This window comes from Eucalyptus grandis, chromosome 2, assembly GCF_016545825.1.
Source record: "Eucalyptus grandis isolate ANBG69807.140 chromosome 2, ASM1654582v1, whole genome shotgun sequence".
NCBI lineage: Eukaryota > Viridiplantae > Streptophyta > Magnoliopsida > Myrtales > Myrtaceae > Eucalyptus > Eucalyptus grandis.
In genome coordinates this window covers 40736050-40808138 of record NC_052613.1, presented here as the reverse complement: position 1 = coordinate 40808138, position 72089 = coordinate 40736050, and the positions used below count along the sequence as shown (strand labels likewise).

General features: G+C 38.8%; 1 protein-coding gene, 1 long non-coding RNA gene and 2 pseudogenes across 2 annotated transcripts in view; 2 read left to right on the top strand and 2 right to left on the bottom strand.

The window, feature by feature from the left end:
- The window catches only part of LOC104435343 (haloacid dehalogenase-like hydrolase domain-containing 5), a 3058-nt gene extending 2589 nt beyond the window's left edge, over positions 1-469 (top strand). Inside the window, 3 exon segments of the mRNA XM_039307091.1 lie at positions 199-264; positions 266-295; positions 398-469. Coding sequence (XP_039163025.1) covers positions 199-264; positions 266-295; positions 398-469 — 168 coding nt within the window.
- Positions 470-3367: 2898 nt separating this feature from the next.
- On the bottom strand, positions 3368-5085 carry LOC120290233. The gene is made up of 2 exons (XR_005548076.1): positions 3827-5085; positions 3368-3570 (listed from the first exon to the last, which is right to left on the bottom strand). It is a non-coding gene; the product is annotated as an uncharacterized LOC120290233 (long non-coding RNA).
- Positions 5086-34610: 29525 nt separating this feature from the next.
- Positions 34611-64172, bottom strand: LOC120286365 (annotated as a pseudogene).
- Positions 64173-64964: 792 nt separating this feature from the next.
- On the top strand, positions 64965-69714 carry LOC120286160 (annotated as a pseudogene).
- The last annotated feature ends 2375 nt before the right edge of the window (positions 69715-72089 follow it).

Here is a 72089-nt window from a genome sequence, read left to right as displayed (position 1 = left end):
TCTTTGAACTGATTATCAAAAGACACCAGGCTTTTGTTTGTTTGTTCAGTAACTACTGTCTAACTTTAGTCATCATCCTTTTAGAAGTCTAGTGGGCGCTGAAATATGTTTCAAAGAAGTGATAAAAAGGAGTGTTATCATCTATCTATCTGTCCGCGTACAATAAAATAATTCTATGATACTCAAGTTTGGGTTTAGGTGCTCTGTGACGTATTGAGAACTGGAGGGCTTCCTGGAAAGGAGACTAATAAGCAACCTCACCTGTTTTTTTGCAAATGATGACCTAGAATACCAGGTAAGCTATGCCATTTGTGATTCGAAGCTGCTATCTTGAGTTTTTGAAACCTTAGGGGAACTAAAGACTGGCTGATGACTAGCTGACAAAGTGTAAAGGCAGGCTACTTTTCCTGCTGAACGTCTGGGTATGGGAGCTTTCAGAATTGCGTTAGAAGCAATCTATAACAGGTAATAGTGAGGTTCCAGTTTCTCAATGTATAGTTCTGCATGGAGTTTGATATAGTATTCTCCGAAAAAATTAAAGATTGGCCTATAAGATCCTTGTGTAGGCCTAACTTTCCTCGATGCAGCATAGCAGCATGCATTAATCTTCAATCTTATGTTGTGCATTGTTTACTTGTCCCTATTCCGCAGAATACAACTTATTCCGCTGGCGTAAACATCATATGGGAAGCCAAATCCATTTGTCTATGGAAATGCTGAGACAGTGTTAAGGAATCTTATGCCATCTTTGTTAAGCAACCTAGATGTGGAGAATACTACAAACTCTGGAATTCGTTGTTCAAAACCGTATACATGATAGGAGATAATCCAAAAATCGACATTAGAGGCGCACAACAGATATCTTTCATACCAAATATCGTAGTTTATTATACCAGTAAATTTTTTTCCAAACATAATCACCAATAGTGCTAACAACTCCTTCAGGCAGGAGATCCTTGGTTTTCTATATTAACAAGGACTGTGATATTCAAGGGAAAAGATAATCATTCAGAGTTCCCTGCGGACTTGGTAGGTTTTTTTACTCATAACAAAATTCAGACATCTCTCTTTCTCTCTCACTCTCTCCTCGTATGTATGTTGGGGTGAGTTGATGGTAGGTTCCCATGTATGCGAATCGTGTGCATTCCAGCATTTTCACTGCCTTGGTTTAGAGATTTTATATCCGTGTTCCTAGTGGGAAGTCATGGTTGAGAATGCAGATCTTAGATTCCACCAGGAAAACATTCGGAAGTCTAATACACTAGGTGATCACTTAGGCGTTATTTGGTTCACCTTGGAGTAAGAAAAGGAAATGAAATCCCATTGCAACTCATCTTCGGATGGTTTTATGATTGTGGAATCAAATTACCTAGGTAATGGATTCTCTTTAATATGCAGAATTGGATTGCTCAGTAGAGGTGGTACCGGAATTCCTAGAAAAGAAAAACATTCGCGAACTCTACCCACTCAGTAGTCTGAGCTTCATCATCTTTAAATCCTACAAAATCAGAACTCTCTCTCTCTCTCTCTCTCTCTCTCTCTCTCTCCCCCCCCTTCCTCCATTCATCATCTTCAAATCCTTCCCACGTGAGTTTCGCCTGCCTCTTGGTTCCATAGCCCTCACATCCCTCTACTAGGTGAAATCCTTTCTCTCTCTCTTGTCATTGTGAAACTTGTTTGGATTCTTTATGGAGACATCAGCAACAAGCATCATGTTGGCTTGGGCGGGGACATAAAGTTCCATTTACCAAGTCGGCTGAGTTGCTGTCACCCCATTTACAGTTCTCGCGATTGGTCTTTGACTCTAAACACAGAGGATAAGAAAGAAGAATAATAGCTTAAGGTAACTTTTGTGCAGTAGTTTGAAGTTCATAAAAATGGCTTCGTCTTCATCGCTGTGGATTTTGTGCGAAAAATGCTTGACTCGCAAGATTTTGATGAGTTTTGTATAATCGGTTCGTAAAAATGCTTGTGTGAACTGTAAAATCATTTGGAGGACAATAATCGGGAAATTGTTGAGGGATCTTATGTGGTTCTTCATTCTGTTTCTATCCTCTACTTTTACTTGTTGATTGGAGACACATTCCATTTCTGACATGTTTTTAATCTCATTTGGCAACTCAAATTGGACATTTCTCTCTTCATAGGTAATTTGAAACCAAACAATAAAGGGGGGAAAAAGCCACTCCTTGGAATTTGATTGCTTGGATCGGGATTCCTTTTCATAATTGCATGGCCATGAAACATGGCCTTAAGTATTTGAGGTGTCCCATACTTATATACCTTGATTTGCTATGCTCTAGGTGATCTGTGAATTCCAACTTGGTTGGATGAAACATGACCAAATGAACCCTTTCCGTATTCAGCCTAGCAAAATGTTAGTATTTCAAAATCAAGCATATTTTTTTTGTGGGGAATTTGTCTTCTCTCTAAATTTTCCTAGGTTAAAAATGAATTCGAAAATCACTCATCCTGATCAAACTCTTTTATGTTTACCTATGCAGGTTGTGGATACTGTTGAGGATGCTGTCGACTTTATCTTGAGAAAAGATTGCGGTTCTTGACATCACCTAGATGAAAGATGCCTTTTCTTTCTTTGGTATCTGAACAATTGTCAATTCTTTGGAAGGCGATACGATCTTCCATTCTATGTTTTCCCTACCATAGAAAGTAACTACCATTAGCTAGTCTTCTATTGGTTTTGCTCGTCATGTATGTATAACGTTCCTTGAAGGCAGTCCACATCCCATTTGAATTAGGTTAGATCAAATGAATAATTTATGGTTCTTACTCTTTTCTCGATGCATGCGATGTCGATTACATGATTTTTGCGAAAGTATACCAATGTCCTTTGTTACGTGTATATGAGAATTGTAATTGGCAAATCCGAAACCTTTATGGACCCTCACCAAACGGGGCGATGTTTGGATCTCCAAATTCAGCCATGGTAGACGGATCCCATGTTGCATGAGATTAATTATAGATTGGGTGGCATGATGCAAAACAAATTCAGAATGAAAATTGGAGAAAATAAGCAACAACGAAATTACCTCAATGTAAAAGATGCATAACTTATGAAAAGAGAAAATAATAATAAGGGAAAAGATACATAGTTATCGTGCTCGGTTGATCCAGCGCCTCAGAACTTCAGAACAAGCTGATCGTCAGGAGGATATGACGCAGAATTTTTCCTTCTTCTCATTGCCCTTATATATTCAGTAGCCATAGAACTTTAGGACTTGCCTAGGATGGCTACCAAGTTTCCCCAGTGATTTATCTAATGCAATGTGGAAATCACTAAACGGAACAAGCTAGGTCCTGCAGTTTTGGAGAAATTCGTATGCATTCACAATCCAAACACACTATCTTGAGGATAAATACTATTGAAAATTACTAGAAAGATATGGAGACCTAAATACAGCAATTTGACTAGTTGTTACAAAAGACGAACTCGAATTCTAACTTCCCATCACGCACTAGTTCTAGCAAGTGATCTATCATTCTTTTGCACTCTGTTACATCATTTGAACTGATCCAATTATGCAACCAAAATCGCCTCACAGAAAGATCCTGCAAACCATAAGAACCATTATTGCATTGGTTTATACATCCCTCTTAGTCTCAATTTTAGGGATAATTTTTTTCGCTCTATTTTGGTTGCGTCAAATACTGAAATCGAGATTTCAGGCCAAATTTAAACAAAAAATAAAACTATAGGGCATTACCAAGACTGAGACCGAAACGTAGAGAAGTCAAATTGTAAGGCTTGACTGAAACAACCTCATAACCATAAGCAAAAAATTTAGTTCACTGCTTCTTAATTTACCTTGAAGATAAAAGATGAAGTTGACACTGTAATTGGTTTCTTAAACATCCCACCACATGTCTACATGGTTCCTCCCCACCAGAGAACAAAACTAAATCAGCTCTCTTCAAAAAGATAAGGGAAGCACTCGACACAAATTTAATGCACCTAAAAAATTTCATCACCGAGGAAGTAGCATTGCCACCAACGCAGTTTAATCCAAGGGCAGGTTCTTTTAGATCATGCTAGTACAAAGTCAATAAGATGTAAATAAAGAACTCAAGTGCCAATGGCCAAAAATGGATGTGTCCATGCATAAGAATATGGTAGAATGGGTTAATGGATGGACAGTATTAGTAGACTCTTGACATTCTTTACTTCTAATTGGCTCTCAGTGAACACTTCTTCAGCACCAATTTTCTTCAACGCCTCTTTTGCTTCATCAGGGCCAGCTTTGTCACAGGAAAAAGACGGTCATCAAAGCACAGTAAAAACCAAATCTAGTTACTAATATGCAGTGCTAACTGCTAAGTTGGAAAAGAAATCAAGAAACCTACCAAATTCATCCTCAGATGTTATAGCAGGAACTAAAGAGCTGGCTGATGAGAGCCTGCTAAATTAATGTGTCAAGCACCACAAAGTGTTTTCTGACCTCGTTTGTGTCTCATCACAGAATTGAGAAAAACGGAGGAAAATTTCATTCCAAGGAAGTTGCAAAATAGAGAGAGGTCTTAGATCTACTAAAAGGAAGTTCCACCAGCAACCAAAAAAGATGGAATTACCAATCCCCTTGCAATATGATGATCTAAATATACAAGCAATCAACATCTAGAACACATGATGACTGCAAAAAAAAGTAGAAGCAGAATGAAAAGTAACAAGTCCCTTCTGATAAGCAATGCAGAAACATATCTTTTCACTTCAAATCCTTCCATGGGAGTTTCGCCTGCCTCTTGATTCCATGGCCCTCACATTCTTCTACTAGGTGAGATTAATTCTCTCTCTCTCTATTGTAAAACTTGTCTGGTCTATTAATGGAGACGCCAACTACGAGCATCACGTTGGCTTGAGTGGGGATATAAAGTTCCATTAACACACTTGGCCGAGTTGCTGTCACTCCATTTGTTCTCATGATTGGGTCTTTGACTCAAAACACAATAAGGATAAGAATATCATAATGGCTTGAGGTAACAATTGTGAAGTAGTTTGAAGTTACGCGGGAATGGCTTTATCTTCATTGTTGCAGATTATATGTGAAATGCTTTACTCAAGAGATTTTGAGGAGCTGTATGTAATGTGTTTGTGAAATGAAATGATCATTTTAAATGACAATAATCGGGAAATTGTTGGGGGATCATATTTGGTTCTTCATTCTGTTTCTATCCCTAGTTTTTCATTAGCCACTTTGGATATGTGGATTGGAGAACTATTTTACACATTTCATTTCTAACATGTTTTTACCTCACTTTGCATCTCACATAAGACATTCTCCCTTCATTTGTAAATTGAAACCAACCAATAGAGAATGAACCCCACATCTAGGAATTTGATTGCTTAGATTGAGATTCCTTTTCATGATTCCATGGCCATTAACCAAACATGGCCTCAAGTGGTTTTGAGTTGTCATCTTAAAAAACCCTCCCATACTTACATACCTTGATTTGCTATGCTCTAGGTGATCGGTCAATTCTAAATCGGTTGGATGAAACATGATTGAATCTCTTCCTTCTTCAGCCTAGCAAAATGTCTATATTTCCAAAATATGCCCAATTGAAAGCAACTTTTATGGGGAATTTGACTTCTCTCCAAAATTTCCAAGATTAAAAGTGTATCCAAAAATCGCTTACCCCGGTTGAACTCTTTTATGCTTACTATGCAGGTCGCAGACACTATGAAGGACGTTGTCGACTTTATCTTGAGAAAGGAGTGTGGTTCTCGACACAAAAGATGCCTTTTTCTTTTTGTGATTTCTGAACATTGTCAATTCTTTGGAATCCAACACAATCTTTCCATTCTATGTTTTTCCATATCTTAATTAGTGACTATTAGTCGCTAGTCTTCTGTGTATTTCGCTTATTGCGTTTCACATATGTCGTTCCCCAAAGGCAGTCAGCATCCCATTTGAATCAAGTAGAATTAAAGGAATAATTTATGGTTCTTCTTGCTCTTTTCTCAACCTATGCAATGTCGATTACATACTTGATTTTTGGGAGATGTCCCAATCTTCCTTCTTACATGTATATGCGATGTGACATAATTGGGACAACTTTTCATAAATGTTGGGATATCATGTTTATCTGATGGTAGACTAGTTAAAATGGGTTATAAGACTATTTTTTTTATTTTATGAATGACTTAAATTCAAAATAATATGGGTACTAAATAATTTTACAATTTACTCTCACTTCATTTTGGATTTTCTTAAATTAGTTTAAATATGGAAGTATTTTAGAAATATGAATCAAATTATATATGAATTAAGTCAGGTATAAGTAACGTAATTTGTATTGCATGAAAATAAATCAAAATAAATGAAATATGTAATTTGAATTTGATCATTTTCGACTAGATTCAATTTATGCATTTGTGGGGTCTATCCATCGTCTTTTGTTATGGCATTGGAACCATCATTGCGACGAATGGGTAGCGACAAACTCGAGAGTCCCGCAGTTGGGGGAAAAAAACGATGTGATGGCGAATAAAGTTGGTGGGACCAGATTCTAAAAACACACTATCGTGGCCGACGGTGACGAGTCGACGGACTTTGCCTTTACGTCATTTTTCCCACGTTTCTTCTTTAATTCCACCGTTCTAATTAGCTGGCCACATGGCTGTCTTTTAATATCGTTCGGACAGGAGTCCCATGACCATAAGAGAGATGTGGACAGGAATAGACCAACGCGAGGACTGAGATTAGTGGTTTTTTTATGTGTCCATCTAAGACAGTTTAAGTTCAGGAGGATCTTAGAACATTTTCCTACATTTTTAGAATACTCGAAATAGAAATGAATTGACAGTGGGTCGCTTATATCCTTAACAGTTCGGCTCTAAAATAAGTTTTTGTGGACTTGACTTTGGATAGTAGAGTGAATTTTATTTTTCAAGTCTCGTCTACAACCCTGTTTTGCATGAAATGTTACTGTATGTTCTATAAATCTTATATCAAAACCCAGTTCAACAATTGATCCCGGGGGCTCATAGCGAGATCTACTTGATTAATGATTGAGATGATATCGGGTCACACGTTTTATAGAGCATATAATAATTTCTCATTTCGGATTTGATTGTTTTTCTTGGCCCTTCACCAAAATCTTACCACCTTAGACCATGAATAGTCAAACACGTGTATCATTTCAATGGGCCTAATTCCCAGCTCTTGAACATCACGCATGAAGACATGATCGAGTTTGGACAGTAGTTGAAGCTCGCTCCATTCTTCCTGAAGCTTCATTTCCAGTGGTCGCTGGCTACTAGCCGGAGAAAGAAGGAAGTGAAGGAAAAAAAAACGAAAGAAAGAAAAAGGAAAAAATATATATATATAAAAAGAAAAATAGGAATAAAAAAAATGTTACAATATTACTAAAAATTATCCATGTCGGGGTTGATGGCGTATGTAAAGACGCCTCGTGTTCATATTAGCTTGGCCGATCAATTTTGATCGGACAAACAAAATGGACATAAATATAACATGTTTAATACTCAATTGGTAAAAAAAAAATGTTTAAAATTAAATTGACACAATTATAATAAATTTATAATTATTTTGATAATTTTTTGGGTCTTTGGCACATGAATGAAATTTCTAGCTTTTTGTCCATATGTCTTCAATCATTATAGTACATCCTCAAAAAGAGAGGTGATGCATTGATTAAAACACTTTACCTATACGAGGGAGGGAGGGAGGGAGGGGGAGAGGGGGGTTTGGGGCAGCAATAGAGAGTTATCAGGACGAGTGATGCATTGATTAAAACACTTTACCTAACCCACCCCATAAGAAGAGGGGGTGGTGGGACTGGGTTTGGGGCAGCAATAGAGAGTTATCAGGACGAATGATGCATTGATTTAAACACTTTACCTAACCCACCCGATAAGAGGAGGCAGAAAGAGGGGGGGTGGTGTGGGTTTGGGGCAGCAATAGAGAGTTATCAGGACGAGGAGGCCACCAGATGAAAATTTTCACTTCTTTGCAGGTCGCGTAAGCACTGGTGCAACATCATTCACTGATTTGCTCAGTTCTTCTTGTGAGGGTATATGTGCAAGCACCTACTTCCACTCACATTATATATCGTTGAATTCCGTGTTGAATCATTTCGATCTCACACTCGGATCATATGATCAATTCATCATGATGAAAAGGTAAATTGGCTCTTGGATTGATGCTTCATAATATGTTTGTAGACTCACCGCTTGCATTGAACTACCTCCACAGAGTTTTCTTGATGGAGAACAATAACCAATACTTTCCTCATCCATCGGCATGGATCGATCCGAATCCCATATCATCCGATGACAATAACATCCCAACGTGGGTTATTGTGGTTATTGTTGGTTTAGTCATTGTTACCGTAATGCTTTGTGGTTTCCTTTTCTATTGCATCCGATGGGGGGGGGCAGTCGGGTCGGCCGAGGGAGAAAGGGGATAAGGGGCCGCCAGGGGAGAAGGGGCCACCGGGGCCGAAGGGGCCGCCAGGGCCACAAGGGCTGCCAGGTGAGCAAGGGCCGTGAGGGCCGCCGGGGGAGTGCTGATGGCTGATAGGGAAGTGCCAGTGCCAATGCCGGTGGCCAACGGGACAGCGCCAATGCCAGTGGCCAATAGGGCAGTGCTAGTAGCCGTGAGGGTGGCGGCGGCGGTGAGGGCGGCAGAGGCAGCAGCGATGGCAAGGGTGACGGCAGAGTGGGGGTGGCAACAGCTACGGTGGGGCAATTAGCCGGCATGGATGGCCCATTTATTTGTGAGAAGTGCAAGCATGGAAGAGTACCAGCTTTTTTCAAGTAGAAATGCCGTGGGCACTGGACAGAGCGACCTGTCTAATCTAAACAATAAATGAGACAAAAATTACAATAGTCGTTCTTATCTTATTGTATGCTTATGAAGTTAGAAGTTTTTATTTATGTTTGTGTGTGAAACTTGAATGATACACGGTGGTAGATCGTCTACTCTACTATACAATGTTGCAGATTCGACGTGATGAATAACTTTTGTGTTGTAGGGTTTTTCAAATTTCTTCTTATAATACATGAGCAGTTTTATGGTCATCAATAAATAAATTTTTGAATTATGACGAATTATAACTATTTACATTTTTTCGTAATTTCTATACAAAATGTTGTAAATCAACCGATCAATCCAACATACATAATAAAAGAGTTCCTGCTCTTGGTGGAAAACTGTTTGACAGATTTGCTGTATTATTTCCTCATATTCCAAAGAGAGTCATCGGAACTAAGTCAGCTGGTGATATCGGCAATATAGAACGGACTATTTTATTCGATTTTTTGGGTGGGTTTTGTACTCCAATCTATACGGGGGGAACTATTAATCCCAACTCGAAATGAAGTGCTGAGGAAGGACATATCCAGGAAGTGTTCCGTGAGTGAAGGAAAGTGCGATTGTGACATATAATCCTGAAAGTCTGACGATCAATGGATGAGACGACATCATTGTTTCTCATAGGATCCAGCTAGCATAACGATTCCTTAATTTATATCGGAGTTGTTGTGGCTACGGTTTTCCATTGCCAAAGATGGAAATCGGAAGAGAAAAAGGAGCAGTGGGATGGGATCCTTATAGTTTATCTAAAGAAATAAAATCCAACTGATGAATGCCTAATGAAACCCCACTTTGCCTTTTTAGTAACTTCCATTGTTCATCCATGTAATTAGGCTTAGCCTCATCGCTCTCTAAGGGACCATGCGCTAACTTGCAAGAAATCAAAACCGGTATCTTGTCTTTCCATATACTATAAACTTCATGGTGACACAAAAAACAGAAAGGTAAAAAGATAAACAATTATCAAAAAATTATCGAGCTTAGACATTGCACTACTAGACAACCACACCACCAATCAAACACAAATCTTGATAGAGTCGGAAGATAAAGCAATCGAATGGCATGACCAGGCTATGCAAAAGGTACAGTATATGATTAGGAAAAGTAGAAAGAAACATCCTATGTAACAAGTCAAATGAGTAGAATCAAGCTTTTAATAATGGAGTTGAATCGAGTTTAATTTCGAGCCCTATATACTATTTGAGTCAAGCTCCAGCATAGGGATTTGAAAACACATGCTATTGGTCGATGAGACAAAAAAATCAAAGATGCCGATGAGGACGCGATCGGTACAGAAATCATACTTTTTCACGACGACGAAGACCATAAAATCAAATGCTATTGGTCGATGATAAATAAATAAAAAATCAAAGATGTGGCTGACGCAAGCTTTCGGGACTGAGTGCAGGGTAGTCAAAGGAAAATGCGGAAAATTTCCCTTACTTGATGGATTTCCAAAATTATTGATACAAAGTTCGAGAGAACCGGCAACAATTCATCAAAAATTAACCTAATGTAAAATCAATTTCTTCCCAAGATTAACTGGACCAAAATCGACTCAACCCCTATAATAACAGGCAATATATTCCCGCAATATAATCTCGTAATGAATAAAAATAATGCCAAAATGATAAAAACAGACAAAAGCAAACACGACAACAAGTTTATGTGGAAAATTCAATGCGAAAAAAATAATGGACAATTCAAAAACTTTCACTAATCACAAAAAATAGTAAGATGCACAGAGTTTCTTCTTTAGTAATATATTAGAGATCAATATCAACAATATAATGACATTTCGTCACTGTCAAAGCGGATTAATATATATGAAGTAAGAAACCCTAATCACAATTGGAGAAATTTGAGATAATTTAGAAAAAGTGTTCAATGAACAAAACGGATTGACAAACAAAACTGATGGACTCGCCTATCTAGACTCATCTGTCTTGGTCTTATAACAACATATTGAAATTTGAGTCGACTCCGACGATATTTGGCAGCCCATTTCCTATCTTCTCCGAACGAGCAGCCCACCTTTCTTTTCCTTTATTGCATTTTTTACTTTTGGGCCTTTTCTTTTATTTATTAATGTTAATCGGACCCCACATAGCCAAACCCAGCCAACATTAACATCTAGTAGAGTCATTAAAAGAAAAGCATGACTGTCAATTTGATTGCCAAATAACCTATCAATAACTTATCAATGCCGTTAGAAATTTACCAACTTTGAAATGAATTAAAGAATAACCAACTCTTTGGAAATTTTACAAGCATCATAAATAAATTGCAAACACTATAATAAGTCAATTTATAAACTTACCAACTTCTGCTCACTCTCCTTATCATTTTGATTTTTTCATTTGTTGATGATCTCTAAGTAGCCCCTCCAAATGTGTCTTTTCCGTGTGATGAAATAAAACTCATTTTGTGATCGACTTGAATCAGATGGTTGAAACAAGAGGATTGTTTTTGGAGGCATATAAGGACAAACTATGAGTAAACATAGCTTGTGATTGAGTGCTTGCAACAAGAAAAATTGAAACACATTGAGTGTTCTTGAGATCTATCTCTTTACTGCTTCATTATAATCTATTTAGTTTGATCCTAAAAGTTAGCAAGGGTACCAAAATCATTTGTATACACACGGAAGAAGTGGTCGTGCTTAGAGAGAATGCAATTGTTTAGGTAAGAGACGAAATATGCGAACGATTATTTGTAAACACTTAGAAGTGTGATTAAATAATTTTGAGGGAGAATATGTCTACCGTGTTGTGTGCACAAGGTGTGAGAATAGCTATTGAAAGAGATCTAATAATTATTTAGTCTAAAGTGAGATAGCCACAGAAGGAGTCGAGTCCACGCGATACAAAGTTCTTGGCAATTGCACTATTGGATGAAGTAGTGAATTTCAATCTAATGGGGCTGCTAGAGCTAGAAGAGAAAGCATATCCTAATTGAAACTCTATAAATAGCTTTTGTAATTTCTTTTTCCCTAAACTCTATAAGTTTCTTATTGCAAATTAACAGTTTAATTGCATATCAAAAACGTTTTTAAATAAGGTGCTGGTTCTAGAAAGATAAATATTTTTATATGTATAAAAAACACTTCACCCCTTCTTTTTATGTATTTGGACCTAATGATATGGATTGCCATGTCAGAGGTGTCAAATTTTGTAATACTATAGTAATGTGACTTTCGAGCCTTGTCAATAATTTAAAGGATTTTACTAGGGACAATGAAAAAAAAAATCATTATTTTTGAAATTTTTATGAGAACTTGAGATGGAATTCGGAAGCTTTACACTATAATTTAGTTTTTAATATTAGAGTTGGATCGAGTCTGATGCAAGTATATATATTGTATAGAGTTGAGTGCGACCACGAGATTGAGAAAACCAAATTGTCATATTTCCGAGATAATTGCACCATCTCTCCTAAAATTGTTATACCGAAATTTCAAACTTATCAAGGTATAAACTTTTTAACTGAAATAATGTAGTCTTAAACTTACAAGGGAAAATGCAATAAAACATTTTAGCTAAATCTCATTGAAATCATCTAATGTGGTGTTTCAATTATTTTCGACTACTTAAGTGTAACGATGACAGCATGACATGATAAGACGATGCTGTTTTTCTTTTGATTTAAGCACCCGATAGAGAAATGTCAATAGGCTTATTTGTGGAATTTAATGCTCTCCCTTGCGCCTGATTGTAGGCCACAGTACGAAATGATATAATGGGAATCCATCCTTGTCCGAAAGTAGATGCACTATCTAATCATTCATTGTCTCAGTAAAAGACAATGATCACATGCTTCCGTTGGCTGGCAATTAGCACACTGCTAAGCTATCATCAAAATTAGGATTGCATCTCCATCATTTTCTCTGTTTGTTTGTTGATGCAACGGCTAAGAAAAATCGTCCGTACATGTTGCTTCTATTGGCTTTACATATTCTCTTCCATTCAAAAGGTGCACTAATTGAGGTACCGCTTGTCACTTCCATGTCATCAATGAGGCTATCTAATCATTCATTGTCTCGGTAAAAAACGATGATCACATGCTTCCATTGGCCAGCAATAGTACACTGCTAAGCTGTCATCAAAATTAGGATTGCATCTCCATCATTTTCTCTGTTTGTTTGTTGATGCGACGGCTAAGAAAAGTGGTCTGTCCATGTTGCTTCTTTTGGCTTTACATAATCTCCTCTATTTAAAAGGTGTTCTAATTTCCAATCTAATTTTTGACTACCACAACCATAAAAACAGATGCCATTGGTCCATGAGAAAAACTAAATGTTGGCTGATGAAAAGTTGTATAGAATATAATTGCCTATTTAGAGCACAAAAATATTTTGCTTTACTTTTGGCTCTGATGATTAATTAATACAATCGAGAGTGAAGATGGAACTACAACACGGATGTAAAGGAGTGTATCTTTGATTAAGAGAATGATTTAAAATACATTTCATAAAAATAATTATATATATTGCTTATAAAAATAAACGAACTAAAATTTTGTTTACCTTCCACGAAAAATATCTAGACATAAATTATTATAAATAATAAAAATATTTTTTATTAAATATTATTTCGAGTGATATAATCGATCATTTTTAGGGAAAATTTTATCGAATTATTTATTTTTTGAGAAACAAAAAAAGTCTAAATTACTAAATTGATTTAGAAATTCTTTTCTTAGGTTGGAGTCAGAATGGAATTCCATGTTGAATTATGCTCACCGAATGAAGCCCATCTCTTAAAATAACAAATATGTTGTATGTGTAAGAAAGGGAATGCGTCTTCAATCAATGTATACAAAGCGAATAATGGAAAACTAGGGATAGAAACAGGATGAAGAACCACATAAGATCCTTGAACATTTTCCCGATTATTGTCCTCTATTTGCTTTTACAGTTTGGGATTCCTTTCATGATTCCATAACCATTAACCAAGCATTACATTAAGTGTTTTGAGGTGTCAGCGTGGATAATCTTCCAATTACTTATAATCTTCCATTTTGCTAGGCCCATCTCTTCAGCCTAGCAAAATCGTGCATGATAGGAAGCCACTTTTGTGGGGAATTTATTTTCTCTCTAAATTTTCCAAGGCTAAAAATGAATTTGAAAATCGCTCATCCTGGTCCAACTCCTTTATCTTGAGAAAGGAGTGCGGTCCTTAAAATTGTCTAGACAAAAGATGCATTTTCTTTTCGTGGTATCTGAACAATCGTCAATTCTTTGGAAGCTAACACGATCTTTCCATTATGTGTTTTCCCTCTGCATCCCATTTGAATTAGGTTAGATCAAATGAATAATTTATGATTCTTCTTGCTCTTTTTCTCAATGCATGCCATGTTGATTACATGATTTTTGGGAAGTATATCCCAATGTTCCTTATTAAGTGTATATGAGAATTGTGCAAATTTGAAACCTTTCTAGACCCTTCTGATACCGAGCGGGCCGATGTTTGGATCTCCAAATTCAGTCATCATGTTTTGGCAGAGCATGAGAATAGTTTTAGATTGGAAGGCATGATGCAAAACAAATTCAGAATGGAAATTGTTGAAAATAAGCAGCAACGAAATTACCTCAACAAAAAAGATGCATAACCTATGAAAAGAGAATAATAATAACGGAAAAGATACAGCCTTTTTCCCATGTTTCTTCTTTAATTCCACTGTTCTAATTAGCTGGCCACATGGCTGTCTTTTAATATCGTTCGGACATGAGTCCCGGGACCATAAGAGGGATGTGGACAAGAATAGACCAATGCGAGGACTGAGATTAGTGGTTTTTTTATGTGTCCATCTAAGACAGTTTAAGTTTAGGAGGATCTTAGAACATTTTCCTACGTTTTTAGAATACTCGAAATAGAAACGAATTGACAGTGGGTCGCTTATATCCTTAACAGTTCGGCTCTAAAATAAGTTTTTGTGGACTTGATTTTGGATAGTAGAGTGAATTTTATTTTTCAAGTCACGTCTGTAACCCTTTTTGCATGAAATGTTACTGTATGTTCTATAAATCTTACGTCGAAACCCAATTCAACAATTGATCCCGGGGGCTCATAGCGAGATCTACTTGATTAATGATCGAGATGATATCGGGTCACACGTTTTGTTGAGCATATAATAATTTCTCATTTCGGAACTAATTGTTTTTTCTTGGCCCTTCACCAAAATCTTACCACCTTAGACCGTGAATAGTTAAACACATGTATCATTTCAATGGGCCTAATTCCCATCTCCTGAACATCACGCATGAAGACATGATTGAGTTTGGACAGTAGTTGAAGCTCGCTCCATTCTTCCTGAAGCTTCATTTCCAGTGGTCACTGGTGACTAGTCGGAGAAAGAAGGGAGTGAAGAAAAAATAAAAACGAAAGAAAGAAAAAAGGAAAAAAGAAAAGAAAATATAAAAAGAAAAATAGGAATAAAATTCGAAAAAAAATATTACAATATTACTAAAAATTATCCATATCGGGCGTCGATGGCGCCATGTAGCAAGACACCTCGTGTTCATGTTAGTCTAGCCAGTCAATTTTGATCGGACGAATTGAATGGACATAAATATAAAAGGTTTAATACTCAATTGGTAAAAAAAAAAATGTTTAAAATTAAATTGACACAATTATAATAGATTTATAATTATTTTGATAACTTTTTGGGTCTTTGGCACATGAATGAAATTTCCTAGCTTTTTGTTCAGATGTCTTCAATCATTATAGTACATCCTCAAAGAAGAGAGGTGATGCATTGATTAAAACACTTTACCTAACCCACCCCCACAAGAAGAGGGAGAGGGGGTAGGTTTGGGGGCAACAATCGAGAGTTATTAGGATGAGTGATGCATTGATTAAAACACTTTACCTAACCCACCCCATAAGAAGAGGGAGAGGGGGGGGTTTGGGGCAGCAATAGAGAGTTATTAGGACGAGGAGGCCACCGGATGAAAATTCTCACTTCTTTGCGAGTCGCCTAAGCATTGAAGCAACATCATTCACTAGTCTGCTTGGTCCTTCTTGTGAAGGTTTATGTGCAAGTACCTACTTCCACTCATATTATATCTCGTTGAATTCTGTCTTGAATCATTTCGATCTCGTGCTTGGATCATATGATCAATTCACCATGATAAAAGTGTAAATTGGCTCTTGGATTGATGCTTCATAATATGTTTGTAGACTCACCGCTCGCATTGAACTACCTCCACAAAGTTTTCTTGATGGAGAACAGTAACTGTCCACAAACTTATCCGTGTTTCCAGTACTTTCCTCCTCCATCGGCATGGATTGATCCGAATTCCGTATCATCCGATGACTATAACACCCCAACGTGGGTTATTGTTGGTTTAGTCATTGTTGCCGTCATGCTTTGTGGTTTCCTTTTCTATTGCATCCTGCGGCGGGGGAAGAAGGGCGACAAGGGCGACCCGGGGAGAAGGGCGACAAGGGCGACAAGGGGGAGAAGGGCGACAAGGGCGACAAGGGGGAGAAGGGCGACAAGGGCGACAAGGGGGAGAAGGGCGAAAAGGGCGACAAGTGCGACAAGTGCGACAAATGCGACAAGTGCAACAAGCGGGACAAGTGCGACAAGCGCGACAAGTGCGACAAGTGCGACAAGCGCGACAAGTGCGACAAGCGCGACAAGTGCGACAAGCGCGACAAGTGCGACAAGTGCGACAAGTGCAACAAGTGCGACAAGTGCGACAAGTGCAACAAGTGCAACAAGTGCGAGCGGGGGCGGCATTCGTGGGAGTGGTATCCATAGGAATGAGGGCGGCGGTGGCGAGGGTGGTGGAGGCGGCGGCGGCAAAGTGGGGGTGGCAACGACTGCGATGGGGCAATTAGCCAGCACAAATGGCCCATTTATTTGTGAGAAGTGCAAGCATGGAAGAGTACTTGCTTTTTTCAATTAAAAATGCCCTAACTGTGGGCACTGGACGGAGTGGCCTGTCTAATCTAGACAATAAATGAGACATAAATTACAATAGTTTTTCTTATCTTATTGTATGATTATGAATTTAGAAGCTTCTATTTATGTTTGTGTGTGAAACTTGAATGATGCACGGTGATACATTGTCTACTCTACTATAAAATGTTGGAGATTTGATGTGATGAATAACTTTTGTGTTGGAGGGTTTTTCGAATTTCTTCTTATAATACATGAGCAGTTTTATGGTCATTGATAAATAAATTTTTCAATTATAACGAATTATAACTATTTGCATTTTTTCGTAATTTCTATACAAAATGTCATAAATTGACCAATGAATCCAACATACATAATAAAAGAGTTCCTGCTCTTGGTGGAGAACCGTTTGACAAATTTGCTCTATTATTGCCTCATATTCTGAAGAGAATCATCGGAACTAAGTCAGTTGGTGATACCGGCAAAATAGAACGGATATTTTATTTGATTTTTTGGGTGGGCTTCGTACTCCAATCTGTACGGGGGGGACTATTAATCCCTACTCGAAATGAAGTGCTGAGGAAGGACATATCTAAGAAGTGTTCCGCGAGTGAATGGTGATAGTGCTAGTACGAGCACCTAGAGGGGGGTGAATAAGTGCGAAAGCAACTTTTGCAAAATATAGTATAAAACTTTAAACATGAATTTGGTTGATAACAGACTTTGTAGAGGAAATCAGATTCTAACAATTAAATAAAGTTACAAGCAAAATTAAAGAGCTTAGGGAAGAGAATAATAACACAAAGTTTATAGTGGTTCGGCTTAATCCAAACCTACATCCACTCTCTCCCACTGTGACAGCCCACGGCTGGATTTCACTATGAATCAAAAGAGTCGTTATAGTATCACGTCCTTAATTCCACAGTGTAGAGCCTCTGCTACACTTCCTCAAGGTTTCACAAGTATCAAAACTCTCTTTTGAGTACAAATTTATGCTCAACGATTGAATCGGGAAAGAACAAGGAACTTCAGACTTTGGAATTTTTCTATCACGCGCACACTCGAATAACTAGAGCGTCTTCCTTATATACTCCTCCATGCCTTCATAACCATTGGCACCTTCCAAATGAGTTCTTCCAATTTACCCATTGGACAGAATCAATTAGGGAGATCTCGAGTTACTTAAGAAATATGATGATAGCCCACCAATCATGCTCGCCCATACAATCAGGATCTAGGTTTCCATAAGTAGAACTTTCCAAGTATACTTCATCAATCAACGAATCCAAATTACTCGAATTAAATTCAAAATGAATAATAGATATTGAGATGCTATCTCTAGCCGTGAGAACTTCTTTAGCCGCTCGAATCAAATCCTTAAATAAATACTCAATTCTGGATAAGTCTTATTCGTCGGTTTAAAAACTGTCAATGAGGGCAGACTTTAAATCTTGAGTCTGGCGATCTAGCAGTCTTCAAACTTTGACGAAAGAGTCTACAAGTCTTCAGACTAGACTGATGGAAACGTTTTGTTAGCTTCAAAACAAATAAGGAAGTTTTCTCCAACAATCTCTCCCTTTTTGATGATGACAAAACTTTTCTGCAGATTTGGATACTTTTGACCTGCAAGACAATACTCAAGCAAACAAGGATACCTCATGAAAGATAAATGGATTAGAATAAATATAGTATCGAATCTGCATCCACAGGAAATGAATTAGTCCTGTAAAAACAACTATCTTTACCATGAATACCAATGCTTAAGATATTGCGAGCATTAAACGATCAAAACACAGTCCAACCATGAATACCAATGCTTAAGATACTGCAAGCATTAAACGATCAAAACATAGTCTAAACCTATCAAAACATAGTCCAAACCAATCACAACCAAACAAAAGTAAAGTAAAAAAGTAAAGTCAAATAAAGTCAAATCTGCACCAACTTCTCCCCCTTTTTTGTCAGCATTAAAAAGGTAGAGATGAAATAGAGATTTGGATAAAATTAAGATTGTTTTGGAACGCGAACAAGCTGAAAATCTCCCATTGACTTGATAGTCTCCTCCAACTTTCTCAGATCCTCCTTCAGTTGCGCTACTTCCTCACCCTTGGCAATTACTTGAACTTGATTGTGCAAAGAAACTGAAGAGGCTTGATTGACATTCTACATATTTTGAAATTCACATCCCAAGGAATAAATCTGACCTCTCTTCTCCATAAGAACATCAAGCAATCTTCTAAAGTCTGTTGAGTTGTCAGTTTGAGTGCTTGCTTCAGCATGATCAATTTGTGGAGTATTGGCAAATGATGGCATTTCAGCATGAGCACCCAAGCTCGAAGATGAAACCTTATTACCTTCTTTAGGAAATTGAGAGGCATATACATCTTCTGGATCGGCAGGAGAACAACTAACATCATCACTAGTAAAAGCAAGTGAAGAAATACCTCTTTTCTCAACAGCTCCTCCTGTTTTAATGCCTTCAGGTGGAGAGAAGTACTCTTCATGCTCTGTCTCTTCTTCAGTGACATGATGACCTTGTTCTCCTCTTTCCTCTTCTTCTACAGTTCTTTCTTCCTCTGCTGTTTTCCACATCGTTTCCCTCTCTTCACTCCTCTGCTCTGTTTCTTCTCTGTCTTGATCCTCTCTATCCTCTGTCTTTGGAACAAAACGCTGTAAGTTCCTTAAGGCAAGAGCGGAAATGGTGATATCTTCCTCATCTTCTTCATCCTGCAAGATGAGTGCTCTCCTTTTCTTGGATGGAGCTGTCATGGGCTCCTTGCCTTTGCGTTTTGCAGCCACAGAGTCTTGACGAGTCTTGATAGGGGTCTTCTTCTTAAAGCGCTCTAAAGCCTTGTTTAGCTCCTTCAGATGCATTTTTGAAACCATCTTCAGTCCCACCACCATTTGATTACAGGTTCGAACACACAAAATTTTGGGAAGTTGAATATTAAAATGTCTGAATAGCTGAGTAACAAGTGCTGAATAAGGAAGTGTGTGGCAGAGAGAACTTTTTACCAGCATTGATAGCATACATCCGCTTTGCTTCTGAATTGGAGACGTTAGTCTTTGATGTACATTTGGGTCTAAGATAGTTAATCACAATCTTGTGAAGCAAGACATTTGAGGCATTCATCCTCAAGTACAAAATCCGGCCTTCTGCCATTCCATCCTGAACAAGCTCCACAGTCACATGACCAATAGACACACTAATTAATTGGAACATCCCTCTCTCTACTTCAATCACATCAGCCAGAATGTCCATATCAACTACATAATCCTGGTCTCTAACACTGAAAGAAAATCTATTCGCATCCAAAAAGCTTAGATTGGAATAGAAATAAGCAGTAAGTTTTGGATGAGCCACTGTTGTCTTAGAGCAAAATTGTTCAAGTTGAAGTAAAGTAAATTTCTCTCGCAACTTCACGTTCAGAGAGTCGAGAAAATCAAAACCCACACTCCTTGGGTTCATCACCCCTCGCTTCAGCAACTTAGAGTAAAATCGCTTATGTTCCTCAGAACGAAACAGATCTGCTCTTTTTCCTCGAATATTCGCAGCAACACCCATTCTAGGCTTAAAATGAGTGAACATCTTTTCATCATCATTTCCATCAGGTTGACTAAGTCCTCTAACATGTGGATCACTTGGGATATTCACAAAAGCTCTTTCTGCCGAGCCCACGTGAGCAATTCCCAAACGTTCCATCGTTCGTAAGAAATGGGTTTCATTTCGGTACCCCTTTTCTTTCAAAAATTCATCAATAAAGTTTAATGGAAAACCTCCATCCTTTAAGGTAAAGTAGAGTTTGAAGGTAAAAGCGGGCCTTAGAGTTCTTACAGGTTTGGCATCCTCAATAATTTCTTCCCTGCTTATTGTTACCGAACATCCTGTGGTCTAGCCTGAGGAGAATGGCGCGATTGAGAATGTTGTGGACTCTGCTGATGCCTTGGAGATTCTTCTTCCTCGGTCAGGTTAAAATGCATAGGATCCTCATGCATATGCTGTGGTCCCCTACTTGCAATCCTTGAGGACTTTCTTTGAGAAGACATTATCACAATCTTTGAGAGAGTTTCCGAATTCGATTCACGAGAAAGATGAAAACTTTAAGGATTAAACTATAGAGAAAAAGTAAGAAAGTGAAGTTCTTTGGTTCTAGGATTCGTGAAGAAGATGATCAATATATAAGGCAATCGAAACGGGGTATACGGATTGTCGTAAAAGGAAAAATAGAAAATGCATTTTCAAAAAATAACTGTCTTTTTGAAAATAGATAACTGTCATTTCAAAAAGATAACTTCTTTTTCGAAAAGGAATGATTGCTATAATTACAAAAACTTGGGAAGATAACATCAATCAATTGCAGATTAATAGACAATCATACCTTTTTGAGTTTTTATCCGAAAGATAAGTTTCTAAAACCGAAATAACTTACAGTCGTGATTCTTGATCTTCTGAATCTGAGCATCTTTAGACTTTTATCCCTGAGTCTGAACTTCTTCAGACTTTAAGATATTAAGACTGGATCGAATAGACTCAAATTGACTTTTCTCCAGAGATTTTGTAAATATGTCCGCCAGCCGATTCTTTGAGTCAATGAATTGAATCAATACTTCTCCATTTTGAACATGATCTCTAATAACATGATGTCGAATCTCTATATGCTTTGCTCTTGAATGAAGAACTGGATTCTTGGTGAGATTAATCGCACTAGTGTTGTCACATTTGATCTTAGTGCATGAATCTTCTATTCCAAAGTCTCTCGGTTGTTGTTTTATCCATAAGATTTGAGAACAACAACTTCTAAGAGCCACATACTCTACTTCTGCTGTTAAAAGAGCTATAGTACTTTGCTTCCTTGAAAACCAAGATATTGTCCTGTTACCAAGCAATTGACAAGTGCCCGAGGTGCTCTTTCTATCAACTCTACATCATGCTAGATCTGCATCTGAATATCCAAGGAGAGTAACATCTTCTTCTTTAGGATACCAGAGACCTAACTTGGAGGTTGTAGCAACGTATTTGATGATGTGTTTCGCAGCACTTAGATGAGATTCTTTAGGATTTGATTGAAATCTGGCACAAATGCAAACACTAAACAAAATGTCAAGTCTAGAAGCAATAAAATAAAGAAGTGAACCAATGATACTCCCGTACAACTTCTGGTCAACTTGCTTTCCTTCTTCATCTTTGTCCAGCTTTGAAGAACTTGACATTGGTATATCAGTCTTTTTGCAATTCTCCAAACCGAACTTTTTAACAAGTTCTTTAGCATATTTTTCTTGGTGAATGAAAATTCCTTCCTTCAATTGTTTCACTTGTAGTCCGAGAAAGAAGGATAGTTCACCCATCATGCTCATCTCGAATTCATCCTACATAGACTTAGAGAATTTCTTGCATAGATTTTCGTTAGGTGATCCAAAAATAATATCATCAACATAGATTTGAACAAGTAAAAAAATTTTACTTTCTCTTTTAATAAACAAAGTAGTGTCTACTTTACCTTTAACAAAGCCATTTTGAATTAAAAACTTACTTAACCTGTCGTACCAAGCTCGAGGTGCTTGCTTTAAACCATTAGCGCCTTTTTCAATCTAAATACAGAGTCTGGTTTCCTTGGGTCTTCGAAACAGGGAGGTTGTTCCACATAAACTTCCTCTTGGATAAATCCATTCGGGAATGCACTTTTGACGTACATTTGGAATAATCTGAAATTCTTATAACAAGTAAAAGCAAGTAATAATCTAATTGATTCTAATCTTGCTACTAGTGCGTAAGTCTCATAATAATCTATCCCTTCTTCTTGCGTATATCCTTTGGCTATGAGTCTTGCTTTGTTCCTTATAACTTTTCCTTTCTCGTCCATCTTATTCCTGAAAACCCATTTAGCTCCAATAATATATTTACCTTTTGGTTTAGGATTCAGTTCCCAAACATCGTTAATACTGAACTGCCTGAGTTCTTCTTGCATAGCTTCAATCCAGCTTTCATCAGTTAAAGCTTCTTCTATGCTTTTGGGTTCTATTTCAGAAATAAGAGCCACATCGTTAGACTCATCATGCCTTTTGGATCTTGTACGAATCTCTTCATCAATGTCACTAATAATAAGTTCTTTAGAATGACTGAACTTGTGCTTCCAGTTGCTGGTTGGTCTGACAGACTTCTGATCTTTTTCTTCATATGATTCTTCAATGATCATTTGTTGTTGATCTTCTGAAGTCTGAGCTGCTTCTGGGGATTTAGACTTTATAGAGTTTAGAGCAGGTTCAGATTCTTCAAGTTGAGTGTAGATTGATTGATTTTGTATAAGGTCTTGAAATTTGACATTCATCGATTCTTCCACAGATTGAGTCTTTTTGTTGTATACTCTGTAAGCTTTGCTAGTGGTTGAATATCCAAGGAAGATGCCTTCGTCTGATTTTTCTTCAAACTTACCAATTCAATCATTTGCATTATAAAACATTTGCAGCCAAACACATGAAAATAGGAAACAATTGGCTTCTTTCCTTTGAACAATTCATAGGGAGTTTTCTCCAGAATAGGCCTTAAGAAGACTCTATTAATAATATAACATGTTGTAGAAACTGCTTCAACCCAAAAATGAGAAGAAATGTTGCTTTTAATTAAAAGTGTTTTAGCCATATCTTGCAACGATTTGTTCTTCTTTTCCACAACTCCATTTTGTTCGGGAGTGTATGGAGAGGAGAACATATGCTGAAAACTAGATTCATCACAGAATTGAGTAAAATTTTGATTTTCATACTCACCTCCATGGTCTGTCTGTATACTCGAAATAACATACCCTTTCTCATTCTGTACTTTCTTAGCAAACTTTATAAAATAAGAAAAGGTTTCAGACTTACTCGCCAAAAAGTATACACAAGTAAATCGTGAATAATCATCCACTACTACTAGGCAATATTTCTTTCCACCAATGTTCTGAGTCCTAGTTGATCCAAAGAGATCCATATGTAGGAGCTGCAGCACACGATTAGTGGAAACTTGACTTATTGGTTTAAAGGAACTTATAACCTGTTTTCCCAACACACATGGTATGCATAATTCAAATTTTTGAAATGTCAAATTGGGTAGTCCACAAACAAGCTTCTTTGCAGAGATCTTGGCTATTTGCTTCATATTGATATGGTTAAGTTTTCGATGCCAGAGATTAGCTTTCTCTTGAATTGGAATTAGACAATGAGATTTTTCTGGTTTGATATCCAAAAGATAGATGTTCCCATGTCTTCGCCCTGTGAAAGTCTGAGAGAAGTCTTTACTGGTTCTCGAACATATTCATTCTTGAAATTTGATTTTCAAACCTGTGTCGCACAGTTGGCTGATACTCAGCAAGTTGTAATTGAGTCCTTCTACTAAGGAGACGTTGATTGTGAGACTTCCAATCTTTACTGTTCCACATCCGACAATTTTTTCTTTGTTGTTTCCACCAAAAGAAACTTTTCCACCATTAACTTGCATGCTTTGTAAACAACTGAATCTGTCATATGTCTTGAGCATCCACTATCCAAGTACTACTTGACCTTTTTCTTGATAGTGACCTACATTTAAAAAAGAAACTCAAACTTTCTTTGGTACCCACACTTTCTTGGGTCCAATGGAGTTAGTGCAATATACGGTCTTTGCCCAATCCTTCTTAACAAGTTTCCAAATCATGGGATATTCTTTCTCAAAGTGTTCTAAGCTATTGCACTTAGAACATTTAAGAGTACTACGGCCAATAGGTTTTACAAAGACTTTTTGAAAATGATTTCTATAGAATGCTTTTGTAGGTCTTTGTTTGATTCTTTCCTTTACTTTTGGAAAATCAATTAGAGGAATGGTTTCAGAAGTCATTCCCAAGCTTGATTTGTTAAAGTAAGGTCTTTGTGCTTAAAGAATATTTTTCCAATTTCTCATATCTTATAGAAAACCTTTTGAAATACTTGAAATATCATTTTTCAAAAATGTATTTTCTTTGAAAGAGAGTCTGCATTTTCTTTCAAAGTAATAAAAATTTTATTTAAATTTTCAAACTTTTCTTTCCAAACAATCTCCTGTTGCTTCGGTGTATAATTTTCCCTTTTTAACTCGGAAATCCTCTTGAGAGAGGTTTTGAGACTAAGACACAGTTCATTAATATATTTTGAAACTTTAGTAGGAATTTTTAAATTACTTACCTCGAATTCACCGTGCGAGTCCGAGTCTCAGTATCTATCTTAGAGTGAATCGATTCCGATTTTACAATTAAACAAATATTATCATAATCATCATCACTCTCTTCGCATTCGGTATCATTCCAAGTTTATGCTTTGAATGGCTTTCTGTATTTCTCAAATTTTCCTTTCTTTTTCTTCAGCAAGGGACAGTTGGGTCTGATGTGTCCCTTTTTCTTGCATTCAAAACAAATCATATCTTTATTGGATTCATCGTCCTTAGCTGATTTATTTTGAAACTTTTGAGAACTTTGTTTCTTTCAATTGAATCTTCTTCCCTTTTTGTTCAATTTTCTAAACCTTCTTATAATGAGAGCAAGCTCTTCATCGTCCATATCGTCTTTAGAATCTGTAACATTAGAATCATCATTAGATTTTAAAGCAATAGATTTTTTACCTTTAGGATCTTCATCTTCATTGATTTGCTCAACTTCATAGGATTAAAGTGTGCCAACCAATTCATCAACGGAGAGTGGCATGATCCTTTGTGTCTTTACGTGATTCCAATCTTTGGAAAGTCCACACAGCAGTTTATTAACCTTCATGGGTCTTTAGACTGGTTAACATTGATACTCAAGACCATTCACGTTTTCTGTAAAGCGACTAAACATGTCAGTGATAGATTCTCCTAGCTTCACCTTGAAGGCTTCATATTGACCGAGCAGAATATTGATTCTGGTTTCTTTCACTCGATCAGTTCCTTCATAGGTGATGTGCAACCTATCCCAGACTTCTTTAGCTGTTTCACAAGAAAATATTCTATTATATTTAGTAGGAGATAATATACAATATAAGAAATAAATTGCTTTTGCATCAAAAGCTTGTCTCTTGGTTATCTCTTCTTGAGCCATCTCACTAGCCATTGCAACTTCTTTTCCCCTTTCTGAGACTGATGCAACTTTAGGAATGATTCTTTTTTCTACCACATCCCATTCTAGAGGGTATTTCGATCTTAGGAATGCCTTCATCTTGTTTTTCATATGTTATATTCCCTTCCATCAAAATAGGGCGGTCTGGTATTACTTTGCCCTTCAACCAAACTTGGAGCCAACATACTAGCCACGGATCTTTAACTCTAAAGTAAAAACACTTCAATTAAATGAGTACACATGCTTTGATACCAATTGATAATGCTAGTACGAGCACCTAGATGGGGTAAATAGATGCGAAAGCAACTTTTGCAAAATATAGTATAAAACTTTTAACCTGAATCTGGTTGACGACAGACTTTGTAGAGGAAATTAGATTCTAACAATTAAATAGAGTTACGAGCAAGATAAAAGAGTTTAGGGAAGGAAATAAGAACGCAAAGTTTATAGTGGTTCGGCTTAATCTAAGCCTACGTCCACTCTCCCGCACTGACAACCCACCGGCAAGATTTCACTATGAATCAAAATAGTTGTTACAGTATCACATCATTGATTCCACAGTGTAGAGACTCTGCTACACTTCCTCAAGGTTTCATAAGTATTAAAACTCTCTTTTGATTACATATTTATGCTCAACGATTGAATCGGCAAAGAACAATGAACTTCAGACTTTGGAATTTTTCTATCACATGCACACTCAAATAACTAGAGCGTCTTCCTTATATACTTCTCCATGCCTTCATAACTGTTGGCACCTTCCAAAGGAGTTCTTCCAATCTACCCGTTGAACAGAATCAATTAAGGAGATCTCGAGTTACTTAAGGAATGTGATGATAGCCCACCAATTTTGCTCGCCCATACAATCAGAATTTAGGTTTCCATAAGTAGAACTTTCCAAGTATACTTCGCCAATCAATAGATCCAAATTACTCGATTTAAATTCAAAACGAATAATAAATCTTGAGATGCTATCTCCAGCCGTGAGAACTTCTTTAGCCACTCGAATCAAATCCTTAAAGAAATACTCAATTCTGGATAAGTCTTCTTCGTCGGTCTAGAAACTGTCAATAATGGCAGACTTTAAATCTTGAGTCTAGTGGTATGACAGTCTTTAGACTTTGACGAAAGAGTCTATAAGTCTTCAGACTAGAATGATGGAAACGTTTTGTCAGCTTCAAAACAAATAAGGAAGTTTTCTACAACAAATGGAAGTGCAATTGTGACATATAATCCTAAAAGTCTGACGATCAATGGATGAGATGACATCGATTGTTTCTCATAGGATCCGGCTAGCATAACGATTCCTTAATTTATATCGGTGTTGTTGTGGCTACAGTTTTCCACTGCCAAAAGATGGAAATCGGAAGAGCAAAAGGAGCAGTGGGATGGGATCTTTATAGTTTATCTAAAGAAATAAAATCCAATTGATGATGCCTAGTGAAACCCCACATTGCCTTTTTAGTAATTTCCATTGTTCATCGATGTAATTAGGCTTAGCCTCGTCGCCCTCTAAGGGACCATGCGCTAACTTGCAAGAAATCAAAACCAGTATCTTGTCTTTCCATGTACTATAAACTTCTTTATGACGCAAAAAACAGAAAAGTAAAAAGATAAACAATTATAAAAAAAATTATCGGGCTTAGACATTGCACTACTAAACAACCACACCACCAATCAAACACAAGGATTGATAGAGTCAGAAGATAAAGCAATCAAATGGCATGACCAGGCTATGCAAAAGGTACAATATATGATTAGGAAAAATAGAAAGAAACATCCTACGTAACAAGTCAAATGAGTACAATCGAGCTTTTAATAATGGAGTTGAATCGAGTTCAATTTCGAGCCCTATATAATATATTGAGTCGAACTCGAGCACAATGATTTGAGACCGAATTTTGTTCACATTCACGATTCAATGTCAAAGCTTTGATTTCAAGTCAGACTTCGCGTAGAAAAACTACTTCAAATCAATAAATAGCTCGATCGCATCTTTATAATTTTTTTGTTAAATGAAATACCTTATTTTACAGTCTTTAGGGCATTGACCCCACTAAAAATATATGATAGTTCCATCCCTACATGCTGACAAGTATGATGCGAGTCGTCTTCAAAATTTCATGAACCTCCTCCGAAACATGAACATATCCAATCCAAGCACGACTCCTAAAAAATAAAACTGCAATCAATCTTGCAAGAAAGTTTGAAAAAAGGAATATTGGAGCATCTCTTCTTATCGTGCCACTGGACGAAATCGATTTGGACGAACCCTGCAGTAAACATCCATTTCTCAGATCATAGGGGCTGTTTGGTTCAACTTTGGGCCATTTCCCCAAGTATCTTTAGAAGAATGGGCATTTGGTGAATGTTGAAGTGTTTGGGAACTCTTATTTTGGTGTAGCATTTTGCAAAATAGCTTTGAGACGAAAAGAAAAAGGAAAAAAGAAAAGGAAAAAGGAGGAGGAGAGGCGTGCGAGCGGGGAGCGAGTGGGAGGCAATCGAGCCTAGTGGGGGAGGCGGCCGGTGGGCTGTGGTGGGGAGGCGGCCGGTGGCTATGGTGGTGGGAGGCAACCGAATCTGGCCGGGGTGAGCACTCGCTCTTTGCTCGGCTTGTCACGTGGGTCGCGCAACGCCGCTGAGGCCGCGACCCACGCGGCGCGGTGCATGGCTGTGGTGGGGGAGGCGGCTGGTGGCTGTGGTGGTGGGGAGGCGGCGGGTCGCGCGACCCATGCACCGCCGTCTTGTGGGTCACGCGGCCTCGGGAGACCAAACCGGCCGGGTGAGCACCACTCGGCTGTCGCGTGGGTCGCGCGACGCTACGAGGCCGCGACCCACGCGACGGCGGTGCGTGGCGACCGGATCTGGGCGGGCGAGCCATGGCGTGGGTCATGCGACCTTTGCCGGAGGCCGCGACCCACGCAACGGCGGTGCGTGGCGACCGGATCTGGTCGGTGAGCACCGCTCGGCTGTCGCGTGGGTCGCGCGACCCAAGCGGCTTGCCCCGAGGTCGCGACCCACGCGACGGTGGTGCGTGGCCACGGCGGTGTGTGGCCACGGCCGTGCGTGGGAGACCAACTCCGGCCGGTTGAGCTCCGCCGGCTGAGCTTTGGTCTTGAAGAAACAAGGAAGGCGAGGAAGACGATGAACAGTATTTTTAGGGTAAAATAAGAAAACTCAATTATCAGTGAGGGCAATATCGGAAGAAAAAAAATCATTAAACCCCCCTTCAGCATTCCGAAAATGCCGAATGCCCAAAGCAGGTGGGGACCTGCTTTGGGCAAAGATTCCATGATCAGAGCATTCCAAATCTTTAGCATCCCCAAAGTATATTTCTAATCTTTGACAACCAAACGGTGAAATTTTTCCCAATGGGCTTTCGGGGCTGAAAGCCCCTTTAGGAATGCTGAACCAAACAACCCCATAATATAACACGAATTGAAGTGTTATTGACTAGGGCAGTTCTGGGAAAATCAAGTAAAATGCTTTGGGCTAATGAGGACACGACTGGGGCAGAAATCATATTTTTCACAACGACGGAGACCACAAAATCAAATGCTATTGGTCGATCAGACAAAAAAATCAAAGATGCCGATGAGGACGCGATTGGGATAGAAATCATACTTTTTCACGACCACGAAGACCATAAAATCAAATGCTATTGGTCGATGAGACAAAAAATCAAAGATGTGGCTGACCCAAGCTTTCGGGACTGAGTGCAAGGTAGTCAAAGGAAAATGCGGAAAATTTCCCTTACTTGATGGATTTCCAAAATTATTGATACAAAGTTCGAGAGAACCGGCAACAATTCATCAAAAATTAACTTAATGTAGAATCAATTTCTTCCCAAGATTAAATGGACCAAAATCGACTCAACCCCTATAATAACAGGCAATATATTCCCACAATATAATCTCGTAATGAATAAAAAAAATGCCAAAATGATAAAAACAGACAAAAGCAAACACAACAAGTTTACGTGGAAAATTCAATGTGAAAAAAAATATGGACGATTCAAAAACTTTTACTAATCACGAAAAAATAGTAAGATGCACAGAGGTTCTTCTTTAGTAATATATTAGAGATTCAATATCAACAATATAATGACGTTTCGTCACTGTAAAAGCGAATTAATATATATGAAGTAAGAAACCCTAATCGTGATTGGAGAAATTTGAGATAATTTAGAAAAAGTGTTCAGTGAACAAAACGGATTGACAAATGAAACTTATGGACTCGCCTGTCTCGACTCATCTGTCTCAGTCTTATAACAACATATCGAAATTTGAGTCAACTCTGACAATATTTGGCAGCCTATTTCCTATCTTCTCCGAATAAGCAGCCCGCCTTTCTTTTCCTTTATTGCATTTTTTGACTTTTTGACCTTTTCTTTTATTTATTAACATTAACCGGGCCCCACACAGGTAGACCCAGCCAACATTAAGATCTAGTACAGTCGATAAAAGAAAAGCATGACCGTCAATTTGATTGCCCAATGACCTATCAATAACTTATCAATGCCGTTAGAAATTTACCAACTTTGAAATAAATTAAAGAATAACCAACTCTTTGGAAATTTCACAAGCATCATCAATAAATTGCAAACACTATAATAAGTCAATTTATAAACTTACCAACTTCTGCTCACTCTCCTTATCATTTTGATTTTTTCATTTGTCGATGATCTCTAAGTACCCCCTCCAAATGTCTCTTTTCTGTGTGCTGAAATGAAATATGTGATCGACTCGAATCAAATGGTTGGAATAGGAGGGTTGTTTTTGGATGCCTATAAGGACAAACTACGAGTAAAACGTAACTTGTGATTGAGTGCTTGCAACAAGAAAAATCGAAACACATTGAGTGTTCTTGAGATCCATCTCTTTGCTGTTTCATTATAATCTATTTAGTTTTGATCCTAAAAGTTAGCAAGGGTGCCAATATCATTTGTATGCACACGGAAGAAGTGGTTGTGCTTAGAGAGACTGCAATTGTTTAGGTAAGAGACGAAATATGCAAATGATTATTTGTAAACACTTAGAAATGAGGTTAAATAATTTTGGGGGAGAATATGTCTACCGTGTTGTGTGCACAAGGTGTGAGAACAACTATTGAAAGAGATCTAATAATTATTTAGTCTATAGTGAGATAGCCATAGGAGGAGTCGAGTCCGCATGATACAAAGTTCTTGGCAATTGCACTATTGGCCAAAGTAGTGAATTTCAATCTAATGGGGCTGCTAGAGCTAGAAGAGAAAGCATATCCTAATTGAAACTCTATAAATAGCTTTTGTAATTCATTTTTCCCTAAACTCGATAAGTTTCTTATTGCAAATTAACAGTTTAATTGCATATAATTCTTTTTTAAATAAGGTGTTGGTTCTAGAAAGATAAATATTTTTATATGTATAAAAAAACACTTCACCCCTTCTTTTATGTATTTGGACCAACAATATGGATTGCCATGTCGGAGGTGTCAAATTTTGTAATACTACAGTAATGTAACTTGCAAGCCTTGTTAACAATTAAAAGGATTTTACTAAGGACAATGGAAAAAAATCATTATTTTTGAAATTTTTTATGAGAACTTGAGATGGAGTTTGAAGCTTTACACTATAATTTAGTTTTTAATATTAGAGTTGGATCGAGTCTAATGCGAGTATATATATTGTATTGAGTTGAGTGCAAGCATGAGATTAAGAAATTCGAATTGTCATATTTCCGAGATAATTGTACAATCTCTCCTAAAATTATTATAACGAAATTTCAAACCTATCTACGTTTTGGTGTCGGATTTTAATCGGGATAGGATTGGATAGGATATGATATGAAATCACAGGATTTTTTTATATCCCGTCATTGTTTGGTGAATCATAATATTAAAGTCGGACATGTTTACATCATATCATGTACATTTTTTTTTTTATATATAAACGGCATATCATTATAAATGAACTAAATGTTCATAAACGGATATAGTGAAAATCTCTCGTAACACTGTTACTTAATTTATTTTTATTTTATTTTTCCTCTTTTTTATATTATTTTCATTATTATTTCTTTTTTCCCCTTTCATCATTCTTTAATAAAATTTTATCAAATAGTAAATTGTACTAACATACCAAAAATACAAAAATACCTAAAATATATAATAAAAATAAATATTTAACTTATAGATTGAATATTTAATATAAGATAGAATTAAAGTTGAATATATAAATTAAAATAAGATTAATTAAAAATAAATGTTTATTTTTATTTCTTAAATTATAATTAAAATATTATTTATATTGAAATATAATTTCAATTTTGTTAATTTAATAAGTTTGTTATTCAAGAAAAATAACTTTCCTATTATGAATATTACAAATCCTATCCACCTTTATCCCACCTCCCCGGGATAATTTTATCATGTCTATATCCCCTTCTATCCGACTTTATCCCGTCCTGAGCGAGCACCAAACGTAGGATAGGATAAATCATATCTTATCCTGAATTTTATCCCGACTGCCAAACGCAGCCTCAAGGTATAAACTTTTTAACTGAAATAACCCAATCGGCGCGCAGTTGATATGAGTTCTCTCTCTCATCGCAGAGGTCGAGGGTTCGAACTCTCTCGTTGCTAAAGTGTTGTAAGCGGGAGGTCCTGGTGTTGGGGTTCTCGATGAGGTCTAACAGTGCCTAGAGGATCGTATGATAGAGTGATCTCTGACGATTCCTTGGTCATATAAAAAAATAAATTTTTTTAACTAAAATAACGTAGTCTTCAACTTAGAAGGGAAAATGCGATAAAACATTTTAGCTAAATCTCATTGAAATCATCTAACGTGGCGTTTCAATTATTTTCAACTACTTAAGTGTAACGATGACAACATGACATGATAAGACGAAGCTATTTTTCTTCTGATTTAAGCACCCGGAAGAGAATGTCAATAGGCTTATTTTTGGAATTTAATGCTCTCCCTTATGCCTGATTGCAGGCCAAGGCACGAAATAATATAATGGGAATCCATCGTTGTCCGAAAGTAGATGCACTAGTGGAAGGACCGCTTGTCACTTCCATGTCATCAACGAGGCTACCTGATCATTCATTGTCTCGCTATAAGACGATGATCATATGCTTCCGTTGGGCTATCAAATCATTCATTGTCTCGGTAAAAGACGAAAAGACGATGATCACATGCTTCCGTTGGGCTATCAAATCATTCATTGTCTCGGTAAAAGACGATGATCACATGCTTCCGTTGGCCCGCAATAGTACGCTGCTAAGCTGTCATCAAAATAGGATTGCACGTCCATCATTTTCTCCGTTTGTTTGTTGATGCGACGGCTAAGAAAAGTGGTCCATCCAGGTTGCTTCTTTTGGCTTTACATAATCTCCTCTATTCAAAACCTGTTCTAATTTCCAATCTAATTTTTTTACTACCACGACCATAAAAACAGATGCCATTGGTCCATGAGAAAAACTAAATGTTGGCTGATGAAAAGCTGTTTAGAATAAAATTGCCTATAGAGCACAAATATATTTTGCTTTACTTTTGGCTCATATGATTAATTAATACAATCGAGAGTGAAGATGGAACTACAACACAGATGTAAAGGGAGTGTATCTTTGATTAAGAGAATGATTTAAATACATTTCATAAAAATAATTATTTATATTGCTTATAAAAATAAACGAACTAAAAATTTGTTTACCTTCCACAAAAAATATCTAGACATAAATTATTATGAATAATAAAAATATTTCTTATTAATAATTATTTCAAGTGATATAAACGATCATTTTTAGGAAAATATTTATTGAATTATTTATTTTTGAGAAACAAAAAAAGTCTAAATTACTAAATTGATTCAGAAATTCTTTTCTTAGATTGGGGTCAAAGTGGAATTCCATGTTGAATTATGCTCACCGAATGAAGGCCATCTCTTAAAATAACATATATGTTTACGTGTAAGAAAGGGAATGCGTCTCCAATCAACGCATACAAAGCGAATAATGGAAAACAAGGGATAGAAACAGGACAAAGAACCACATAAGATCCCTGGTCATTTTTCCAATTATTGTCCTCTATTTGATTTTACGGTTTGGGATTTCTTTCATGATTCCATGACCATTAACCAAACATTACATTAAGTGTTTTGAGGTGTCAGCGTGGATAATCTTCCAATCACTTATAATCTTCCATTTTGCGAGGCCCATCTCTTCAGCCTAGCAAAATGTCAATATTTCAAAATTGTGCATGATAGGAATCCTCTTTTGTGGGGAATTTGTTTTCTCTCTAAATTTTCCACGGCTTAAAATGAATTTGAAAATCGCTCATCCTAGTCCAATTCCTTTATCTTGAGAAAGGAGTGCGGTCCTTGACATTGTCTAGATGAAAGATGCCTTTTCTTTCCATGGTATCTGAACAATTGTCAATTCTTTGGAAGCTGACACGATCTTTCCATTCTGTGTTTTCCCTTTGCATCCCATTTGAATTAGGTTAGACCAAATGAAGAATTTATGGTCCTTCTTGCTCTTTTTCTCAATCCATGCCATGTTGATTACATGATTTTTGGGAAGTATCCCAATGTTCCTTATTACGTGTATATGAGAATCGTAATTGGCAAATCTAAAACCTTTATGGACCCTTCCAATACCAAGCGGGCCAATGTTTGGATCTCCAAATACAGCAATCATGTTTTGGCAGAGCATGAGATTAGTTTTAGATTGCAAGGCATGATGCAAAACAAATTCCGAATGGAAATTGCTGAAAATAAGCAGCAACGAAATTACCTCAACAGAAAAGATGCATAACTTATGAAAAGAGAATAATAATAATAACGGAAAAGATACATAGTTATCGTGCCCGGTTGATCCAGTGCCTCAACTTCAGAACAGCTGATCGTCTGAAGGATATGACACAAAACTTTTTGATCTTCTCACTGCCCTTAAATATTCAGTAGCCCTAGAACTTCAGGACTTGCTTAGGATGGCTTCCAAGTTTCCCCAATGATTTATCCAGTGCAATGTGGAAATCACTAAAAGGAACCAGCTCCGTCCTGCAGTTTTGGAGAAATTCATATGCATCCACAATCCAAGCACACTATCTTGAAGATAAGTACTATTAGAGACACTATAAAGATATGGAGACCTAAACTATATTGAAGATAAATACTATTAGAGACACTATAAAGATATGGAGACCTAAATACAGCAATTTGAGTGGTGGTTATCGAAGACATACTCGTATTTTAAATTCCCATCCTGCACTAGCTCGAGCAAGTGATCTATCATTCTTCTGCACCCTGTTACATCATTTGAACTCATCCAATTATGCAGCCAAAATCCCCTCAAAGAAAGATCCTGCAAACCATGAGAACCATTGTCACATTGATTTATGTACTCCCCTTAGTCTTGACTCCAGGGATAATTTTTTTCGCTCAAATTTGGTTGTGTCAGATACTAAAATTGAGATTTTGGGCCAAATTTAGACAAAAAAATAAAATTATAGGGCATTGACCAAGACCGAGACCGAAACGTAGACAAATCAAATTGTATGGCTTGACTGAAATAACCTCCTAACCATCGGTGGAAAATTTAGTTCGCCGCTTCTTAATTTACCTTCAAGATAAAAGATGAAGTTGACACTGTAATTGGTTTCTTAGACATCCCACCATATGTCACCATGGTTCCTCCCCACCTGAGAACAAAACTAAATCAGCTCTCTACAGAAAGATAAGGGAAGCATTAAACATGAATTTAACACTTGTCACACCTCAAAAATTTCATCACCAAGGAAGCAGCATTGCCACCAACGCAGTTTAATCCAAGGGCAGGTTCTTTTAGATCACCCTAGTAGCAAGTCAATAAGATGCAAACAAAGAACTCAAGTGCCGATGGCCAAACATGGATGTGTTTCATGCATGAGAATATGGTAGAATGGATTAATGGATGGATGATACCAGTAGACTCTTGACATTCTTTATTTCTAATTGGCTCTCAGTGAACACTTCTTCAGCACCAAGTTTCTTCAATGCCTCTTTTGCTTCTTCAGAGCCAGCTTTGTCACAGGAAAAGGACGGCTATGAAAGCATAGTAAAATTCAAATTTAGTTACTGATGTGCAGTGCTAACTGCTAAGTTGCAAAACAAATAAAGGATTCTACCAAATTTGTGCTCAGATGTCATAGCATGAACTAATAAGTTGGCTGAGAGAGCCTTACTAAATTAATGCATCAAGCACCACAAAGTGTTTCCTAACCTCTTTTTGTGTCTCATCACAAAATTAAAAGAAAAGGAGGAAAATTTCACTCCAAAATAAGTTGCAAAGTAGAGAGAGGTCTTAGATATACTAAAAGGAAGTTTCCACTAGCAATCGAAAAGATGGAATTACCAATGCCCAGCAGTATGATGATCTAAACATACCAGCAATCAACGTCTAGAACACATGATAACTGCAAAAATAGTAGAAGAAGCATCAACAGTAACAAGTCACTTCTGATAAGCAATGCAGAAAGATCTCTACTCAATTCACACTACAATTAACTTCGCCTTCAATAGATTCAAAAAACAAGTCCTTCTAGTCTTTCCAAATACATGTTACCTCATCACAAAACCTCATCTTTATATTGGGAGATTAAAGGATGTTAATTGATGTACCTACACAAACCTAAAGTACCTTCATATTTTCTTTGATAAGTTCAACATAATCAGTTCCTCAAAATGCCCTCATAACAGAACCATTCTTGCATGCCAATGCATGCACTAATGCTCAGTCAGCCACATAAATTCCTGCCCATTGTAGCACCTAGCCAAAGATTATAATTTCCTCAAATCAGTGATCACACTCAGTGTTACTTCAAGCTTAAAGGGTCAGCTACAGTAACACAAGCTCAAGGTCCACTTCTCCCTGTTATCCGATGCAAGAGATCTCAATCAATCACACCAGCTTCCAAAAAACAAACAAGAGATATCATAATGCTAAATATTTTGGCACATTTTCAATAAATTGATATATCACCGTCACAACCGAACATAATCAACATATTTGTGCATCTAGCAATTGTTCATAACTTTTAGTCCATCAGCAACATTTATAATTAGAACAGGAAAAGACAGTTGCCATAAGTATTCAGTCCCCAAAGAGTTCCGACTTGTCATCATAGAGGTGAATTTCAGATATAATTAAGGTTGTGTAACCATCAAAGGCTACTTCAGAAGTTGAGTAGACAAGAGCTCAATGTGATCCAGAAAGAAAAGAAATAAAAAAGGGCCTGCTAGCAATGGTTAAGGCAGATCACAGAAAAGAGAAATAAAAGCAAACCCACACATACCCTTGCCATCTAAAGTCTACACAAAAGTTTTAAACAACGGTAGTTTGACAAAAGTTATGGGTATCAAGGTTACTAAAAGTTTTCAAGAAAGCACCTGTCCCTGATTATGTTGATGCTATGGATGCCACGGGATTTCGCAATTTGGATGAGGCATTGACCCACCATACTCGTAGCCCCATTTTGCACAATCGAATCCCCTAATGATCACAGTTGATTAGGACAACTTAGGATAAATTGCTTACGGTGAAATTTGGGGGACAGCTAAGAGACTCTTGTACTATCTATATACCCGGTTCCAAAGAGGTGAAGTCTTCAAGCATTCTCAAAGCGGTCCGAGGATTAATTGAAATTGTTGCGGCATATTCAATAGGAGGATTCTTATCAATTTTTTGCCATACAATCTAGTCTTTCACAATGTAAGTCTGCCATGTCCCTGAGCACAAAAACTATTTCACCTTTCAACACACTCAAATTTACAATAGGCTAAGTGCTAGGCACAGATGTTCTGCATAACAAAACAAGTCAGTACTAAGGGAATGCAAAAGTATCTTTTATTTAAGATGACAATCACTAAGATGTGTATAATAGTTTCAATCTTTCTTTTGGTTGATATTTCACTCGTTTCTGTTCTGCATCTAATCAAATTAAACGTTAAACATGCTGCATCAAATATAGAAGATTATATCCTTTGGCTGAGTAAGAAATTGTTCAGAAGTGATCAACTAGATGAGCATGGCTGATGCACAGTTAATCTGATATCACTTTAAAACTTAGGTAATACTGAAAGAATGTTTAAGACAGTGGAGATGGAATGACCAAATCGCCAGGAGAAAGATCCTTCACGGCAGAGCCAACTAAGTGTACTTCGCCAACTCCTTCACGTCCTCCAACTGCGGGCAGTTGGGGCCTCACCGGATACACATCTAGACCAAAGTTTATGCATGAATTATCAAATAAACCTCACGCAAAGTAATAAATAGTACATGGATGAATTATGATCTGACTTTGTAAGTACATATCAATGTCCCTCAGGAAATGGAGCAACAATTGTCAAAGTCAAAAAGTGAAGCCATAAAAGATGCATTAGCCGCCTCAGAATCTCGCAGTTAGACTTTTATTCTCTTCCAATATCTCAGCAACCAAAGAGAAACTCATCCTGACATATTTTCCACTCGTAGATCAAGTCCATGGGTGAATAATGAATAAGAAGGCGCCGATCGCGCATGAGGCATAAATAGGACATTATCGCAAATCATTTTAGTTTTTGTCGTGAATTCAGGTTACTTTCTAAGGATGAAGCGAAGCCTAAAATCAAATTTGTAGTACACAGAAGCCATCACAGATATGTCAGTAGCCTCGAAGTCCCCGGAACATCGAACTCCTCCGCGATATGCTCAGTCCACCATCAAACAGAAGCTCAAGGCAGGTCAACCTCGAGCGAAACAGCAGTAACGCAGAAGAAACGCTAACCTTCGATGCTGTTAATGTCGTAAGGATTGATAGGCTCGGCGAGCATTCTGACGCACACGTCATTCTCCTTCACCAAAACTGGCGGAACCTCCGCCACTCTGCAACAGAAAACCAAAAAAACCGAAAGCTCCTCAGTAACGCCGACAGCACAATGCACGAGCACACGCAATCGGAATCACGCGCGCTCAATCGGTGGACTAGCTGGGCCCTCTTCTGACCTGGTGATGGCGTCCAGGGGACCTTGCTGCTCGTACACCACCGCCCTGAACGGCGGCGACACGAGGTCGGGGAAAGGCCCTGACGATGCCTAGGGCTCGGCCCGAGTGAGTCGGAGAGGTGGAGAGTTTCGGGAGCAACTGAGAAGGGGCAGGGATTTCGTCAGTGCTCTCGAAGGCGCTGTTGCTCTCGCTACCGCCGCCATCTCTCTCCTGCTCGCTATCACCGAACAACTCTCTCTCGATCAATCGATGTTACAGATCGACTCGCTCGGCGTCTGCACCAGTTCTCGCACCATCGACGAGCATTTTAAACAGAACTACAGAGGAGGAGGAGGAGGAGGATATGAAATTATGAAGTTATAACGTCCTTATCAAATTTCCAGAACGGCATTTGACCGAAAAAAATTAAGAACTCCAGAGCGGTCCATTTGGTGCGAGGTTTCGGTCGGAACCGGGTAGAAGGCTATCCATGCCCTGGGAGTTGGAAGAAATAAATAATCACTCGGGTGGGTGTAGCTTTTTTTTTTTTTTTTTTTTTTTTTTTTTTGCCTCCTATAAATTAAATTTAGATATTCAAAAAGAGCATGTGCAGTTGAATTTCATGAGAATCTCATTGGATTAATAGTTCGAATTCATTTAGGTAAATAACTAAATTCACCATTCAATTTCTTGAAGTTCCTTATTCTCATCTCCTCGACATAACTTAATTTGCTTGTGGCGATTGCTCCAAATATATTTCTAATGCCTATCAATGCCACATTAACATGTTGTTCTTCCAAATCACCCTACGTGAGATTCGCGGAGGATTCTTGTAAGGGGCTTCTTTTCATGTTTCTTCAGTAAAGATTTCTCCTAGTAAACATGTCATGGTTGTACACCCAAAAAATATCATTCTTGCTCCCACATCGAACTTCCCTTCCTTTTAATGTTACCCGACACGTCCATAGAACTAGCCAATGTTTGTTGGAGTTAAAACCTTCCCTCAAGGAAACTTCTCTTTCTCTCTTGATCTAATCTAAGGGATTTTTGCTCACTATTGTTACTTTCCTTTGTTCATTGTAGTGAACAAATTTACTTGTAGCTACAAATTTCGGGAGAACATCGTCACCAGTCAAGCCAGCAAGATGTCCAAGACGTGGTTCTATGACTTCTCCAAGATTCGGTGAAAACTTTTCTCTCTTGACTTAGGTGTAGATCTAAATTTGAGAGCATCTCTCCTTTGATCTCAATCTAGTTCTTGGAGTTTTTTTTAAAAGAATTCAATTTGTGGTGTGTTACTGTTGTTGTTTCCATATGACGATTTGTGACATCCGGATTTTCGTCAAACCTCGAATAAGTAACAGAGCGTCATGGATCGACGGTAGTGTCATCGGACCGTATCATCGGCACAATTTACGGACGCTATTTCATCATCGTCATCGTTGGACCCAGAGGTCACATTATGCGATGATCTTAGGATATAACTTCGTAGTCGCGCCTTGGTCGCGTCGGGACAATTCGATCATCGCATAACCTATCGTTTCGTCGAAAGTTTCTTTGCGTAACGCCACGATTGAGACTTTTTTTTTCACCCGCACGTATACCCTACTAACCAAAACTCCCATGCACATTGTCTTGACGACCATGCACGAACATGCACGGCCATGCATTTACGTAAGAATTTCCTCCACGTCCATTGACCTGCCATGCACGGCCATGAGGCCATGTTTTCCCTCCCCCGTCGAAGCCGGTCAACTATAGAAGAAGATGTTGACCAAAAGCAACGTTTCCTTCTCTCGGTGGCATGCAGAGGGATTCCTTGGAGGGAGGTGCGGCCACGTATGTGCGTGAGCTCCAGCAGGTGGCACCAACGGAAGGAAGGCTCCCCACATGAAGACACGGCTGCGTGGGGTGTCGCCGTTTCCTGCTGCCACCAGATTTCTTTGTTGACCAGATTAGTCAACTATCGTGCTGGCCGAAGAAAGAAAACGATCGAGAGAGAGAGAGAGAGAGCTACCCTCATTTCTCGAACACCGACCTCTCAATTCAGCAACGCCTCCGTAGGAATTCTACTCCAAAATCTGGTGTCATTCTGCCCGGTCACCGCCGCTCACCGGTGACCACCCCCACCACATGCCGCATCACACTTCATCACCGACCTTCATGCCGTTTTGTAGGTCGTCACCATCCTCGTCTTTGTCCGTTGTTGCACCATTCCGTAGCCATCTCAACCTTGCTTGCGGTCGCAACTTCCGGTTCGCTTGCCGTCAACACCATTGGATTTAAGGCAAGTTAGAGTCTACTTGCTTGAGAAAGTGCTGTTAGATTGAAATGATTTGAACTTTGGTATTGGATGCGGGAAAGGCAATGACCGAGAAAATTTGGGATTAGGGAACTGAGTAAATGTTCAGGTTTCCTATCTGTGATTTCAACTTCTTTGGATTTAAATTGAACATAGATTTTGGAGACTACGAAATCTTGAAAATTTTCCATAAATTGATTAGAGAAACCTCCCGAATTGTATGAAAAACTCTATTTACCATGGCACCACCTCAAATATTTTAAGAAAACGGGCGGTGCTTTCAAATTTCGAATTCTATATCAAATTTTTCTAAACAATTGAGAATCGGGTTGAATTTCGGACTTACTTTGCAAGTTTTCAAGTTTACTTATCGTTTTGATAAATGATTTGTCGTAAGCCAAGAGTGTGAGTACTATTCTTGGGTTACTTTTGGTGGATTTTGAAAATGCTGAAGGGTGAGTCATGGAATTTGAAAAGAATCCAAGGGATTTTAGATGTCGATGATTTGAAAATGTTTCGGTATTGAAATGATTTAATTACTATATCATGGTTGATGTGTCATTGCTATTGGAGAAAACTTCCTTGAGTATTTTAAAGCTAACAAAATGTTTCCATCAGTCTAGTCTGAAGACTTGTAGACTCTACTATCAAAATCTGAAGACCTCCGGACGGCCAGACTCAAGACTCAAAGTCTATCCTCATTGACGGTTTCTAGTACGTCGAAGAAGACTTATTCGAACTGGATGTTTCGTTAAGGATTTGACTTTATCGACTGGAGAAGATCTCTTGGCTAGATATAGCATGTCGGAATCCATTATTCAAATCCAGATTGATTCAGGGATTGTGGATCCATTGATTGGCGAAGTAATCTTGGAAGGTTCTACTTATGGAAACCGAGATCCTGATTGTATGGGTGAGCAGGATTGATGGGCTATCGCCATGTTCCTTAAATAGCTCGGATGATCTTCCTAATTGATTCTGTCCAACGGGTAGATTGGAAGAATTCCTTTGGTAAGTGTCAACGGGTATGATGGCATAAAGGAGTATATAAGGAAGACGTTCCAGTTGTTCGAGTATGTGCGCGATAGAAGAATTCCAAAGTCTGAAGCTCCTTGTTCTTAGTCAATTCATTTGTTGAGCGAAATATTGTACGAAAAGAGAGTCTATATCTTTGAGAGACCTTGAGGAAGTGTAGAAGAGTCTCTACACTGTGGAATCAAGGAACATCTTTATTGTAAACTCTTTTGTTCATAGTGGAATCCAGCCGGTGGGCTATCAGTTTGAAAGAGTGGACGTAGGCTTGGATTAAGCCGAACCACTATAATCTCTGTGTTCATTTTCTCTTCCCTACTCTATTTTACTTTGATCGTAATTCGTTTTGTTAACAAAAGACGAATTTCCTTTCTATTGTCAATTAGTATTGCTCACTTATCACGAGAAATTGTTTTTGCACCTATTCACCCCCCTCTAGGTGCTTATACTAGCTATCACAATTGGTATCAAAGCCCGTGTACTCACTTAAGTTGAAGTGTTTTACTTCAGAGTTAAAGATCCATGGCTAGTATGTTGGCTTCAGGACTGGTTGAAGGGCAAAGCAATACCAAACCGCCTTACTTTGATGGAAAGGAATACAACATATGGAAAAACAAGATTAAGGCATTCCTAAGATCAAAGGATCCTCTGGAATGGGACGTGGTAGACAAAGGAATCATTCCTAAAGCCGCACCTGTCTCAGAGAGAGAAAAAGAAGCTGTTGAGTCTAGTGAAATGACTCAGGAAGATATAACCAAGAGACAAGCTATTGATGCAAAAGCAATTTATTCTTTATATTGTGCTTTATCACCTACTGAATATAACAGAATATCTTCTTGTGTTACAACCAAAGAAGTTTGGGATAGATTACACATCACTTATGAAGGAACTGATCGAGTGAAAGAAACCAGAGTCAACATTCTCCTCGGTCAATACGAAGCTTTCAAAATGAAATTAGGAGAATCTATCACTGACATGTTTAGTCGTTTTACAGAAATCGTGAATGGTCTTGAAAATCAAGGTCAATCAATTTATGATCCCATGAAAGTAAACAAGCTACTACAAGGACTCTCTAAGGATTGGAATCACATAAAGACTTCAATAAGGGAGACACAAAGAATTATGCCACTTTATGTCGATGAATTGGTTGGAACTCTTCAATCTTATGAAGTGGAGCGAATTAATGAAGATGAAGATCCTAAAGGTAAGAAATCCATTGCATTAAAATCCAATGATGATTTGATGTTCTGATTCGAAGACGATATGGATGATGAGGAGCTTGCTCTCATAATAAGAAGATTCAAAAAACTAAACAGAAAAGGAAGAAGATTCAATCCAAAGAAACGAGTTTTCAAAAGTAAGACTAAGTCATTTGAGGATGATGAATCAAATAGAGATGTAGTCGCTTTGAATGTAAGAAAAAGGGACACATCAGACCCTTCGAAAAAAGAAAGGAAAAGCTGAGAAATATCGAAAGGCACTCAAAGCAGAAAACCAAGTGATATAGAATGTGAAGAAAGTGATGATGATTATGCTAATATATGTCTAATGGCACAATCGGATTCAGATTCAAACTCCAAGTTAGACTCAGATTCAGACAATGAATTTGAGGTAAGTAATTTGAAAATCCCTACTCAAGTTTCTAAATACATTGATGAATTGTGTCTTAGTCTCAAGACCTCTCTTAAAAGGATTTCCGAACTTAAAAGAGAAAATTCTGCACTAAAACAATAGGAAAATGTTTTGAAAGAAAAGGTCAAATGTTTAGACAAAAGTGTTTCTACTTTAAAAGAAATGCAGACAACCTTTCAAAAGAAAACGCATTTTTGAAAAATGACATCTCAAATATTTCTAAAAGATTTTCTATAGGACTTGAGAAACTTGAGAAAATTCTTTCAGCACAAAGACCTTATTTCAATAAATGACTGCGGAAACCATTCCTCTAATTGATTTTCCTAAAGTAAAGGAAAGAATTAAGCAAAGCCCTACAAGAGATGCTTATAAAAATCATTTCCAAAGAGTTTTTGTAAAACCAGTAGGTCGTAATGCTCATAAATGTTTTAAGTGCAATAGCTCAGATCATTTTGAGAAAGAATGTCCTATGGTTTGGAAACCTGTTAAGAAAGTATGGGCAAAGACCGTATATCATACTAACACCAATGGACCCAAGAAAATATGGGTACCAAAGAAAGCTTGAGTCTCTTTTTTAAATGCGAGGTCACTATCAAGAAAAAGGTAAAATGGTATATTGATAGTTGATGCTCAAGGCATATGACAGGAGATTCAAATTACTTCATAAAACTTGTTCAAGTTAATGGTGGAAAAGTTTCATTTGGAGCAAACAGCAAAGGAAGAATTGTGGGATTCGGAACTGTAAAGATTGGAATTCTCACGATCGGTAATGTTTCTTTAGTGGAAGGACTCAACTACAATTTGCTTAGTATCAGTCAGTTGTGCGACACCGGTTTCAAAATCAACTTTCAAGAGGGAATATGTTCAGGAATCAGTAAAGATTCCTCTCAGTCGTTCACGAGTCGAAGACATGAAAATATCTACCTCTTGGATGTCAAATCAGATGAAACCCAATGTCTAATCTCAATTCAAGACGAAGCAAACTTATGGCACATAAAACTTGGGCACATCAACAAGAAGCAAATAGCCAAAATTTCAGCAAAGAAGCTTGTTCGTGGTCTACCCAATCTGTCATACCAAAAGACTGATTTATGTACACCATGCGTGTTGGGAAAACATGTAAGAAACTCCTTTAAACCAATAAATCAAGTTTCCACTAATCTACTACAGCTTCTACATATAGATCTCTTTAGACCAACCAGAACTCAAAGCATTGGAGGTAAGAAATATTGCCTAGTAATTGTGGATTACTACTCACGATTCACTTGGGTATATTTCCTGGTAAGTAAGTCTGAAACATTTTCTTACTTTAAAAAGTTTGCTAAAAAGGTCCAAAATGAGAAATGGTATGTTATTTCAAGTATACGGACAGACCATGGAGGTGAATTGGAAAATCAAGACTTTACAAAATTCTATGATGAATCTGGTTTTCAGCATATGTTCTCTTCTCCATATACTCCAGAGCAGAATGGAGTTGTGGAAAGGAAAAATAGATCTTTGCAAGAAATGGCTAGAACTCTTTTAATTGAAAGTAACATCTCTTCACGTTTTTGGGCTGAAGCTGTTTCTACAGCATGTTATATCATTAATAGAGTTTTTCTAAGGCCTATTCTGTAGAACTCCCTACGAGTTATTCAAAGGAAAGAAGCCTATTGTTTCATATTTTCATGTGTTTGGATGTAAATGTTTTATATTGAAAAATGCAAATGATCGAGTTGGTAAGTTTGAAGAAAAATCAGATGAAGGTATTTTCCTTGGATATTCAACCACCAACAAAACTTACAGAGTATACAACAAGAAGACTCAATCTGTGGAAAAATCAATGAATGTCAAATTCCAAGATTCTATGCAAAATGAATCGATTCAGACTCAATTTGAAGAATCTGAACCTGCTCCAGACTCTACAAAATCTAAATCTCCAAAAATAGCTCAAACTTCATAAGACCAGCAACAAATGATCGTCGAAGATTCAAATGAGGAAAAAGATCAACAGTCTAACAAACTAACCAGCAACTGGAAGCATAAGTCAAGTCATCCCAAAGATCTCATCATTGGTGACATTAATGAAGGAATTCACACAAGATCCAAAAGGCATTAAGAGTCTAGTGCTGTGGCTCTTATTTCTGAAATAGAACCCAAAAGCATAGAAGAAGCTTTAATTGATAAAAGCTGGATTGAAGCTATGCAAGAAGAACTCAGGCAATTCAGTATTAATGATGTCTGGGAATTGACTCCTAAATCGAAAGGTAAATCCATCATTAGAGCTAAATGGGTTTTCAGGAACAAGATGAACGAGAAAGGAAAGATCATAAGAAACAAAGCAAGACTCGTGGCCAAGGGATATACGCAAGAAGAAGGGATAGACTATGATGAGACTTATGCACCAGTAGCAAGGTTAGAAGCAATTAGATTATTACTTGCTTTTACTTGTCATAAAAATTTTAGGTTATTCCAAATGGACATCAAAAGTGCTTTCCTAAATGGATTTATCCAAGAGGAAGTCTATGTGGAACAACCACCCGGTTTTGAAGACCCAAAGAAACCAGACTCTGTATTTAGACTGAAAAAGACTTTATATGGTTTAAAGTAAGCATCTCAAGCTTGGTACGACAGACTAAGTAATTTTTTAATTCAAAATGGCTTTGTCAAAGGTAAAGTAGATACTACGTTGTTTATCAAAAGAGAAAGCAAAAGTTTTCTGCTTGTTCAAATAAATGTTGATGATATTATTTTTGGATCTTCTAATGAAAGTCTGTGCAAGAAATTCTCTAAGTCTATGCAAGATGAATTTGAAATGAGCATGATGGGTGAACTAACCTTCTTTCTCGAGCTTCAAGTGAAACAACTGAAGGAAGGAACTTTTATTCATCAAGAAAAATATGCCAATGATCTTGTCAAAAAGTTTGGGCTGGAAAATTGCAAAAAAACTGATATACCAATGTCAAGTTCCTTGAAGCTGGACAAAGATAAAGGAGGAAAGAAAGTTGACCAGAAGCTATACAAGAGTATCATTGGTTCACTTCTTTATCTTACTGCTTCTAGACCTGACATTTTGTTTAGTGTTTGCATTTGTGCTAAATTTCAAGCATACCCTAAAGAATCTCATCTAAGTGTTGCAAAGCGTATTATCAAATACATTGCCTCAACTTCAAACTTTGGTCTCTGGTATCCTAAAAAAGGAGACTTTATTCTCCTTGGATACTCAGACGCAGACCTAGCCAGATGCAGAGTTGATAGAAAGAGCACATCGGGTACTGTCAACTACTTGGAAGCAGGACAATGTCTTGGTTTTCAAGGAAGCAAAGTACAGTAGCTCTTTCTACAGCAGAAGCAGAGTATGTAGCTCTTGGAAGTTGTTGTTCACAAATTTTGTGGATAAAACAACAGTTAAGAGACTTTGGAATTGAAGATTCATGCACTGAAATCAAGTGTGACAACACCAGCGCAATCAATCTCACCAAGAATCCAATTCTTCACTTAAGAGCAAAACATATAGAGATTCAACATCACTTCATTAGAGATCATGTTCAAAATGGAGAAATTTCGATTCAGTTCATTGACTCAAAGAACCAACTGGCGGATATATTTACAAAGCCTTTGGAGAAAAATCAATTTGAAGCTATTCGTTCCAAACTCAATATCTTAAAGTCTAAGGAAGTTCAGACCCAGGACTAAAAGTCTAAAGACACTCAGACTCAGACGATCAAGATTCTCGACTGTAAGTTATTATTATCTCACGAATCAAATCTCGAAAAGGTACGATCATCAACCCATAATTGATTGTTTTTATTTCCGTGATTATTGCAATCTTTCCTTTTCAAAAAAGGAGTTATTTTTTGAAATGACAGTTATCTAATTTTTTGAAAAGGCATCTTTTCCTTTTTACAACGTTCCGTATGCCTCTCTTCAACTGCCTTATATAATGTCGGTTCATCTTCGTTTTACTCTCAAAAACCCTAAGAGAGCACCGATCTTCCACCTCTGTCTTTTTCTCTTGTTTAATCTTCGAAAAGTTGTCATCTTTCTTGGGAAAACAAGCTTGGAAACTCTCAAGGACTGAGAAAGATGTCGTCCCAAAGAAAGTCTTCAAGGATCGCGAACAGGGGACCACAGCAAATATGTGAGGGGCCTATGCACTTTGATCTCACCAAGGAAGAAGAATCTCCTAGTCAGTAGCAGAGCCCACAACATTCTCGCAGCGTCCATCTCTTCCATCTAGACCTCAGGATGTTGCACCTCGAGAAGAGGAAGAAATAATCGAAGACGCAGAACCCGTAAGAACTTTTAAGCCCTCTTTTACCTACAAGTTTTATCGTGCTTTAAAGAGGCGTGGTACTCCTTTGAACTACATTGATGAATTTCTGAAAGACAAAGGGTATAAAAATGAAACTTTCTTTTTATGCACAATGGGAACGATTGGGAATTTCCCCTGCTGGGTCGGCGAAAGATGCATTGGCAAGTATCCCAAGCGATCCACGTGTTGGAGGGCCGAGTCGCCCGATGGGAATGACGGTGATAGGATGTACAGTCAGTTTAAACCGAGAATGGGTGTTGCAGCGAAAATCCGAAGCAAAAGGACGGATTTATTTCGATCGGAGGAACACAAGCAATTGTACTCTAAGTTGCTGAAGCGTGGGGTGATAAACCCTAGGAGTGTGGATTTTGATTTTCTTGACTCTGTGAATGTCAATCTGCGGGAAAAATTCAGTCTTCTTCAACTCAAACAGTTTTGTTCTGAAAGTACATAATCTCATGCTGAACTCACTACTTATTTCTATTCGAATCTTAGTTTCTTGGATGCGAATAGATTCTCTTTTAATGTTCGAGATCAGGACTATGTGGTTGACATGAATACATTGGCTGATGTGATTGGGGTTGAAAGAGGAAGATATCAACTTATTAGTGTGTCTATTGCTCGTGCAACGTTGGAGCTTGTTAAGGATAGAAGGACAGAGGGAAAGATTTCCTATTTGAGAATGAATGTGTCCAACATTCTGCTTCACAAGATTGTGATTAACTGCCTCAGACCAAAATCTACTTCAAAGACCGACGTTTCAAACTCGGAGGCAAAGTTGATGTATGCCATCAATGCTGGTAAAAAAATCTCTCTTCCACACACTATTATGTTCCACATGTATAGGGCAGTGGTGAAGGACAAGGGTCAACTTCCTTATCCAGCTCTTGTGACCAAGTTATTCAGACATTTTAACGTTCAGCCTCCCCGGATTCTTCATGTTAGAACGTGTGATCAAATGGTGGTGGGACTGCAAATGGTTTCTAAAATACGTCTGAAGGAACTCAACAATGTGGCATCCGAGAATTTCAACCCGAAATATTGATTTTGAGGGAAACGATATTTGTCTTTGAATGGCCATAGGGACAATTACATCATCGGCCACGATATTTTATCTCTTGGACCGAACCCCTTATGAAAATGTTAATTGATTATGAGAATGTTAATTGATTTCTATAAATAAAAATCAAAATTAAATGCCCTAAAGTGGTGAAGGAATTATGGGCTTATTATCGATATCTTTTCTATGGGCTATTTAAATTGGAAATAGGACGATTTGATAAAGAAGACTTTGTTCTTGACTATGCACTTTATAGATTTGATGGCTTAATGTCACAAAGTCTTTTGGCCATTTTATTATGCAATTAGGTATTTATTTAAATGAGAATTAAAATGTATTATTAAAAATAAACTTGGGCCATTTAAGTTTGGACTTTAGGCCCAAGTGAGATGGGCCTAAAGTGGGCCATAAGCCCGGCCCATGTCGATGCATGGAGGGGGAGGAGGAGGAGCCGCATGGCCTCCAAGTGTCTTCAACAAAGGAGACACTTGTCTCCTTCTTAGGGACAAGTGTCCCCCATGCAAAATAAGAGTGCATGCAAATATATATACAACCAAAAAGAAAGAGAGAGAGGGAGTGGTCGGTCTAGGTGCCAAGAGAAAGGAGAGAAAGAGAGAAAGAGAGGAAGAGAGGAAGAGAGAAAGGAAGGAGGAGGTTCGTCGCCACCATGCCCTGCCGTCGAGCCCGCCTAGTCCCACCATCGTTCTTGCTGTGTTTTCCTTTGAATTAAGGCAAGTTAGGATCGATTTCTACTCTTGCATGTGTTTCTTGCATGTTTGGTTGAATTCGTGAATGTTTAGAGGTAAGGAACCGAAGCTAGTGTGGCTTGTTCTTGAAAGATGCTTGCTGATCTCGTGTAAACCGCCTGACCCAGAAACTTATGAAGGCTTGCATGCATGTTTCGAGTTGGATTTTGACTTTGACTCCTCATTAAAGTTGTAGACAACATCTCAAAATATAACATACTAAAATTTGGGACAAAATGGTTGAGATTTAAGGGGTCAAACCGTCTTCCTACGAAGACACTAGATCTGGAACAGTTTTGCTGACCTTTTGGTAGTTTTGTGGGTTGCATGTCAATTTTTACCAAGAATCTCTCTTCGACTTCTTCATGAAACTTGTATAGAACATCCTAAATATTAACATACTCAAATTTGAAGTAAAATGAGCAAGTTTAGCCTAGTGAATCGGCTTACTCTTGAAGACGGTAAATCTGGAGACACGGTACTGGACACCCGAGACTTCATGGACCCATATGGTGACTATTATTTGGAAATTTGACTTAGATCCCTTAATAAAAGTTGTAGGGGACCTCTTGAAGTAAAACATATCCAAATTTCAGAGGATAAAAAGAAGAATAAGTGGGTGAAAACTCGATATTTCGGAGATAACTACACTGGACGTTTCGGTGCTAGAACCAGAAGCTTCAGACGACTATAGAAAATTATCTAGAACGAATCTCGCCTAGATTTCTTCATGAAAAATATACTTTAGTGTCTTAAATATAACCTGGTAAAATTTCATAATTTTCTGAGGTCGTTATGGTATTTTAATCTAATTATTTCAAAAACTGCACATTCTGTTTCTATCCGAAATTGCATGCTGTGTTTGTGTGAATTATATCTTCTGTGTGGAACTCTATTGGGCATGTGCTTTTCATGAAATTGTTATCTTATTGACTTGTCTATCACATGCCTTGATTTCATGATTTTTGAGAAGCATATGGATATTTAATTTAAATGTTTTCTAAAATGGTACATGCTGGAATTTTGTAAACTTCGAAAAGGCATGAAATATGGACTATTTTAAATTGCATGGACTTCATGAATTGTATTGTTATGAGTGATTGTGTCTTGCTGCATGTATAATGATGATTTGTGATGCATGTATGAATTCAAAGGATGAATATGATCTTGATTGCCATCACATCACATGCCATGTTAAAATTGAACTATAATTGAAGATGAGAATTGAGATAAATGAGAAGGCCGTCGGAGGTGTGAGCTTATGATGCCCCGAGAGTGTCGGGATGCTTGGTGGTATACGGTACGTAATTCCAAGGGAGGCCTGGTGGTATGTCGGTACGTAATTCCGGAGGGTAGTGGAAACCATTTTCATGGCGAGCCCCGGAGATTTCCTCGGGAGTTTCGAGATACCTGGTGGTATGTCGGTACATAATTCCGGAAGCTCGGCAGGTATTGTGCCGAGGGATGCCTCGCGATGCTAGTTGGGATGCGAGATGCCTGGCTAGAAGGGTACGACCGGTTGCCCGGCAGGTATTATTCCGAAGGGTCCTCGTGATGCTAGTTGGGGTACGAGATGCCCGGAGCGTGGGGGTGCCGGATGCCTGGCAGGTATTGTGCCGGAGGGTTCTCGCGATGCTAGGATTGGGCGCAAGTGATGAATGTGGGATGCAAACATTGGTCCCGAGAAAGAAAAATGTGGCGGTCCAATATGAAAGGATGAAATTGAGAAATTGAAATTGAAATATGCATGATGGTATATGCATGTGATATGATGACGATATGTGCATGGATGCATGGTAATGATGATGGAACATGTGATATGATGATGATGATATGTGCATGGATGCATGGTAATGATGATGGAACATGTGATATGATGATGATGTTATATGCATGAATGCTTGGCAATGATGATGATACATGTGACATGATGATGGTAAGTGTATGATATGATGGTAATGACTATATGATGATGTATGTACATGAGGTATAATGACGTGTGCATGGTACCAAGGTAAGTTGTGCATGGATGCCTTAATGACATGTGATGCTATGATTGTGATTATTGTGTAGCATGATGCATTGAGTGGTTTATTGGTCCTTTACCTGCTGAGTGGCTGTACTCATCCCTTTGGGGACCAACATTTCAGATTAGTAGATGGATTGAGCGGTTGGATATGACCGCGGGGAGGAGGATAGCAAAGGAGGGAACTTTTGGACGCCGGCACTGGTTGAAGAACCTTAAGCATATGATTGTGGGAGGAGAAGTCGGTCATCTTTTGAAGCATAGCCTAGTATAGAAAACTATGGCATTTTGATGTACCGATGAATGATGTCCATATGGTTTAAGTGAATAAAAGTGTGCGGCTTTTACCCATAAATGTTTAGTTGGTGTGCATCGTTTTCTGAATATAGGGAAGGGAGTTGTTGGTGTGCTTCCGTATATAAATTGTGCAAGGGACCGATCTAAAAGATGTAAACCCCTAGGTTGTATGGACCCGCTGCAATTGAAATGGTATCAGAGTGACATGTTATTAGGAAAAGTGAATGGTAAGCGAACTGTGGCAACCCTAATCGAATCGAGTGCCGTCGAGGGGTGCCACAAACAAGGCGTTGGAGAAATTCAAGGAGAAAACCCCTGTCAAGTCTCATCAAATCTCTTCGGCTGCAAAGAGAAAAGGAAAGGAGCCCATGGTTGCTCCATCCAAGAAAAGAAGAGCTCTCATCATTGAGGATGAAGAGGATGAGGATGATATCACCATTTCTGCAATGGCATTGAAGAACTTGAGTCGTTCTGTTCCAGAATCAACGGAGAGACAAGATAAAGACACGGATGAGATAGAACAGAGGACTGGAGAAAGAGAAGATTTGGAAGCAAAGGAGAAAGAAGAAGAGGAGAGAGATGCAGAGGAGGAAAGAATTGAAGAAGAAGAAGAAGAGGAGAGAGGAGATCAAGCGGAAGCAGAGCATGAGGAACACTCTTCTCCACCTGAAGGCATGGAAACGAGGGGAGATCCTGAGAAAAGATGAATGTCCTCATACCCTGCCACCAGTGAAGGAGTAAGCCGCTCTTCAGCAAATCCAGAGGACATCTATGCCTCTCAATTTCCTGAGGAGGGACATGATGTTTCATCGCCCAATTTGCGTGACCATGCTGATTTACCATCATCTGCCTTTACTCCATTTGATCGTGCAGAAGCTAGTACTCAGACTAATAATTCAGCAGATTTTCGCAGAATTCTTGATGTTCTCTTAGAGATGCAGGGTCAAATATATGCTCTGGGATGCGAAGTACAGAACTTGCAGACTGCAAGACAAGCTTCTTCAGTTTCTTTGAATGATCAAATCCAAGGCCTTGCTCTTCAAGTTTAGGCAAATACTAAGGGTGAAGATGTGGCTCAACCGAAGGAGGACTTGAAAAAGCTGGAAGGCATTGCCCAGTCAATGGGAGATTTCCAGCTTGTTTGTGTTCCCAAGCAATCTTAATACCATTCTCTTTCCATCTCTACCTTTTAATGATGACAAAAAAGGGGAGAGATGTGGTGCAGATTTGATTTGAACTTTGAATTTAACTTTTTTAACTTTTGAGTTGATTATGTTTGTTTGGCTGTTTGGATTTGGACTGGATTTGGACTGGATTGTTTGAACGTTTGTTTATCTTAAGTACTATTGATATCTCATGGCTTTGCTCATCTACAAGACTAACCTATTTTCTGTGGTTGTAGATTCTAGTGTTATCACTAAACCATTTATCTTTGTGAGATATCTATATTTGCTTGAGTAATGTTTTGCAGGTCAAAGTTATCCAAATCTGCAGGAAAGTTTTGTCACCATCAAAAAGGGGGAGATTGTTGGAGAAAACTTCCTTCAGTATTTTGAAGCTGACAAAAACGTTTCCATCAGTCTAGTCTGAAGACTTGCAGACTCTACTATTAAAGTCTAAAGACCTCTGGACTGCCAGACTCAAGACTCAAAGTCTATCCTCATTGACAGTTTCTAGTCCGTCGAAGAAGACTTATTCAGAACTGGATGTTTCGTTAAGGATTTGACTTTATCGACTGGAGAAGATCTCTTGGCTGGATATAGCATGTCGGAATCCATTATTCAAATCAAGATTGATTCAGGGATTGTGGATCCGTTGATTGGCGAAGTAATCTTGGAAGGTTCTACTTATGGAAACCGAGATCCTGATTGTATGGATGAGCAGGATTGATGGGCTATTGTCATGTTCCTTAAATAGCTCGGATGATCTTCATAATTGATTCTATCCAACAGGTAGATTGGAAGAATTCCTTTGGTAAGTGCCAACGGGTATGATGGCATAAATGAGTATATAAGGAAGACGTTCCAGTTGTTCGAGTGTGTGCGCGATAAAAGAATTCCAAAGTCTGAAGCTCCTTATTCTTAGTTAATTCATTTGTTGAGCGAAATATTGTACGCAAAAGAGAGTCTATATCTTTGAGAGACCTTGAGGAAGTGTAGAAGAGTCTCTACACTGTGGAATCAAGGAAGAGCTTTATTGTAAACTCTTTTGTTCATAGTGGAATCTAGCCGGTGGGCTGTCAGTGCGAAAGAGTGGACGTAGGCTTGGATTAAGCCGAACCACTATAATCTCTGTGTTCATTTTCTCTTCCCTACTCTCTTTTACTTTGATCGTAATTCGTTTTGTTAACAAAAGACGAATTTCCTTTCTATTGTCAATTAGTATTGCTCACTTATCACGAGAAATTGTTTTTACACCTATTCACCCCCCCTCTAGGTGCTTATACTAGCTATCATAATTGCTCCCGTTGGACCCTCATGTCAATGATGCCCTGGGAGTCAGGTTGCTTGGAGGATCGTAGTGGCGATGCCTCTGGATGCCTGGGGACCGGTGAGCCCCAAAGGTTCCCCGGGAGAGTCGGGATGTCCGAATGTATGATGATACACATTCTGGAGGGTAGGGGCAGTCATTGATATGGCGAGCGCTAGCAATTCCTCGTGATGCTAGGTGAGGGTGCGAGATGCTTGGAGGTGTGACGTAACACGGTCTGGATGCCCAGTGACTGAAATATGGAACCAGAGGCTTTCGTGATGCCATGTTGGGTGCAAATGCCTGGAGGGACACAAACACTGGTCCTCCGAGAGTTAGTGATAGAGAATCAAAAATCTATTGAGTTTTAAAGTTGATTGCTCTACTGAGTTACACCATTTTGATAGTTGCGCCTAATTATGGGACAAACTTGTGTGGCACGGTATGTGATGTGTCATAATAGTTTGACCTTATAATCGGGACCTATGTGATTGAAATGATGTGTTTCGGTTTTTAAACTGCGCTTGCCATTTCGTTGGAAAACTCTAGTGATTTAATGCATACCTATTCTTCTAGTGATGTGTTTTGTGTATTTTGCATGAAATCAGATGATGCTGATTCTACATAATAAAGTTTAGTAGATCTTTAGCTGCTGAGTGGTTGTACTCACCCCTTGTGGGACTAACATATTTCAGATTAAGAACGATGCCTCTGCTGCTCACACCTCCCGATACATTCTAGGGGATCCCGATCGACTTGCAGTGGGAGTAGTCGGAATATCAGGATCTTGACATGCAGGGACTGACGTTCATATGGGTGGGTGAGAGTGATCGTGATGTTCGACACTGGTCTTCCCACAGGTCCTGTACTCCAAGAATATGTCATCTTATTTGTCCATAGGAACAGGAATGGATACTTGCGTAGTAAAGGATTATATGAAGGAAGAGGCTAAACTCGAGGAAATTCAAGTGGTCAAGGAATTTCAGGATGTGTTCCCTGAAGAACTGTCTGGGTTACCACCAGAACGAGAGATTGAGTTTGAGATCGAATTAATGCCTGGAACATAACCGATATCGAAAGCCCCGTATGGGATGGCCTTAATGGAACTGAAAGAATTGAAGGTGCAACTACAAGAGTTGCTTGATAAAGGATTTATTAGGCCAAGTGCATCGCCTTGGGGTGCACCGGTCCTATTTGTGAAAAAGAAGGACGGGTCAACGCGTTTGTGCATTGACTACAGGCAATTGAATCAGGTAACCATTAAGAATAAGTACCCATTGCCTAGAATTGATGACCTATTTGACCAATTGCAAGGAAGTTCGGTCTTTTCTAAAATTGACTTGAGGTCAGGGTACCATCAGTTAGGAATCAAGAAAGAAGACATTCCTAAGATCGCATTTAGGACTTGCTATGGACGCTATGAGTTCCTAGTAATGCCTTTTAGACTAACAAATGCCCCGGCCGCATTCATGGATCTGATGAATAGGATATTTAAGCCCAATTTGGATCAATTTGTGATTGTCTCCATCGATGATATCCTGATATATTCTAAAGGACTTGAAGAGTAGCATTTAAGCATAGTGTTACAAACCCTTAGAGACTATAAATTATATGCCAAATTCAGTAAGTGTGAATTTTGGCTAGACGGGATAATATTCCTAGGACATGTGGTGTCAGGAGAAGGAATTTCGGTATACCCAACGAAAGTTGAGATGGTAGTAAATTGGCCAAGACCGACAACATCATCTGAGATTCGAAGTTTCTTGGGATTAGCAGGTTACTATAGAACACTTATTGAAGGATTCTCACAACTCGCAGGTCCATTGACGAAATTGACTTGGAAGAACGTAAAGTTCGAATGGAATGGAGAGTGTGAAAGGAGTTTTTAGGAACTCAAAAAGAGATTGACCACGGCTCCAATCCTAACTATACCATCTGAATCTGATGGATTTATGGTGTATAATGATGCGTCTCACAAAGGACTAGGATGCGTTCTGATGTAGCACGGTAAAGTCATAGCCTATGCATTGAGACAATTGAAACCCTATGAAGTGAACTACCCAACTCATGATTTAGAATTGATAGCTATAATCTTTACTTTGAAGATATGGAGGCATTATATGTATGGAGAGAAATTTGAAATCTATACAGATCATAAGAGTTTGAAATAATTGTTTTCGCAAAAAGAACTGAACATGAGATAGAGAAAATGGATGGAATTGTTAAAGGATTATGATTGTGAAATAAGATACCATCCAGGAAAGGCAAATAAAGTGGCGGGTGCTCTTAGTCGTAAGTCGGCTATAGACATGGCTAGTGTAAGAGTAACATAATGGAATCTGTTGGAGACAATGGCGGATTCAAAATTTAAGCTAGAAATAGACTACCTCACCGGTATGCTTACCGCGTTAAGGATTGAATCAGAAATTATCCAGAAAATTAGAATTCTGCAAGAATCTGACCCGGAAATTTCAAAATTACAAAACGAAATGTATTTAGGAAAAAGACTAGAATTCCAAGTCTTTGAGGATGGAATTGTAAGATGCCAGGGACGACTATGTGTCCCTAACCAAGAAGAATTAAGGAGGGAAATTCTATCGGAGGCACATAGGAGTAACTATAGTATTCATCCGGGTAGTACAAAGATGTATAGGAATTTGCACCAACGGTATTGGTGGAATGGTATGAAAACGGATATTGCCAAACATGTCTCTCGGTGTTTAACATGCCAACAAGTGAAAGCGGAAAACCGCAAACCTGCAGGACTGTTGAGACCATTGGATATACCAAAGTGGAAATGGGATCACGTGACAATGGATTTCGTGCAAGGATTACCAAGGACGTCAAGTGGCCATGACTCCATCTGGGTGATAGTAGATCGCCTGACTGAGTCTGCCCATTTCCTAGCAGTCCGCGTAGACTATTCGATGGATAAATATGCTGATATATATGTAAGCCAAGTGGTACGCTTACATGGTGTTCCTGTAACTATTATGTCGGATTGAGATTCGAGATTTACTTCAAACCTTTGGCGAAGTCTTCAAACCACCTTAGGGACTAAGCTCTAGTTTAGTACTGCTTTTCACCCGCAAACGGACAAACAAATGGAAAGAGTGATCCAGACACTATAGGACATGTTAAGAGCTTGCATCCTTGACTTTAGAGGAAGTTGGGATGAAAAGTTACACCTGGTAGAATTTGCATATAATAACAGTTTTTAGAAAAGTATAGCCATGGCTCCCTATGAAGCATTGTATGGGAGAAAATGTAGGACTCATGTCTGCTGGAATGAGGTAGGTGAATGAAAATTGACAAGACCAGAACTAATACTAATTACTACCGAAGCTGTCAAGATTATCAAGAAAAGACTTAAGACAGCCCAAAGTTGACAGAAAAGCTATGCGGACAAGTGTAGGAGACCCTTGGAATTTAACATGGGAGATCACGTGTTTCTTAAGGTATCCCCGATGAAAGGAATATCACAATTCGGAATAAAGGGTAAGTTGAACCCCAAATTCGTTGGACCCTTTGAGATCCTTGAAAGGATAGGAGACGTAGCTTATCGGTCAGCTAGAAAATTTACATGATGTGTTCCATTTGTCGACACTGAGGAAGTATCAGTCTGACCCTGGACATATACTCGATCATGAAGCCATCAAAGTGGATGAGAAAGTGAGTTACTTGGAAGAACCGATCCGGGTACTAGATCAAAAAGAGCAAGTCCTTCAGACAAAGAAAATTCCACTAGTTAAGGTCTTATGTCGACATCACGACATGGAAGAGACCACATGGGAAAGTGAAAGAGAAATGAAGCAAAGGTACCCTCATCTTTTCCATGACATCTAAGAGATATCCAATTTCAAGGACGAAATTCTCTAAGGAGCGGAGAATTGTGACATCCGGATTTTCATTAGACCTCGAATAAGTAACAAAGCATCACGGATTGACGGAAGTGTTGTCGGACCATATCATTGGCACAATTTACGGACACTATTTCCTCATCGTCATCGTTGGACCTAAACGTCATGTTATGTGATGATTTTAGGATATAACTTCGTAGTCGTCGCATTAGGACAATTTGATCATCACATAACCTATCGTTTCGTCGAAAGTTTCTTTGCGTAACGCCACGATTGAGACTTTTTTTTCACCCGCACATATTCCCTACTAACCAAAACTCTCGTGCACATTGTCTTGACGACCATGCACGACCATGCACGGCCATGCACAACCATGCACGGCCATGCATTTACGTAAGAATTTCCTCCACGTCCATTGACCTGCCATGCACGGCCATGCCGCCATGTTTTCCCTCCCCCGTCGAAGCCGGTCAACTATAGAAGAAGATGTTGACCAAAAGCAACGTTTCCTCCTCTCGGTGGCATGCAGAGGGACTCCTTGGAGGGAAGTGCGGCCACGTATGTGCGGGAGCTCCAGCACGTGGCACCAACGGAAGGAAGGCTCCCCACATGAAGACACGGCTGCGTGGGGTGTCGCCGTTTCCTGCTGCCACCAAATTTCTTTGTTGACTAGATTAGTCAACTAGCTTGCTGGCCGAAGAAAGAAAACGATCGAGAGAGAGAGAGAGAGTGCTACCCTCATTTCTCGAACACCGACCTCTCAATTCAGCAACGCCTCCGTAGGAATTCTGCTCCAAAAACTGGTGTCCTTCTGCCCGGTCACCGCCGCTCACCGGTGACCACCCCACCACACGCCGCATCACACTTCATCACCGGCCTTCACGCCGTTTTGTAGGTCATCGCCAGCCTCATCTTTGTTTGTCGTTGCACCATTCCATAGCCATCTCAGCTTTGCTCGTGGTCGCAACTTCCGGTTCGCTTGCCATCAACACCATTGGATTTAAGGCAAGTTAGAGTCTACTAACCTATATAGTGTAATGTTGTTGTTGCTTGAGGAAGTGCTGTTAGATTGAAATGATTTGAACTTTGGTATTGGATGCGGGATAGGTGATGACCAAGCAAATTTGAGGTTAGGGAACTGAGGAAATGTTCAGGTTTCCTATCTATGATTTCAACTTCTTTGAATTTAAATTGAACATAGATTTTGGAGACTATGAAATCTTGAAAATTTGCCGTTAATTGATTAGAAAAACCTCCCAAATTGTATGAAAAACTCTATTTACCATGGCACTGACCTCAAATATTTTAAGAAAACGAGCGGTATTTTCAAATTTTGAATTCTATATCAATTTTTCTAAACCATTGAAAATCGGGTTGAATTTTGGACTTACTTTGCGAGTTATCAAGTTTACTTATCGTTTTGAGAAATGATTTGTCGTAAGCCAAGAGTGTGGGTACTATCCTCAGGTTACTTTTGGTGGATTTTGAAGATCTTGAAGGGTGAGTTGTGAACATGGAATTTCAAAAAGAATCCAAGGGATTTCAAATGTCGATGATTTGAAAATGTTTCGGTATTGAAATGATTTGATTACTACATCATGGTTGATGTGTCATTGCTCCTGTTGGACCCTCGGGTCAACAATGCCCCAGGAATCGGGTTGCCTGGAGGATCGTAGTGGAGGTGCCTCTGGATGCCTGGGGACCGATGAGCCCCAGAGGTTCCCCGGGAGAGTCAGGATGTCCGGATGTATGACGATACACATTCTGGAGGGTAGGGGCAGTCATTGATATGGCGAGCCCTGGCGATTCCTCGTGATGCTAGGTGAGGGTGCGAGATGCCTGGAGGTGTGACGTAACACACTCTGGATGCCCGGTGACTGAAATATGGAACTGGAGGCTTTCGTGATGCCAGGTTGGATGCGAATACCTGGAGGGACACAAACACTGGTCCTACGAGAGTCAGTGATAGAGAATCAAAAATCTATTAAGTTTTAAAGTTGATTGTTCTGCTGAGTTACGCAATTTTGATAGTTACGCCTGATTATGAGACAAACTTGTGTGACACGATATGAGACATGTCATAGCGATTTGGCCTTATAATCGGGACCTATGTGATTGAAATAATGTGTTCTGGTTTTTAAACTGCGCTTGCCATTTCGTTGGAAAAATCTATTGATTTAATGTGTACCTATTCTTCTAGTGATGTGTTTTGTGTATTTTGCATGAAATCAGATGATGATGATTCTACATAATATAGTTTAGTAGATCTTTAGCTACTGAGTGATTACACTCACCCCTTGTGGGACTAACATATTTCAGATTAAGAACGATGCCTCTGCTGCCTGCACCTCTCGATACATTCTAGGGGATCCTGATCCACTTGTAGTGGGAGCAGTCGAAATATCAGGATCCTGACGTGCGGGGACTGACGTTCATATGGGTGAGAGTGATCGTGATGTTCGACACCGATCTTCCCAAAGGTCCTGTACTCCAGGAATTTGTCGTCTTATTTGTCCATAGGAACGAGCGAGTTCTGGGGCCGCTACCAGCACCACCGGAAGATGACAACGGGGGATCGAGTGGCTGGGAGTGACCGTGAGAGGGAGGATAGCAAAGAAAGAATTTTGGATGCCGGCACTGAAGGATGGACTCTATGTAAATGACTGCTGAAGTTGTCGGTTAACTTTTGAAGTATCGTCGAGTATAGGAAACTACGGCCTTTTGGATGTACCGACAAACAATGTCCATCTAGTAGATATGTGTAAATAAAAGTGTCCAGCTATTATCTATAAATGTGTTTAGTGTGTGCATCATTTCTGTGTGTAGGAAAGGGAGTTGTTGGATACGCTTCCGCCATATACATTACGTAGGGACCAATAAAGTATATGATAGAACCCCCACATGGATTCCCTGAAGTCCATTGATTAAAAATAAAAGGACATCCAAGACGAAGAAGTAAAGTAGCGACCCTATTGGATTGGGGGCCGTTAGGGGGCGCCACACAATTATATTGAGAACGTCAAATCTAGGTGCATAGTACAAGCCATAGTTTTTGGAAGAAAAGATCTCGGCATATGTCCATCACTGATTGTTTTGGTGATCGGTTGCTGATTGTTTTTGGATGCTATAATGGATTTGATTTTTGAGATGAGAGCATGCTTAGAATTACAAGCCGTACTCTTTTGTTTTCGAGGGTTTTGTTTGGTTTTGCAGCCCTTTAGGATTTATCTTACTTGGAAGCTTTATATGTTCCTCTTGTATTTGATTATAATAAAGGAAGAAATTTTTTTTAACCCAATAAAAAAGCTCAGTCACCGGTCGATAACTTATGTGATTAGGATATTAGCCGGTGTCCCCTTCCTAATGCGTAGTAACTCCTGGCCACATGGAGACGTCTTAAGGTTATGCGACATATAAAAAACACCAAGGTGGGAAAAAATTGTATGAAAGTCAAATGAGCCTAGACGAGCGAGTCCCTGTAGACCCAGCTCAGCGAACCAACTACCCGTAGCTGCCTAATACTAATATTCTATTTTACGGAAATCTTTATCATATGCTGTTAGACGGAATAAAAAAGAGAAAAAAGAAAAACAAAGTCAACGACCGCGTGGGTAAGCATTCTTGGGGAGCCCAAGGCCTCCTTTCGGCCCGTGAACCCGGCCCGGCCCACGGTCGATCCGAAGGAGGTCGAGAGACAGCAGATGATGCGTGTTGGAATATCCCACGTGAAGTGCGAAATCAATCGCCAGCGTTGACCAAAAAGAAAACAGGAAAACGAAAATCGATCGCCACCTTCCAACAGTTGGCGACTCATTAATTAGTATAACAAAACAGTATTGATTAAACTGAAAAGTAATACCATAATTTGATTTGTCATTAGAATAGTGATATAGAAAAAAAAAAAAAAAAAAAGATGACTCTCGAAGAATCAGAACCTTTCAAATGTACAGATTAGGAAAAGATGACAAGTGATTGCGAAAAATCAAGACCACGAATGTAATAAGTTCACCCCCTTCAGCAAGACGTCAAATCCAAGTCTTTTCTTTATATCTACATCTAGAAAATTCATTTCTCATCTCAAGCTCTAGGCATAGTTTTATTTTTTCTTTTTTATCGGTTCTACTCTAATCCTAATCTAAGACTCACTCTGACTGCCTTGCCTCCTTGCGAGGCATGGGAGTCGAAACCCACTCCGAAATGAAACCGTCCCCATTCCAATCCCTTCTCGAGGAGATGGGGATTTGAACCCCCATCTCCCCCTTCCAAGTTGGAAGGGTGGCCACTGGGGCGAACCCCCAATGGTTGCTCAAGCATAGTTTATTTCATAAAAAATAATACATTTTTGAACAAATATTCTCCACGATGTCATTTCCTAGAAAATAACAATATTTCTAATATTTAATTAAGATCTGAAGAAGAATTGAAAAATATATTTCACCATCTTGAAAGGAAAATTTGATCTAATGTTTCTAGAGATACATACTATTCAGGTGTTAGTAATTTATACACAAGTTGAGACTAAGCACAAATACTAGAACCCGAGTCAAGCCTTAATGGACTCAACTTGAGGAAGAGCATTGGCATCGATCTTGCATCCATAGAAGCCTTAATCAAGAACACGGTGCTTGGGTACATGAGTTCAAGTGTAGCACCTTGAATACAAGCATGAGGCCCCGTTGAAGTATTTGAGCATGGGCGCTGATGTCCTAGCCCTGGTTTCGATGGACTCATGCATTGGCGTTGGAGACCTAGGCACCAACATGGGGGTTCCAAACTAGGTGCTGAAGACTTGATTTTGGATGTTAGGGACCTGAGAATGAGCGTTAGGCTTTGCATGCTTAAACTGATGGTTTCTAGTCCAAATATTGATATAGTTATATTGTGAAAAATGATTTTCTATTTTTTTTTAAAAAATATTATTTTTTGAATTCAAGCATAGATTTTTGTTGACCATGAAAACGTCATCCATTGACTCATTTTCTTAAAGGATCCACGTGTTGAAAAATGAGGAAAATGTTTTTATCATAATATGTTCACAAAACTTGGTTTTCGTCATTACGAGTGCGATTCTACTTCTCGGTTCCATCATCCTGATTAGTTAGGGACAGGCTATTTTTTATGTTTTTCAGACACAAGTCATGGGACCATAAGAGAGATATAGATAAAGATAGACCAGCACAAGGATTAAGACGAGTAGTTTTTTGATTTGCGCATCCAAGACAGACGATTACTTTAAAGTTATTTTTCCGACGTTTTAGAATACTCAAAAAGAGAAATGAATTGGCTGCGAATCTCTTTTACCTTAGCTAGGTCGGCTCTGAAATAAATTTTTGTGGACTCGATTGTGGATGATAGTGTGAATTTCCATTGCCTGGTCAAGGCTGTAACTCCATTTCATATGAAAAGGTATCGTATGGCCTATAAGTCACATGTCGAAATTTTGTTCAATAATTCACACATCAAAACTCATAGTGAGATACCACTGGCCGCGGTGGCTCTGCTGGTAAGTCTTCCCCACTGTGGGGGGACCCACTGACCCCTTCTAGGAAGGAGAGGGTTCGACTCACCGCGGAGACGCTTGGCGTAAGTTCCACGGGGGTGGTGGGTCCTCCCATGGGGCCCCAGGGTTTACCCCCCATCACCCCGGGCCTACCGAGGCTGTCCGTGTTGGGACGGTGCACGGGTTCCCGGATCATCAAAAAAAACTCATAGTGAGATCTATCCGATTAATGACTAATATGATATTGTTTATATAGTTCATGAAGCGTGCAATAATTTCTCCACCCGATTGTTTTTCTCGGTCCCCCACCAAAAGTTTATCCCCTTAGACTTTGAGTTGCCAAACACATGCTCTAATATTTTCATAAAAAAGAAGAAGGAAAAAGACATGCTAGGATAGTGGTGTCATAGGTGCTCGATATGTTAGTTCTTCACATCAAATATAGCCATGAAAAAGAGCAGAACTTCACAGTTTTACAAGACTTTTGGCAACATCTTTAAATTAGTTAGAGGGCAAAGCATGAAAAGGGAAAAACCAGACAAAGTGACTTTGTTCTATAATCAGGGTGTGTCTCATATAGTACAAGTATTTGCGCAACTAATCCAAACTACGCTATGAGGAAATAGAAAGAAAAAAAAAAAGCAATCCATTCATTTTTTTGTGTATGTCTCCATTGCATCTTGTTTCATCATATCATACCCTGTTTTTAAATATTTGAGAATCACCGTCTATGTCTCGGTGTAGGTTTGGGATAATCATTGGTCTCATGGTCCTAGGGTGGAGCCATTTACGACTAGCCCATTGAGAATTCCTAGATGTACATGCACCAGGTGCACCAAAGATGTAGTGTTAGCGATTCTCTCGAGAGGATCCGAGACAAGGAGCCCGAACTTACTAGGCCTGAAGAGAGAAATACAACAAAAAATGAAAGAACTAAAGAAAAGAGCCCAAAAACGTTCACCAAAATCAAGCTTAACCGTTGAGCTCGGATCCGAATGAAAGGCCGATCCGTTATCGAGGCCCTCCCATCATTTCAACGGGGCCCAATTCACGGCTCCTGAACATCGAACGAGAAGACGCTGCGCGATTGAGCCATTCTCTCTCTCTCTGTCTCTCTCTCTATGGACTGTTGAAGCTCGCTCCGTTCTTCTTGGAGCTTCATCTCCGGCGATTCGAGCTCCTCGATCTCCCGAAGCGATTCGCCGCGAACAGGAAAATGAGGCACCGGTTTTTCACCATCGCCTCGCGGAGTCGCGGCAGAAAGCAGCCGTCCCCGCTCGCCTCGCGCTCGTTTTCGCGGCTTTGCTCGCAATCGGATCGGTGCGTTCCGGTCATGCTTCGACTACGCCCGTGATTTTCTCCGATGTTCTCTTTTTCTCTTCTTCTTCTTTTTCGCCCGTGATCGAATCGACGATCGTGGTTTCGTCGTGCAGGCCTTCGTTCGGCATCGCCTTCGACATCGACGGCGTGGTCCTCCTCGGTCACGCTCCCATCGGCGGTTCTCCGCGCGCGCTCAGGAGATTGTACTACGACGATTCTGGTAAGGCTTTCGCATCGCTTGCTGATATACCTGCGAGGCTTATGTCGTGCTGGAGTTCGTGCTGTTTCACGTGCTTAAAGTGAGTTCCTTTCTCTGTACCAAGGCAGATCATTTCTACAGTTCCCACACAGAGTATAACCTGAAAGAGAATGTCTTCACCCATAACTTAAGTTAAGCCCGGGAAATCCCGGGAAATCAATCTAATTTCTCTTTTTTGTTCTACGTTGCGAACTGATTGCTACCGAAATTTCTGATGGACAGTAAAGGGCGGCGGATATCGAGATTCGTATCTGCTATTTGTAACCTGCTATCACTTACTTTACGTTCTACATCTTTTCAGGAAATTTGAAGATACCTTTCGTGTTCTTAACAAATGGTGAGTGTTCGTGATTGCTTTAATGTGTTACTAACCTTTACTATTACATTTCTCACTTTAGATGTGTGTTAGCAAATGTGACCGTTCCTATAGAATCATCACCGGTGAGTGCCGTGATATGATGGTCAAACTAAAGTTTTCAAGTTGCATGCTGGGCATCATACGGTTATTGTGGTTGATTATTCAGTTATCGGCAAGTATTGGTACTTTTAAGATCTAATAGTAATCGTCTTGATGATTTTGAGATTGCTGCTATCTTATGTTTAAGTCATTCAAGAAATTTGAATCTGTGACGCCTTTTGAGATGCCCTTACCTATAATCGTTCAATATGTTACTCCCTTGAAATAAGAAATTTCGCTTGTTAATTTCTGAAGAAGCGACAATTAGTTTTTACTGCACGCTGCTAATAGCAATTGCTGATGCAGGAGGTGGCTTTTCTGAATCCAAAAGAGCCCAGGACTTAGGTCAACTACTAGGAGTCAACATTCAACCTTTACAAGTAGTTCATCTCTTGTGTTACAAAATCGCTTTATAAACTTTAATGTCTTGGCAATACATAGGAGCAAGCAAAGTTAATAGAAAGCACTCAAGCTCTCAGGGACTTGAGTAATCACAGAGGAGTCCTCTCCTTAATTCATTTTAGTTGTCTGTGTTCAATACTGTTTCACCTGGAACACGAAGTCAAACAACTTGATTCTCTTTTATTTCTCTCTGGTTGACCCTCTTTCTGGTTGTACCTTTTCTATGCAGAAATGTCCTGTCAATTGATGAGTACACTAGCTGCTTTGATTCTATTGATCCACTGGCACTGTACAAGACATGGACAACTAAGCCTGACATTGACCAGAATAGCACTTCCAATGACATGGTGAAGAGAAAAGTTGCTGTACAAACACAGAGAGTTCAGGCAGCATTTGCAGTCAGTGATTCTGTTGATTGGAGCAGAGATATTCAGGTTGTGACCACTCTAATGGATCTTGTCCTTTCTTAGATTATCTAATTCAGCTGTTGAGTCCATACTGGTCTTTTAGTCACGCGAGTTCTAAATCTTTGAACTGATTATCAAAAGACACTAGGCTTTGTTTTGTTTGTTCAGTAACTACTCTGCAACTTTAGTTGTCATATTTTAGAAGTCTAGTGGGCACTGAAATATAGTTTGAAAGAAGTGATAAAATGGAGTGTTATCATCTGTCTATCTGTCTGTGTACTTTAAAATAATTCTGTGATACTTAGGTTTGGGTTTAGGTGCTCTGTGACATATTGAGAACTGGAGGGCTTCCTGGAAAGGAGACTGAAAGCAACCGCACCTGTTTTTTTTTTTGCAAATGATGACCTAGGAATACCAGGTATGCCATTTGTGATGTGAGTTGTAATCTTGAGTTTCTGAAACCTTAGTGGAACTAAAGACTGGCTGATGACTAGCTGACAAAGTGTAAAGGCAGGCTACTTTTCCTGCTGAACGTCTGGGTATGGGAGCTCTCAGGATTGCATTAGAAGCAATCTATAACAGGTAATAGTGAGGTTTCTGCTTCTCAATGGTTAGTTCTGCATGGAGTTTGATATAATATTCTCCACAAAAATTAAATATTGGCCCATAAGATCCTTGTGTAGGCCTAATTTGCCTCAATGCAGCATAGCGACATGCATTAATCTTCAATCTTATGTTGTGCATTGTTTACTTGTCCCTGTTCTGCAGAATACATCCCATTCCTCTGGCGTATACATCATACAGGAAGCCAAATCCATTTGTCTATGGAAATGCTGAGACAATGTTAAGGAATCTTATGCCCTCTTTGTTTACTTGTCCCTGTTCTGCAGAATACATCCCATTCCTCTGGCGTATACATCATACAGGAAGCCAAATCCATTTGTCTATGGAAATGCTGAGACAATGTTAAGGAATCTTATGCCCTCTTTGTTAAGCAACCTAGATGTGGAGAATACTACAAACTCTGGAATTCGTTGTTTCAAAACCCTATACATGATCGGAGATAATCAAAAACTGACATTAGAGGTGCACGGCAGGTATATTTCATACCAAAAATTATAGTTTATTATATCAGTGAATTTATTTTGAAACGTAATCACCAATACTGCCAACAACTCCTTCAGGCAGGAGATCCTTGGTTTTCTATATTAACAAGGACTGGGGTATTCAAGGGAAAAGATAATCATTCAGAGTTCCCTGCTAACTTGGTGAGTATTTGTAATCTTAACAAAAATTACACATCTGTCTCTCTCACTCTTCCTCATATGTATGTTGGGGTGAGTTGATGGTAGGTTCCTACATATGCAAGTCGTGTTCATTCCAGCATGTTCACCTCTTTGGTTTAGAGATTTTTATAACGTGTTCCAAGTGGAAAGTCATGGTTGAGAATGCAGATCTTAGATTCCACCAGGAAAACATTAAGAAGTATAGTACATTGTGCAATCACTTAGGCCTTGTTTGGTTCACTTTGGAGTAAGAAAAGGAAATGAGATCCCGTTGCAACTCATCTTCGGATGGTTTATCAATTACCTAGGTTATGGATTCTCTTTAAAATGCAGAATTGGATCGCTCAGGTAGAGGTGGTACTGGAATTCCTAGAAGAGAAAAACATTTGCGAATTCTACCCACTCAGTAGTCTCAGCTTCATCCTCTTTAAATCCTACAAAACCAGAACTTTCTCTCTCTCTCTCTCCCTCCCTCCATTCATCATCTTCAAATCCTTCCCACGTGAGTTTCGCCTGCCTCTTGATTCTATAGCCCTCACATCCCTCTACTAGGCGAAATCCTTTCTCTCTCTTGCCATTGTGAAACTTGTTTGGATTCTTTATGGAGACATCAGTGACAAGCATCATGTTGGCTTTTTTTTTTTTTTTTTTGGGGGAGCACAATAAAGTTCCACTTACCAACTCGGCTGAGTTGCTGTCACCCCATTTGCAGTTCTTGTGATTGGTCTTTGACTCAAAACACAAAGAGGATAAGAAATAAGAATAATGGCTTAAAGTAACTTCTGTGCAGTAGTTTGAAGTTCATAAAAATGGCTTCATCTTCATCGCTGTGGATTTTGTGTGAAAAATGCTTGACTTGCAAGATTTTGATGAGTTTTATATAATCGGTTCGTAAAAATGCTTGTGTGAACTGTAAAATCATTTGGAGGACAGTGATCGGGAAATTGTCGAGGGATCTTATGTGGTTCTTCGCTCTGTTTCTATCCTCTGCTTTGTACATGTTGATTGAGACACATTCCATTTCTTACATGTTTTAACCTCATTTGGCAACTCACTTTGGACATTTCTCTCTTCACTGGTAATTTGAGACCGAACAACAAAGAAAAAAAAGGAAAAAGAAAACCCACTCCTAGGAATTTGATTGCTTAGAACGGGATTCCTTTTCATAATAGCATGGCCATGAAACATGGCCTTAAGTGTTTGAGGTGTCCCATACTGACATACGTTGATTTGTTATGCTCTGGGTGATATGTGAATTCTAACTTGGTTGGATGAAACATGACTGAGCGAACCCTTTCCCTATTCAGCCTAGCGAAATGTCAGTATTTCAAAACCGTGCACATTTTTTTGTGGGGAATTTGTCTTCTCCCTAAATTTTCCAAGGTTAAAAATGAATTTGAAAATCACTCATCCTGATCGAACTCTTTTTTGTTTACCTATGCAGGTCGTGGATACTGTTGAGGATGCTGTCGACTTTATCTAGAGAAAAGAGTGCGGTTTTTGACATCACTTAGACAAAAGATGCCTTTTCTTTATGTGTTATCTGAACACCACTTCTATGGAAGCCGGTACGATCTTCCATTCTGTGTTTTCCTATCATAAAAAGTAACTACCATTAGTTAGTCTTCTATTGATTTTGCTCATCGTGTATGTATGACGTTCCTTGATGGCGGTCCACATCCCATTTGAATTAGGTTAGATCAAATGAATAATTTATAGTTCTTCTTACTCTTTTCTCAATGCATGCGATGTCGATTACATGATTTTTGGGAAAGTATCCCAATGTTCTTTTGTTACGTGTATATGAGAATTGTAATTGGCAAATCTGAAACCTTTATGGACCCTTACCAAACGGGGCGAAGTTTGGATCTCCAAATTCAGCTGTAGTAGATGGACCTCATGTTACATGAGATTAGTTTGAGATTGGATGGCATGATGCAAAACAAATTCAGAATGGAAATTGGTGAAAATAAGCAGCAACGAAATTACCTCAACGAAAAAGATGCATCACTTATGAAAAGAAAAAATAATAAGAAGGGAAAAGATACATAGTTTTCGTGCATGGTTGATCCAACGCCTCATAACTTCAGAACAAGCTGATCGTCTGAAGGATATGACGCAGAATTTTTCCATCTTCTTACTGCCCTTATATATTCAGTAGCCTTAGAACTTTGGGACTTGCTTAGGATGACTCCCATGTTTCCCTAGTGATTTATCCAGTGCAACGTGGAAATCACTAAAAAGGAACAAGCTCGGTCCTACAGTTTTGGAGAAATTCATATGCACCACAATCCAAACACGCTATCTTGAGGATGAATACTATTGAAAATTACAATAAAGATATGGAGACCTAAATACAGCAATTCGAGTAGTTGTTACAAAAGACGAACTCGTATTTTAACTTCCCATCACGCACTAGTTCCAGCAAGTGATCTATCGTTCTTCTGCACTCTGTTACATCATTTGAACTGATCCAATTATGCAGGCAAAATCCCCTTAGAAAGATCTTACAAACCATAAGAACCATTATTGCATTGGTTTATACATTCCTCTTAGTCTTAATTCTAGGGATAATTTTTTTCGCTCAACTGAAATTGAGATTTTGGGCCAAATTTAAACAAAAAATAAAACTACCGGGCATTGCCAAGACTGAGACCGAAACATAGACAAGTCAAATTGTAAGGCTTGACTGAAATAACCTCATAATCATAGGCAAAAATTTTAGTTCGCTGCTTCTTAATTTACCTTGAAGATAAAAGATGAAGTTGACACTGTAATTGGTTTCTTAGACATCCCACCATGTCACCATGGTTCCTTCCCGCCAAAGAACAAAACTAAATAAGCTCTCTAGAAAGATAAGGGAAGCACTCGACACAAATTTAACACTCGTTGCACCTCAAAAATTTCATCACCGAGGAAGCAGCATTGCCACCAACGCAATATAATCCAAGAGCAGGTTCTTTTTTATCACCCTAGTACAAAGTCAATAAGATGTAAATAAAGAACTCAAGTGCCAATGGCCAAAAATGGATGTGTCCATGCATAAAAATATGGTAGAATGGTTAATGGATGGATGGTTCCAGTAGACTCTTGACATTCTTTACTTCTAATTGGCTCTCGGTGAACACTTCTTCAGCACCAAGTTTCTTCAACGCCTCTTTTGCTTCATCAGAGCCAACTCTATCTCGGGAAAAAGACAGTCATCAAAACACAGTAAAAAACCAAATTTAATTCTTGATATGCTGTATTAAGCGCTAAGTTGGAAAAGAAATCAAGAATTCTACCAAATTCGTCCTCGATGTCATAGCAGGGAACTAAAGAGCTGGCTGATGAGAGCCCTGCTAAATTAATGTTTCAAGCACCATGAAGTGTTTTCTGACCACTTTTGTGTTTCATCATGGAATTAAGAAAAACAGAGGAAAATTTCACTCCAAGGAAGTTGCAAAACACGGAGAGGTCTTAGATCTACTAAAAGGAAGTTCCACCGGCAACCAAAAAACATGGAATTGCCAATGCCCCTTCAGTATGATGATCTAAATATAAAAAGCAATCAACATCTAGAACACATGATGACTGCAAAAATAGTAGAAGCAGAATCAACAATAACAAGTCACTTCTGATAAGCAATGTAGAAACATATCTTTTCACTTCACACTACAATTAATTGCCTCTGTCTTCAATAGATTCAAAAAACAACTCCTTCTAGTCTTTCTACACATTTTACCTCTCACAAAACCTCATCTTTATATTGGGAGATTGAAGGGTGTTAGTTGATTTACTAAACCAACCTAAAGTATTGTCTTATTTTCTTTGATAAATTCAACATCATGATTTGCTCAAAATGCCCTCATAACAAAACCATTTTGGCATGCCAATGCATGTACTAATGCTCAATTAGCCACATAAATTCCTGCCCATTGTAGCA